Below are 67,686 nucleotides of genomic sequence, written 5' to 3' on the forward strand. Positions count from 1 at the left end.
CTTGCCCATATTGCTCGCCCCATGCCCTTGAAGCGACCGGGTCGGTCGCTTTAGAAAGGGGAGCAATGACGCGAAATAAGTTGGCGCGTGGTGACACTGGCCCCTTGAGGCGAGAACGACGAAGTTCGTGGTTGCGCGCGCGCTCTCCGAGGTCCAGCCATTATTAAAGGCTGACGTGTTTTTTGCCTATCTGTTGCTGGTCAACCATTCTAGCTGTACTAGCTGGGTGACAATATATGCTCTGGACTGTGTCAGACGTTTAGAATAACAATCGCTCTGTTAAAATACGCAACACGTCATTAAAACTAGAGCTGTTGAGTTTCTTACGGACAGAAATTTCGGAGGACCAGCGCCTTTAGCAGCCATGCGTTGAAGCATTGTTTTCGGAGGATACGCTATTATGCGCACAAGCAGTGAGATTCCACTTGCCAGGTCATACATAAAGTCTGAAATGGTACCATTGCTTATGTCCGTGTTTTGGTTTAAATGATTCAGAATTTTTAACTTTATTCAATCCTATAAAATTTTAAAAGTTTTGCTGAGACAGAAACTAATAAACGAATCGCAAGAAAAGTACTGCAAGAAGGAAAATTTACACGTGGCCATAAGTAGTTTAGCGAGCGGTTGTTTTTATTTGCTTCTCCCACCGGGTTTCTAAAGTATCTATTCATAAATCCAGAATTGCAATTTTCGAGCCACATAGTCAAAAAATTTAGCGAGAGTACAGGTTTGGTTGCGCAAGCGGTTATCGAGCATTTCTGATTACCGCATGCTACGTCTCGCGATAAAGGCAGCGTGAGTTTACTGATAAATTCAAGCACTGGTGCGTTATCACTACGTCTCGACAGTAATACAGACCCCCGTTTAATCACGCACAGTGATTCACAGGACTCTAGTGTCACAGCGGGAATTCTGAACTTTCGAGTCCAGGTTAGTGGTATGCGAAAGTCACCTGTGCCGGAGCGGACGAACTTGATCAAATCACCAATATTTCTAGACATGTGCGTTATAGTTTCGATAATTCTGCACTGTATCAGTTACATGCCATGTTCTTCAGTCTGGACTGGAGCCAATAAATGTACAAAGCTCACCTTTATACATTTTTTTAGTTAATCCGAAAGCAACAACACATACAAAGCAACTTTCAGGAGGGCCAATTTAAGACATCGGTGTTTATATTCGAAACGCAAATTACATACCTGTGACGCATATCAAGCATTCCCCACAAGTTTGCACTTTTGGAGGGAAAGAATATACAGGACGGGAAATCGACAGCACGAAACCGTAGAATAAAAAAAAAGAAGAAGAAATAAAAGACAGCGGAAACAAAGACGTCTCGTTGTCGTTTCATTTTTCGCTGCTCACTGTGGAGCCCTCGCAACGTCCCAGCAGCTGTCTTAATCTGCAATTCACGAAACGCATTATTCTAATGCGTAGCTTTCGAGAGCAAATACTATAGTGGTCGTGCTGAGAATCTTCATCTCCGCGTACGAGCTCTCCTCGTCCGTAGTGAAAGTTGAGAGTAGAGTATTCACTTCCTCCTCACAGCTCAGTGGCAGTGGGCTCAAAGAGAGTAGAAATATACGCGACGCGGCCGGTGCAGTTGCGGGTACGGAGGCAAAAGCGGCCGGCGCACGTTTCCCAAATAACCCCCAAACGATCCGTCCCGCCCCCATCACACCCCGAGTCTGGCGCAACCCCGAGTGGGCCCTCTTCGCGGACCGCCGACAGCGGCAAGTGCCCCCTTCTCGGAATATCTTAATTCCGGGGTCGACCGAGCCTTTTATGCTGCTTCCCGGGCTTTTTGCGCCGCTCTGGGCAATATACATATCATTAAAGAAACGCGAGCATCCCCTCCTCCCACTTTCCCAACTGCGGGAGAAGGTCTCGGCTGTGTGTCTGTCTGTCACCCGAGCCACGAGCAGCAGACGACGCCCCGCAATTTCACGGCGCAAAGTAGCAGACGAAGCGGTGCTCGCGGCGCCGGCGGTAGGGGGGAGGGGGCCGGTGATTTCCTCGCCGCACGCGATTCGGATGGCGAGGGGCGCGAGAACGCCGCGACCCCGAGCAGCCAATGGGAACGTGCGCCGACCGCCCGGAAGTGATACAAAGCGCCAAAGCGATCACGTGGCTTCCGGCGCCGTCCAATGGCAGGCGTCGTCGGCTACTCCCAGCCGCCTCCCCGGTTCAGCATTTTCGCTCTGTTTGTTCTTCTTCGGTCGATTTTTTTCGCATCTTCTAGCGATCTCGCGCTCCCGCGCTGCCGTCGCCGGTCCGCTCGCGGTACCGCCGATCTAATTTGAACGGGCGTCCGTAAAAAGCGACGAAAGGAAGCGCATTAAGCGGCGAGAATCTTTGACCGAGTTCAAAAAGGTGGGCACAGCCGTTCGTACCGATGAGACGCGTTGTCGGAACGGGGCCGGCATGAAGCAGGGTGACTCGGAGGCCGCTGAGGAGTCCGGGCCTCTAGAGGCCAAGACGTCATCGGGTGGTCGACCGTCGGCATTCACGCCGGTTCCCGGTACTGCGGAGAAGCCCTGTTCCCCGGTCGAGTCCTCACCTGCTCAGGCCCCCGTCATGGGACCCCAGCTGTTCCGGCCGTTCCTGCCAGCCATGTTTCCCGCCCTGGAGCCGGCGCTGTTCTGCCGCAGCCTGACGGATTTCGCCTTGAATCCAGCTGCCTTGCCCATGTTCTGTGAGTACAAACAAGCAGTTTGTGGTGTCGGCTTTTACCCAGATGCTGCTTTGCTAATTTCGAATAACTGCACACCACAATCACTGCGCTCAGGACTCTAACAATTGAAATAGACCACTGAATGAGCCGGTAAAGCTAAGAGTGGCGTCGTTTACAACGTTAATGCGACATAACCATAACTGGTTGATTATTAAAATTTCGCAGCTTAGCTAGCAAATGGCGAATGCCACGTTTTAAGGAGCGAAGGAAACGAACGGGCACTAAACGCGTTTTTATCGCGTGCGAATGCCACTCGCACAGTCACATAGGCGGACAAAAGGATTATGTATGCCGCTAGAAAACGTAAATGCTAACATGCAACAACTTCTAGTACACCAGGTTAACATTAGTTAAGGTAAACTTTGCACCAAGCATCACTAGCTTTTTTTTTTTTTTTTTTTTTGTTATGGCCTTTGTTCGCAAGCTTGTTGAACTTCGTTTCGATAGTTAGTAAATGCAGACTGAGCATGAAGGCAAGCCTAATATTTACTCTGCAGTGTCATCACAAACAGCACCGAGCAACTCATTAATTTGAACGTTTAATAATATACTGATAAAGATTATGTTAACGTTCTGTGCACTTTTTGACAAAGCATAAGTGTCATATGTTATCGACGAAATCTAGGCAGCACCAGCGATGCTCTGCTACTTCAGCTTCACTGCTCGTTGATGGCCTTTGCGGCAAAGCCTCCTTTAGTCCTGCGATGCTGAGAAGCAACAGGTAGCGAACTACACATATGAGGCTGAACAAAAATAACACAAATGTGGGAAAACTTCAGACATGCATATGCATAAATAAGAAAAACGTAAAATATGTAGACAGTGACATTTGATGGCTACACACCAGAGTTGCGGAGAGGTAACTCCGGAGTTGGAATGACATTTTCAAACACTCGGAATGGAATGGGAATGAAATCATAGCACCAGTCTGGCAGACAAAATGAAAATGTAATGGAAGCCCACGATTCCGGAATGGAGTTGGAATAGAATGTACTGATAGTGGTGGATCACTAATAGTTGAGTTTAGGCGACACCACAAAATCGGTATATTTTTGCCAATTAAACTAAACTAGACTTGGTCAGGTTATTACATTTCTCAATTTTTGTTCAACACTTAAGGCGCATTCAGCATCTCTCTTTTTTTATTGTCACATTGAACAGCACAATTACACAAAAAGATACATTCAAGGGAATAGTCTCTCGAAACTGGCTTCGCACGATCCCGTTAATATTCGGGCATGTTTAACAATGCTTCAACTCTTGGGAGCCATTCAGCCTGTGGGGTTTGAAACTGGTGCACAGCGATAATTCTATCGATGCTTTCCTTCAAATATAACCTTATCGACTTCGAGTCTATGGCGAACTGCCATCCTACATCGCCATATGCTGTGGAGGCCCAGGAGCATAATGAGGTACAATGGAATACCATCCTCATTTTCAACTGGCAAAAAAATTGTATACCGAAAGAGTCCACAGGTAGCTCTTTCTTGAGAGTACGTTGTAAGATATCCCAGAACAAAAATGGTTCCCAACAATCTAGGAACATATCTTCGATCGGTTCTGGCTTCCGACAAATGAAACAATGAGTCCCCTAAGGTACTAAAAATCTCGCTGTATGTGGCTGCTTCGGCCGCGGTAATTATCAACAACATGGTATTCTACACATTCTACATTTCTGATGACCCGGGAACTTTTCTTTGTTACCGTGAGTAAGTGCATTATAGAGACAGCAACATATCATCATCATCATCATCATCATCATCATCATCATCATCAGACTATATATATATATATATGTTCACTGCAGGCAGAAGGCCTCTCTCAGCGATCTCTAATTACCCCTGTCTTGCGCAAGCTGATTCCAACTTGCGCCTGCAAATTTCCTAATTTCGTCACCCCACCTAGTTTTCTGTCGTCCTCGACTGCGCTTCTGTTCCCTTGGCACACATTCTGTAAATCTAAGATGGTTCACCGGTTATCCACCCTACGCATTGCAAGGTCTATCCAGCTCCATTCTTTTTTCTCTTAATGTCAACTAGAACATCGGCTATCCCCGTTTGCTCTCCGATCCAAACCGCTCTCTTCCTGTCTCTCAAAGAGCCGCTTAAGATTTTTCGTTACGTCGCTCTTTGCGTGGTCCTTAAATTGTTTTCGAGCTCCTTCGTTAACCTCCTAGTTTGTTTCCCATATGTTAGCACCAGCAGAATCCAATGATTGTACTCTTTTCTTTTCAACGAAAGCGGTAAGCTCCAAGTTGTTATTTGATAATGCATACCGAATGCACTCCAACCCATTTTTATTATTCTGTAAGTTTCCTCCTCATGATCACACTCACCTGTGAGTAATTTACCTAGATAAACGTACTCATGTACAAACTCTAGAGGCTGGCTGGTGATCCTGAATTCTTGTTCCCTTGCCAGGCTATTGAACATTATCTTTGTCTTCTGCATATTCATCTTCAACCCAATTCTTACACTTTCTCGATTAAGGTCCTCAATCATTTGTTGTAATTCGTCTCCATTGTTGCTAAATAGGACAATGTCATCTGCAAACCGAAGGTTGCTGAGATATTCGCTGTTGATCCTCACTCCTAAGCCTTCCCAGTCTAACAGCTTGAATACTTCTTCTAAGCATGCAGTGAATAGCGTTGGAGAGATTGTGTCTCCTTGCCTGACCCCTTTCTTGATAGATAACTTTCTACTTTTCTTGTGAAGAACCAACGTAGCTGTGGAATCCTTGTATATATTTGCTAAGATATTTACGTATGCCTCCTGTACTCCTTGATTACGCAATGGCTGTATGACTGCTGGTATCTTTACTGAATCAAATGCCTTTTCATGATCTATGAAAGCCTTGTAGATAGGCTGATTGTACTGCGGAGATTTCTCGATTGATTACATGGATATGATCCATCGTAGGGCAACCCTTCCTGAAGCCAGCCTGTTTTGTTGAATAATAGAAGTCCAGTGTTGCCCTGATTCTATTGGAAATTATATTGGTGAACATTTTATACAACACTGAAAGCAAGCTAATCGGCCTATAAGTCTTCAGTTCTTTAACGTCGGCCTTCTTATGGATTAGTACAATGTTGGCATTCTTCCAGCATTGCATATAAGTGTCGCAAGCTTTTCAAGCATATCCACTCCATCTTTGATTAAATCGACTGTTATTCCATCTTCTCCTGTAACTTTTCTACGGGTCATGTCTTGCAACATTTAGTTGGAATGAACTCCAACTTGTCTGTTGAGAAGTTAAGTTAGTTAACTCCTTAATTATAGTGAACCGATTATATTTAGTCAAGGAGTTAAGTTGCCTAGAATTATTCGATTTAATAGCATGTTTGACCCTACGACGAAGAGATGGAGGCCAAAAAGGGCCACTTCGCGAACTGTCGCACCTTTCGGGAGTCTATCGGTGATTTTGAAAGCGCGCCATGTTTTCTTTTTCTTTTTTTTCCGCCCACTGACGAGTATCCACAAGGTGCGATAACAGGCGATAAGAAATGAGCGCTGGATAATGGTGTCCGTTAATATGCCAGTAAATGTTAAACAAGAAAAGGCAGCAGACTTTCGGGATTCCTTCGGCTCGGAACACATTTATTGCGACAGCAACATTCTCCATGAAGACCACAATCTCAGTCTTGCTTGCCTGCTTTTGCCTCAAATAATTGCTCGGGCCCACTACGGCGGACATGGTGTGATCTAAATTTGTACTTTGCTTTCCTCGAATTATTAATAATTAGAGATATTACAGCTATATCATTGCCCTAAAGAGATAAGAGATAACAAAACGCGTTTATTCTTGCGCAAAAAAAAAGTACGTAACATTAATTGTTACGTCAGTAAGACTTCGAAAGTATGTTTTGTTTTGTCACTAGGCTCGGAAGCTTAAGTGATGACTAATTACGGAGAAAGCGTTTCATTTACTGGATTTGGAGGAATGGAATAGAACAGGCCAGCCACTCCAGGAGTGAAGTGGTCCAACTTTCATCATTCCGAGGAGTTAAAAGGAGTAGCATTAAGAGCATCTACACTCTCCGGAATGAAGTGCAAATGGAATGGAGGGATTCACTCCGCAACTCTGGGAAGACTGGGTACGAAAGATCAGCGTCAGGGTCCGTGAAGCCGTAACCGCGTAAGAGAAGCGCTAATATATTGAGCAATAAGGAATATATCACATGTGTTGATTTTTCTGTAGCCGATTGATCAGTTTTTGTCTCCTCTAGAATGCTGGCTACGTTAATGACCATTATACAGCAGTGTTCTAGTGCTCTTATGGGTTATGGGTTATACAGTCAAGCCTTGTGCTTGAAGATATGCGGATGTCAAGGTTGCTGCGCGTTGCAAGCAATTAAGCGCGCACCTGAAGCCGAGTAACTGCAGAAGTCCAATGGCAAATGTCATCTGTGTATATCGAGAGGCAGATTGTTTTAGGTAAACCATCAGCAAGCTCAATGAGTGTCACATTGAACAACGTCTGACTTACTACTCCTCCCTGAGGCATGCCGCGGTACGTGTAATGTTCAGCTGTGGGTCCCATCTTCTGTTTGCGCAAAAAAACGACCGGCGAGTTATGTAGTCGGATAACCAACGAAGCATGCGGCCGCCTATTCCAGTAGTCTCTAAGGAGGTGACGATGGCATCATGTGCAACACTGTCATACGGGCCTTTCACGTCGAGAAAGAGCGCAGCTGATATGCGCTTACGGCTCTCCTCCTGTTGCACAAACGTTGTGAGGTCAATGACGTTGCCAATGGAGGAACGACCCCGACGAAAGCCTGCCGTGGAAGCGGGGTAGATATTGTAACGCTCGAGATACCATTCTAGACGTGCAAGGACCATCAGTTCCATCACCTTGCCGATGCAGCTGGTGAGAGCAATCAGGGCGATATGCCGCTAAGTCCAACGGAGATTTTCCCGGCTTTAGTAATGGTACCAGCCGACTTAACTTCCATTTCTGGGGGACTGTGCCTCTATGCCACGAGTTGTTAAAGCTGTTCAGGAGCGCTGTTCTTGCCTCTTGTCCAAGGTGTCCCAGGGCAGAATAGGTGACGCCGTCAGGGCCTGGAGAGGATGATCGTTTAGGAACTGCCAGGGCAGCTTCGAGTTCTTCCATGGTAAAGGACACGTCCATTTCCGGTACCTGAGCCACTGAGAGGTCACTTACATCAACGTTGGTGTTGACAGGCTCGCCACTGATTCTCGCACAGAATTCCTCCGCCGCACCAAGCTCTGTTTCAAGATGGAGGGCCAAAGCTGCAAATGTGTGTCGTTGTTGTGGGGATGAACGAAGACCACGTACTGTCCTGTGAAAGCGGCTTCCGAGGGTCCAGTGACTCACAGAATGTCTTCTTTGGAAAGTAGGAAGAAATCGGCGGGAGACAACTCTGGCTAATAAAGTAGCTGGGCGAGCTTGGAAACTCGGCTTAATCTGATAGAAAACTATCGCTAACGTAATGTGATATTGGATGATCAGAACGGTCGCCATCAAAAGCGTTTCTATAACAATCGCACATAAACTATGTTACCCACCTAAACACATCACGCACACCAAGATATATCAAAACCTATAGCGCAAGATTGTAACCGACAGTGTCAAAGGCCCGCTTTAGATCCAGATCCGCTGTAAATGTAGCCTATGGCATACTTGTGCTCTATTCACGTTACAATGTGCACTACACAATCCATAGTTTAACGTAGTGTCGTAGCTGGACTTTCTTGAGAGAGCAGTAACTTTGCATGTGCCGTCTTACAAAACTGCATGTTGCATCCCACAGAATGCGCACCCAACGCAAGTGCCAGGTAACATGCCCTTGACACTGGTTTCGGGACCAAAATGTTTTCGCCGCTTCATCTAAGGCACAGCCGATTTGAGAAGTTGGTCACACATGGCTCGAACGCACTAACACTTATTGTGTGTATTATTATAAACTGGTTCGTTTTAATAAGCGCAAGATTTCACGCAATCTTGGGTACCACTTAAAACGTTGTCGCACATCCTTTACGTAGGCATGGAGCAAAACTGTGTGTGTATATGTACGTGCGAGCTTGTCCTTTCTTTCGCACTGTTCACTTAAGACACACTACGCTAAACTACCCAGGAAGACGTGCGTATATACATGTCAAACTGACATTCTTATAGGAGCTTAAGCATTAGGACGACCACATCAAGAAAGATGTACCAAGCTACTGGAGCAAGCTGCAAAGTCTAGCTGGTTGGTAATCGATCATAATGAAACACATTTCGAAAGCGTGTCACAGCGTCCTGCGTATCTTTCCGTTTCCGTCTGTCGGTATTCTTTTAACACTAACATGCCGCGTAGGTAACCGCTTCAAGTTTGCTTTAGAAAAAAAAAAGAAACCAAACCCATCTACAACAAGCGAAAATTATCGTGCTTCTTTTCATTCAATTGATAAGTAGCATAAACTATCATTGTAGGAGATTTCGCGAGTGACGTACACCACCCTTTGACAGCGTCATGCTTTATCAAAAAAAAAGAAAATACTGCAGCATGTCTGTGTAAATAGGTGCGGACAAGTAATGCTAAAAAGCACTACTAATGAGGCTTCCGTCTACAAGTAGTATATGCTCCTAATGGGAGTTCGAAGTTTATTCTCACGTCGTAGGGACTCTAATGAGGTCAACTTTAATGCCACAAGTAGGGTTCATCCGTTATTCATACATGTCTCACCACACATTCCAGATTAATCGCTCGTGCTCGTGTACGTTCGAGAATGTACAGCATTCATTCGCGACGAGCACATAATTTGATCAGACAGTTTGATCATTTGCTATAAAATGGGCGACAACGCTCAAGAAATTTCAGATACTATAGAGGAGTCTTTGCCCACCAATAACATCATAACACTAATAAGCCGGTGAAATGGAGCGCTGGCAAAAAAAAAGTGAAACAACGACGCGCGCAAACGTGTGATAATGTCTTGTATGTTGGCAATTCAACGATCAACCTCGTGGATTATATGTTCAACGTTTATGAGAACTCTCTCTCTTCGCTATGTAAATATGATTTCTCTCGTCTTAATGAACGCTGCTATAAATATTTAAACTCTGAAGTTTTACGTGCACAAATCACGATCTGATTACGAGGCACGCCGTAGTGTGGGACTCCGGATTATTTTTGACCACCTGGAGTTCTTTAACGTGCACCCAATGCACGGTACAAAAGCGGTTTCTTGCATTCCAACCCAGTCAGAATGCGATCGCTGCGGCAGGTATTGAACCCGCGACCTCGTGCAACAGCAGAGCAACTCCCTAGCCACTGAGTCACCGTGGTAGTTGCACACCACTATAAAAAGTCGCGTTGAAACGGCATTTCAAATATATTTCATACGCTTCGCCCATCGCATACGACGGCCGAGCGCCTCCGCGCACCCTCTCGCCAATTTTCGAGCAATACCGATATCACTGATCGTGAGCCATCGCCCGGGCGAACGCTACATGTGCTTCATCTGCGACCGGGCTCACTCCCGCAGCTTTTAATTGCTCCCAATTGTCGGGTGATGCCGGGGGAAGAAGGGGAATATGAGCGATCGCGCGCGGTCGTGCGTGTAATGGCTGGCGACCAATTGATTGGCGGACAGCTGTTCCCCTTCGCGCGAGTATCGGCCAGGTGTTTAATTGGTCGCAAAAAAACCACCGCCACCCTCTTTCCGCAGCCCCGAAACCCCAACAGCGCCCCGGCCGACGTTGATGACGCATGGCTCGGGGCGAGGGGCCACGCGCGCTTCGGCGGCACACCTGCGCGTCAGACGCCGCGTTCGCATGCGTTCGTGTTCAGTCCTTGCGCCCGGGCCGGCGACGCTAAAGTGGCCTTCACGTGCTTGGTGCAGGGAGGCTTTAACGCGATGGCGTTAAGGACCCCGTGTCGCAGAAAATCCGGCGTTGGTGTCGGCGTCGGTGTCAGCTTGGGCTCGCCGGTGTCGGTGGCGGAATTAATCATCCCGAACCACATCATCCCAAACCACTCCGACCGGGCAGGCCGTACGTGTGGGGCAAGGCGTTAGGGAACAAAAATTAATTTCTCAAAGTAAAATCCGTCAGAAAAATTATAAAGTGCGACTTAACTACATCTTACAGACGTGGATAGTGGTGGCGTGGAGCAGAGGTAGAACACCCGACCTCAAATCTGAAGGTGGTAAGTTCGAATCCTACTACAGTCCAACACATTTTCAGGCACGGAGTGGTGCCTGACACCGGCAAAAAATATATATATTGCCGAGAGCTAGTGGGGCTATACTAGTTCAGGTGCAACCAAACTAGGCAGGCCCACTAAGCTTCATCAAAGCCACTCCCTCACCAGAACAGGAATTGGCCTCCCTGGTGCAGAATTCGGCCACTACCTCCCTCACACGACTCCGACATTTAATCCATGGCCCTCAGTCCCCAGTGCCTGCGGAGCACCTGACCAAGGCGGCGGTCAGACCTGCGACGTGGCAGAGGGTGCTAAGAATCTCTGGGTCCGGACAGGCCGCCAATGGAAACTGAACCTGGCAACGTTCAACACGCGCACCCTCTTGAGTGAGGCTAGTAGCAGGACTATTTGAGGAATTATCAGGCATTGCCTGGGATATTATTGGCCTTAGTGAGGTTAGAAGAACTAGTGAGGCTTACACAGTGCTGACTAACGGCCACGTCCTCTGCTACAGAGGTCTTCCAGATAAGAGAGAATCCGGGGTAGGATTTCTAGTCGCTAACAACATAGCGGGCAACATTGATGAATTCTACAGCATTAATGAGAGGGTAGCAGTCGTCGTAATAAAGCTGAATAGGAGGTACAAAATGAAGGTAGTACAAGCCTACGCCCCAACCTCCAGTCATGATGATGAAGAAATAGAACAGTTTTATGAATATGTTGAATTAGCAATGAGAAAGGTGCAAACTCAATATACTGTAGTCATGGGCGACTTCAATGCAAAAGTGGGGAAAAAGCAGGTTGGTGAGCAAGCAATTGGCAACTACGGTATCGATTCTAGGAATGCAAGAGGAGAATTGTTAGTAGAATTCGCGGAAAGGAATAGGCTCCGAATAATGAATACCTTCTTCAGGAAGCGCAGCAACAAGAAGTGGACCTGGAAAAGCCCTAATGGAGAAACACGGAATGAAATAGAATTCATACTCTGCCGATCCAAGCATAGTGCAGGATGTAGAAGTGTTAGGTAAGGTTAAGTGCAGTGACCATAGGCTAGTGAGGTCTATGATTTCTCTCAATTTGAAGAGAGAAAGAGTGAAATTAGTCAAGAGGAAACAGGCCAACCTGGACGCAGTAAGGGTAAAAGCAGACCAATTCAGGCTGGTGCTCGCAAACAAACATGCAGCTCTAGAACGGGAAGATGAAGATAGCATAGAGCTAATGAATCAAACCGTAACTAGGCTGATCTCAGAAGCAGCAATTTAACTGGGAAGTAAGGCTCCAAGGCAACCAGTAGGTAAACTCTCCCAAGAAACAAAGGACCTAATAAAGAAACGACAAAACATGAAAATGACCAACTCAAGAGATCAGACAGAATTCGATGAACTGTCAAAACTTATCAACAAGAAGAAAGTAAGGGATATTCGAAATTATAACGTGGGAAAGATTAAGGAAGCCGTAAAATATGGACGCAGCATTAACTCAGTAAGAAGCAAGCTTTGCATAGGACAAGGCAAAATATATGCACTGAAAGATAAGCATGGTAATATCATCAGCAATTTCAATGACATAGTAAAAGCAGCGGAATAATTCTATAATGACCTGTACAGTGCCCAAAACAGCCAACCTACTTTCATTCGGAATAGTGACGACCCGGATACAGAGGCTCCTTCTATAACTAGCGATTAAGTTAGAAGGGCCTTGAAAGACATGACCAGGGGAAAAGCTGCTGGAGAAGATGGAATAACAGTAGATTTAATCAAAGATGGAGGAGATATCATGCTTGAAAAGCTTGCGACCCTTTATACGCAATGCCTCACAACTTCAAGTGCACCAGAGAGCTGGAAGAACGCCAACATTATACTTATCCATAAGAAGGGAGACGTTAAATAATTGAAGAATTACAGACCCATTAGCTTGCTTTCAGTATTATATAAAATATTCACCAAGATAATTTCCAACAGAATCAGGGCAACACTTGACTTCAGCCAACCAAGAGAACAGGCTGGCTTGAGGAAGAGATATTCTACGATGGATCATATCCATGTCATCAATGAGGTAATCGAGAAATCTACCTCTCTATATGGCTTTCACAGGTTATGAAAAGGCATTTGATTCAGTAGAGATACCAGCAGTCATAGAGGCATTGCGTAATCAAGGAGTACAGGAGGCATACGTGAATATCTTAGCAAACATCTACAAGGATTCTACAGCTACCTTGGTTCTCCACAAGTAGAAAGTTACCTATCAAGAAAGGGGTCAGGCAAGGAGACACAATCTCTCCAATGCTATTCACTGCATGCTTAGAAGTATTCAAGCTCTTAGATTGGGAGGGCTTAGGAGTGAGGATCAACGGCGAATATCTCGGCAACCTTCGGTTTGCAGATGGCATTGTCCTATTCAGCAACAATGGAGACGAATTACAACAAATGATTGAGGACCTTAATCGAGAAAGTGTAAGAATTGGGTTGAAGATGAATATGCAGAAGACAAAGATAATGTTCAATAGCCTGGCAAGGGAACAAGAATTCAGGATCGCCAGTCAGCCTCTAGAGTCTGTAAAGGAGTACGTTTACCTAGGTCAATTACTCACAGGGGACCCTGATCACGAGAAAGAAATTTACAGAAGAATAAAATTGGGTTGGAGTGCATACGGCAGGCATTGCCAAATCCTGACTGGGAGCTTACAACTGTCGTTGAAAAGAAAAGTGTACAATCATTGCATTCTACCGGTGCTAACATATGGGGCAGAAACTTGGAGGTTAACACAGAAGCTCGAGAACAAGTTAAGGACCGCACAAAGAGCGATGGAACGAAAAATTTTAGGAATAACGTTAAGAGACAGGAAGAGAGCGGTGTGGATCAGAGAACAAACGGGGATAGCCGATGTTCTAGTTGACATTAAGCGGAAGAAATGGAGCTGGGCAGGCCATGTAATGCGTAGGGTGGATAACCGGTGGACCATTAGGGTTACAGAATGGATACCAAGAGAAGGGAAGCGCAGTCGAGGACGGCAGAAAACCAGGTGGGGTAATGAAGTTAGGAAATTCGCAGGCGCAAGTTGGAATACGCTAGCGCAAGACAGGGGTAATTGGAGATCGCAGGGAGAGACCTTCGTCCTGCAGTGGACATAAATATAGGCTGATGATGATGATGATGATGACAGACGTGGATAGCGTCGTATTGTAATTTGAATATACGAGAAAAAAGCCTGATAAGCAGCCAGGGATCTTTGAATGCTATCGCGTTCCACTCTTCAAGGCGAAGTTTAAGCGTCCTCCAATTCTGATGGTGGTGTTCTCATCAGTGGAAGTAACCTGCACGTGTGTAAAGATGTTGTGCAGGTTAATTTAAAAAATTGGTTTACGTGCCAAAGTCACGATCTGATTTTGAGGCACGCCGTAGTGGGGGACTCCGGAAAATTTGGACCACCTGGGGTTCTTTAACGTTCACCTAAATCTAAGTGCACGGGTGTTTTCGCATTTCGCCCCCATCGAAATACGGCCGCCGTGACCGGGATTCAATTCCGCGACTTCGTGCTCAGCAGCCCAACACCATTGCCACTAAGCAACCACGGCGGGTAGATATCCGAATGAGTCTTCCTTTGGTTTTCTGCAAACGTTCGCCAGTTCCCCGCAGGTTTTAACGCAGTTCTAAATAAATTCTCGGGTTTTAACGGTGAACCGCATGCACCCCACCGTGGTGGCTCAGTGGCTTCGGCGCTGCGCTACCGACCATAATTAGAGCTACGTTTAATGATTAGAGCTCGTAGTACTAACGTAGCTCTGAGTAACGTAGCTCTAAATGATTAGAGCTACGTTAGTAAATCACCCTTCCACAATACCAAAATAGCCACTCTTGCCACGCGAAGACGCTTAGTAAGCGAGAAATGATGCCAAAACGAAAGAACGACGAGCGACGTCGTATTGAAACTTGCGCACCAGCAGACCGTGACGTGATGGATTTTCATGCCGTTTGCTCGGACCTAGTTAAATGTATATCGGTAAAAATATTCTAAAAGAGCCAAGGATGGAACTTGACGCGTTTCAAGAAAATTTGCCGAACCGCAATGGGCGAAATGCGAAAAAAAAAATAAGTTTTTGTCATCCGTGACGTCAAGCTGACGTACCGGTTCGGGCGGTTTGGCGCGAAATTAAAAAATGGAACTTCGACTGTCACTTTATCTTCTAATAATCAACATATAACTGCGAAATCAACGGTAGGAGGGTTTTTCAAGAACGCTATTAATCTAAACTGATTCAGTGTTTCATTTTAGTGTTCCTTTAAGCGTTGTCACAAATGTTACACCAAAGCTTCGCCGTCGCTACAGCGTAACGCATGGTTAAGGTGCTTCTTGTCCACGTTCCGGACAACCCGGCAAGCCGTGAGCAGTTCCAGCCGTGAACATACCAGCCTCGCCTCGAACCACGCAGCGAGTAAGCATCAGGCAAAAAGGATTGCCCCCGGAGTACGGACCCCAGACGAACCTGACCAGGAAGGCCACGGCAGTCAACTTTCACAACTACAACCGTCGCAACTGCCACAATGACTGACCGAGTGTCGTCTGCAACGATCGCGCCGCAACGAGATCATCGCGTTAATCGCTCCTCCGACATTCAATTACGGCTTCAGAGAGAGAAAGAGAGAGGGAGATTAGACAACCTCCATTACCCGGTCTACCGTACTTCACTTGAAAACAGCGACTTTTCCTTGAAGGCTGCGAGCCTATTTAGTACCACGAACGTCGCAAAGCTCCTTTGGGAGTCCAGCAGTAAGCCGTGCCAGGTGTCCCTAGATGATTTCAGGCTCTCATTCACGCGAGATCGGGGTCACGCAAGCAAAAAGTGAGAGAGAGAAAGAGAAAAAAAAACGAAACGAATTAATCCGGCAATAGAGTGCATAGAAAAACAGTACAATATAAACGTAGAGTCTATAGTCCCGTCGCCTATACCCTCGCCACCCACTCCACATAAAAAAGAAGAAAAAAGAAAACAAAGAGGCGATGGTATGAAGGAAGTGAGCGAGCGCTGGGGAGAGAAGGCGCACTGGGAAGCCGCGGGCTCCCGCCCCTCTTTCCCCGTGCCCCTTGGCGACTGTAATTAGGCTGGGGCTCCCCAAAATCCACCCCAGGTACAGACAGGGCCACGTCGGCTGCTGCCGCGTCAGGCACGGGACGGAGTGTGAGAGGGGCACTCAGGTATAGAGAAAGGTAAGAGACTGGGGGGCTAGGCCGCAGTGAGAGAGGAGGACTCCATAATGGCGCCATTGATTGCCCGCCGGGTGTAAAATGGGCGGCTGGGACATCCGTCATGCACACCCTGTACCCATCGCGTACTTTGGCCCTCCTTGCTTTCTTTAGCTGCTTTCGAACTTCTTTCTTTTATTTCCTACCTCGCTTTAAGGCGTCTCGGCCTTTCTGGTTTAGGGGCGAGAGAAATCAGGGAGACAGAGAAAGGGACAGGTGATGCTGGGTTTGTTCGGGAAGTATAGGGAACTTACGGTACGCATCTGTGTGTAGGATGCGCGAATGCGGAAAGCAAGCGTAGAAAAATGAACTGGCCCTACTTGTCTTACGTAAGTGACACTTCGCTATTGCGTTTTCCGTCATTGCAAAAAAAAAGAAAAAAGAAAAAATACCTTGTCGGCGCTTTTATGCGCCGGAAGCTAGTTTCTTGCCGTAGCTAAGTTCTAAAGAAAGGAAACGGTAATTATACGCGATTGAGACTACAGCTACGAAAATCAGACACATTATGCAACGCTTCAGGAGCTCTACGATTGTGCGCAGACATTTAGGTGTGGCTTACGCAGTGGCATACAGCCAGCAGCTCGTTTTACGACAGAAAGCGAGTATGTCTATTTCTCTCAGTCTCGTTCAACCTAAAGCAACGAATAAGGTTACTTGTCTCAGGACAACTGATTGATGTCAATAATCTCGGCTGTTTCAAGGCAAACGTTGGTTTGGTATCGACAAAGCTGTCTGCGCTACACTTCTTGTTGCCTTAGCTAAGTCCTAAAGAAAAGAAACGATAATTATACACGATTGAAACCACGGATACAAAAAAATGAACCACTAGAGGTACATTCGTCGCTCGCCTAAATCGAACGACGCATTCCCTGCCTCTGTCCACGTTTTGATGTGTGCGCGGTTTTTCGTTCGTCAGCGGCTCTGAAATATCCACCTATACTTTAACCTCTAGCCTGGCGTACTCGTTCCAAACCCAACTGTCGTTTTCAATCCGCATTCATTTCAGTGTCGTCACCGTGTTGTCAATCCAGTTTCAGAAAGCGCGCTCACTCTGCCATGAGGTAACAGTCCAGCCAAAAACCACGCTCAAAGCGTGTGACAACGCGGCTCCTTATCCGCAGTCCGATGTGCAAACCGTCGCACGCCCTCTCCGTTCAGCTTCGCGCACTCGCCGCGTCGCTGGCGTGCACGCATCGCGGCGGACTCGTTTAGCGGGAGTCGCCTCTTTTTTAATGACCTCCCCGCGGCTTGACTACCTCTGTCCGTGCAATGTGAACACCCATTTAGGGGAGAAAAGAATCGAGGCCGCCCCACTGTGGGTCGGTGTTGGGTAAAGGGAGGAGGGCTTTAATGACACGCGCGTGCAGGCAGCTCGACCCATGGTTTTCTTTTGCGCTGTTCTGCGTAATCGGCCTGCCGGTGCTGCTCCGGGACAGCTGGTGTACGTGCGGCATTTAGCAAGAATCGGTGACGCCACGAGCTGCTCGGACGTGTCGTAAAGCAGAGAAATCTCGCTCTTACACCCGTGGGTTGACAAGGAGCCTATGTATGCGATTAGCGTCGCACACGAGTTCGCTCCGAGATCGGGGCAGCCTTGTTCGCGGAAAAGCGCCTTGTTAACAGGAGGGCCTAAATTATGATCGCGTTCAATGATCAGCCCCCCGCGGCCCTGAGTGGGAGAGTGAGGGTCTGAAGTTCATTTCGCAGGAATATCGACGCATGCCACGCGAAGGACAGCGCGGTCTCGCGTGATATCGTCCCGAGGCAGACAACGGGACGCCAAACCAGCCTTGCGGTTTTTCACGTTTAACGCTACATAACCGTGGCATGTTTACATAACCGTGACATGTTTACATAACCGTGACATGTTTACATAACCGTGACATGTTTACATGAGCGTGACACGGAGTTATTTGTAATTTGTGTGCTCCTAAGTTTACGTACTACGCGACGACTGCGGTTGAAAGGATGCATCCGCCGCCGTCGGCCGTGAGTGGCGTTGGCTATCAATCCCAAGGCTAGATCTATACGCAAATAAATACCTAAGAAAGTGAACTTGGGTATGGTCGCCACTGTAGCTTCAATAAAGTATGACACGCTTAAAGGTTGGACTCTCACCAGCGGCAAGTTGTATTTTCGTCCATTTTTATTTCCGTTTTTCTCATTATTTCTGCATTTCAAAAACTGCAAACTTTCCCTGCTGATTTCCTTGGCTTCATTGCGTGTTGGCTTCATGTGGCTGCACATAACACGAATATGTCACTTTGGGTCAGCTTCAGCCGTAACTTGAGCCAAACCACAAAAGACCGGTCAATGGCGGCCGACAAACAAGCTGGTAAGCGTGTGACGCGCGCGCCGAGTCGCATTGAGGCGATGTAAATGGGGCGTGTCGCGTTGCCTCACCCGATGTAATAAATGGCGCGCGAACAATATAATCCAGAACGAGAACCGGGTACCGCAGCGAGTCTTTGGGTACCGCAGCAAGCATATTCTTTGAAACAAGGGTCGAAAGCTGCGAGAGTTTGCAGGGCTCACACAATCCGAGCGACCGTTTGTAGCAGACGCTTGTGTATACCTATACAATAGAGTGTATACCCATCCCTCTCGCATTTAACTTTACTTCCCTGTCTAAGTGTAGGGCAGCCGACAGGGCGCATTACTGGTTAAGTTCGAAGTCCTTTGAATATTGTTTAAATATCTCTTTATTCTTTGTTTTGACTGTCCGGCAATGGAAACTTCCGCTATTAATTTATGTCGAACCATTATCATCCAGCCCCTCCAACACAGCGCCTTAATGGCTGCATTCCAGTCACACGTTTTATTTCGATAACTGAGGACTCGGTTTCGACAGATTTTCTATTTTGGTTCCCCACACGCCAAACTATACAGAAAGCATCAGAAGATATACATCCTACATGTATAGGAACTGATGGGCAATCTATTCTGCTATCATATACTTCGACCTTCGACGCCGATCGAGTACATGAAAGGAAGTTTTTTTCAAGCACCCTACGAAATGAAATTGCGATGACGGAATGACTGTGGGAGTAAAAATGGAGGGCGGGCCGTATATACTCGGTAAGCCGGCCGGTGGATGTATGCAAAATCCCGCGATTTTTGTTTTTCAGTTGCAAGACGTAAACGCTCGCCCTGAAACCCTCCTTATTGATCCCTTAAAGACCATCTTGGAGCAACGCCTCAGCCAAAGGGCTGCGGGAGGCGAGGGTTGCGCACCCTTAATCGACGATTTGCGCTCCCACAATCTCGGAGCAGTTTAATCTCGTTCGCCGCGCTTCGATTACGACGTGTACAGGCGCCCGCGCTCTGCGCACTGCTTGCTTCTCGCGGCAATCGCTGAGGTCGCCGCCTCAGCCGGCGGCTTCGGAAACATTTCGCCGCGCAGTCACTTAAGCGATTTTTAATAGCGTTTCCCCAGTATACTTCGTTCTGTTTTCGCCCTGCTAATCTTCTCGCCCGGACAGGTCTTTTGAGGAGCCATCCTCTGCATAATGCATGCGCGCGCGAAAGGGTTAGGCGATCATGATGACGATCCCGAGCAGACTCGATGCACTCTCTCCTTTTTGCAACCGATCACAGCCGCTCGCGTGTTGTAAGGCGGAGACCTACGAATATTACTCGTATTTTGTTGCTAAGAAATTCCTCCCTCCCACAGGTGCCAGTATGGCCTAAGTGAGCAAAAGGCTCTGAGATTCGTGCCCCGGCCCCCACCTTTAGCAGAACACAAACACATATATATCACTGAAATGTGAATCGGGCCCATTTCATCTAGAGAGCGCGCCTATATTCGGGCACCATATACGCCATGTTTCTTCGAGCCTCCCGTACGCCTCCCTCTTACATAATGTAGCGCCTGTCATCCCTGCTATCGGGAATGCATTTAGGGAAGCCAAAATAGGCAGTTATCAGCGTTTCAAGCAGTTCTCCCTTTGTAAAGAAACATTATATTTAATGTAAAAGATAACCGTAGCAAACAGGAAACTTTCAGGAACCGTAAAAGCATGAGATGTTAAAGGAATTTCAGAGGCAAACAAGCCTCCCAAATCCACTGTAGTTCAACGCACAGTGTGAATCACTTGTCTAGAGTGGTCAATCGGTTGATTTCGTCGCTGTAGTTCAACGCACAGTGTGAATCACTTGTCTAGAGTGGTCAATCGGTTGATTTCGTCGCCATCTTTCGTGAAAAAAAAAGTACAAGCAGGCGCCGCAAAGGGACCACGCGTGATCGTGCCGCGTGCTCTGTTGAGGCGCCATATACAACAAAAAGATCTTGAATCCAGCAGCTACCGCTGCGTAGCTGCTGTGGAAGCTCGCGCAATCCACAGCCGGCCATCCGACCACTCTAGAAAAGTGTTATTCATGCTGTACTCCTTCGTCGTCTTCGTCTTCTGAAGACTGTCGCGAAGTGAACCAAAATGTCACAAGACATTCAGTTATTCTTCTGTCTAAGACTCGTAGCCTGCTTGCTCCAGAATGCATGCATTTCTAACAAGTTCTGACATATCGCACAATGCTCTAAAACGTAGGCACAGCTTCGCACCAGTGGCGTAGCCAGAAATTTTGTCCGGGGGTGGAGGGGGCTGTGGTCACTGGAAGGGTGACTAGAATCTGCAGCAGTATTTACACATTTACATAGAACCTACTGTCGCAATGAGAGATATGGGCATCTATTCCGGTGCTAAAACCTAAAACACTCCCTCGATGTCGCTGTCATACTTGTTTAGGTACCTTGCAGAAAGAGCAGGCTGTTCGATTCCAGCGATGTCCGTCATTTCGTCAGGAAGTATGGAGAAGCAGCCTGGTTTTGTATCTAGGATTTCTTTATAATTTCACCACAAATTTCTATAATTTGGTTTTGTGCATCTGGGCTTAAATACGAGGCATTACTGGGGCAACTTTCCAAATGGCTCTTTAAATATGTATCTCCACAATCAGCTCGCATGCGAAGAAGCACTCTGAAAATGCCTGTGTTTTCAGCGGAGACTATGCTTAAATCCATAGGACCACTGTCCATGTGGCCACGGAGGGCCAGACCTTGTCACCCGCAAAAAAAAAAAAAAAACGTCCTCATAATAGGCCGTTTACTTTCTTCTGTTTTCTCATAGTTTACTTTGCCTGCCCTGATCCAGCTGATCATTCACATTGGACACGCTTCCTGAAAATGTTTGGAGAAAATCATCAGCTGCTAGCTGACAGTCACGGTGATATTTAGTATTTTCGTGTGTGTGGAGGATTGCGAGCGCGTGCTTCCATTTCTGGAACGGCTTGACACGAGGGCTCCAGTGCGCGCTTGTTGGCCCAATTTTATAAAAACATTAACCCCATAAAGTTCCAGAATTGAAAATCTTTTAAAGCACGCCTTTGGAAATGTCAGTGCACCTTTCGCGTCAAAAGTTTATGAGAACTGTATACCCATAAAGTTTCGCATTTGAAATCCATGCGCTCCGTAGATTCCGCGGCTGCTGCGAGAAGCCGCAACGCGCGCGCTCGCTATCGAAAAGCCCTTGAAAGTGTATGCTCGGATGGGGCTCCTTGCGTTACGTGACTCCAGGTGCAAGGGTGTTGCCACGAAATCCAGCCCGAGTTCGTAATGTTCGTGCCGAAATGTCTTTTCGAGCGTGAAAAAGACACTGTAGACAAAATCCAGAATGCATCCCGGCATCGGTGGTATAGTTTTGGTCGGTGGTGCATGCCAGCACGAAAAAATTTCGGCGGCGGCTGAAGCCCCATCAGCCCCCCCCCCCCCCGGCTACGCCCCGGCGTCGCACAGCTGTCTATATCATGTTCGCTTACGCTTTTCGTGCCCATTAGGCATCTCTTAGAATATACTCCGCGATTTGTCGTTCCCCTTTCCTTTGTTTCATTTATTTCTGACACTTCCGATTTGTATTTCATTTCACGAGGTGTTTAGAGTGCAACTGGCATGTTGGTTTACGGTTCCGACACATCCTAAGCAAACTGTAGGGGATGAAGAGATTACTCCGAGCTGTTTCTTTTGATCTAGGTAAACCTGGCCTGCGGCTTACCTACCCTTCCATGGCATTGAAAGAGCTATGCAGCAGGACTAAGGAAATATTCCCCGAACCGCGTTTTCCCTGCCTTCACTCCGCTTCTTTGGAGGCGTTCGTAGATGGCGGTAATAACTTACGAGTAAGATGCGCTCCGCGATGGCCCCGCGATCTTTTCATCTATAAGAGCCCAACGTACGTATGCTGTCGGGGGGTCGCTCAGCGAACGTGGCGTGTTAGACAGCAGTATTGTTAGACGACCCACGTCTTTCCCAGTCCTCACCTATAGCGATGTCGATACGCCGGTGGGTCATCTCCGTTACAACAACAATTGCGAGTAATCACTATGAGCGGGAATCGTTCGACCAATGGGGGGACTCTTTTGTTCATCGGAGCCGAGGTATTCTGCTCGTCAGGAACAATGCGAGACTCATTCGAGCCTCCCCAGAAACAAACGCCCACCGCACGGTTGCCGATTTGAGCAAAAGGGTGTGCCCGGAGGCTTTCGGTGATCGACCGTGCGCACACACGGTCACGGATTTGTACGTTCGACGCATCTTATTCTCGTGATCGCGGGCCAGCGAGCACGAGAATACCGGAACGTGCGTCCAAACCCGGATGTCGGATTCACGAAAAATTTCCGTCGTGCGCAATGTTTGTTGCAGGCTAATACTTTTCGCCATTAGTTCACTATTACTTTTATTATTTCATTAATCAATCAATCGTGCAGTCAATGAGGACGCCGGCAAAGCACTCAAAAGCAGGTTTAACAATACTCCGCATGTCCCGGTCGTATGTGGCCCAGCGTTCTGCTTAAAAAGAAAGAAAGAAAAAGATTGCGATATTCGATAACAGGCCAGACGAATGATCCGAAAGTAACGGCAGCGTAAGCGCATCTGGGACCGAAACCACAAAAGCTTTCCGTTCGTGAGAGTTGTTCCTCATGGACCAGCCGCCTTCTCTAATTATATGTCCAACATTACGATTGTCTGGCGCCTGCTATCGGAAGCTATTCTAGCGTAAGAACTTTCTTGTTAATACGGGTGACGAATAGAGGGACACTTTAACGTAGTGGGAAAAGGTTCCATGCGTACATATATGTATTTATGCTAACAACTTTAAAAGAAGACTAAGCGCTAACAGATGGTTTGTTTTTACTCAACCTTCATAGAAAGCTTTTTTTTGTGTGTACTTTTGCTATAGTAAAGCAGTTCATATATCTTTGCGTACCTAGGCCGGATTCACAAAGCCTTTAGTTCGTAAGCGCTGTTTGCCACTGGCCGGCCGCGTTCGCTAACAAAAAGTCCAACATTGCGATACGCTGGCATCTACTCTTACGAACAGTTCTAGACTAAAAGATTTTTCGGGAATACGGGCCCTGGTTCTTCCGGAGGGATCCCACAGACTCCGCAACACCCGAGTCACATGTTTCAGCAGAGCGTTTGCGCTCCGCTCCGCTCAGGCCGGCGTATGCTAGCAATTTGCACATGATCGACCGCTTAGTCAGAGCACTAGTGCAAGTGCGCACAACGCTTTAGCTCGCTCCGCCATAAAGCTGATTGAGGGAAGCTTGATGCGCCCGCTCGGCTTCTTGGTCGCTTTGCAGCCAAGCTGATAGCGCGTGGCTCTCGTCTCAGCGAGACGCGCGTATCAAAAATGCACGATACACCCAGTTCCCTGCAATGCCTCAGCGCGTGAATTCTGAGCGAAGCGGAGCCGTAAGCGACGCTCTACTAAAGCTGTCTAATGACAGTGCTAAGCATATCCACTGCCAATACCTCCTTCAGTTATACGACCAATCGAATGTTCTTTACAGAAGCAGTAATCAAGGCTGGTCATCGCTTGAACGCCACGGTATACTGCTCAGGAGCTGTTCGCATTTCACAATCGGGCAAATTAATCCACCAATCAAGTGGCAGTTCAGGTTATCTGTGGCTGGATGAAATTTGGAGTTCTCAAGCGCGTCAAACTGAGCCAGGAATAGCCTCTACAATCACAACGCCACGTAAAGCAAGGATTGCAAAGGGTCCGGATTTTTGCATAAGCGCATCTCGCCATGGCAGAAGGGAACTGCTGCAGAGACGGACTTATTTCATTGCCTACCAGTGAATAAAAGACCGGACGAATCATGCAAGCAAAGAAATAAACTACTTTATTGAACGAAGTCGACAAGTAAACGTTATCTTGCTGCAAAATCCGAGCAGAATCAAAGTAGCGATAAGTGCTAAACCATCTTTTAAAGTTGTCAGATTGAACAAATTATGTACATCCAACGCACATGTCGGAATCTATATGTGAAGAGAAGCTTTAGAGAGATAGATATAGGAATTATTTTCAAGAAACTTGAAGAGTAAGTAAAGCGTCGTAAGTCTCTCTTTTCCGAGGCAACCTTTAGCGAAGCGGCAACTACGGGTAACGGCGATACGTACAATTTTGTTTACTCTCGTGGTATGCAACGTATAATGTCACGCAATGTTTATGTTTATCCCCCACAAAGATCGCAACTTTAATCTCTGCACATCATCATCATCATCAGCCTATATTTATGTCCACTGCAGGACGAAGGCCTCTGCCTGTGATCTCCAATTACCCCTGTCCTTGCGCTAGCTGATTCCAACTTGCGCCTGCGAAGTTTCCTAACTTCATCGATCCCACCTGGTTTTCTGCCGTCCTCGACTGCGCTTTCCTTCTCTTGGTATCCATTCTGTAACCCTAATGGTCCACCGGTTATCCATCCTACGCATTACATGGTCTGCCCAGCTCCATTTCTTCCGTCGGAGTCATGTGGGAGGTAGTGGCCAAATACTGCACCAGGGAGGCCGATTCTCTGCACATTTTACGCTTATTCACTGCACCGCTCGCTAAGCCACTATGCCTAAGCGTGAGCACCAAGTTAGGCGCATGCGCAGTCTCAGACGTGCACGCAGCGAAGTCACGAATACAAAGGCGATGTATGCTGCTTGTAGAGGGAAGAATGGTGGTGATAGGTTCATGCACAAAGAAGTACGTCACATATCTAGCTATACATCTATGGGTCTAAGGACACCCAGTGGCACATACTGAATAGGCAAATCGAGTAATCTAATGAATGCGTTTCATGTTCAGCGCTATTCCATTAAGAGGTCAGTGTTCTTCTGAAACATCTGTGAGCCGACATTATATATCCATAGTTTATGTTGTTCATTTGTTTCTTTTGTTATGGCAGAGCAAAGGTACGCTGTCTGGTGCTACTATATATATATATATATATGACCACATGAAGCCAACAGACAATGAAGCCAAGGAAAGCATCGCGGAAATTTACTGTGGTTGAAATTGGAATGTACAAAATAATGAAGAAAAGGGAAATGAAAGTGGAAGAAAAGATAACTTGTCGCCGGCGGGAGCCGCACCCGCAACCTCCGCATTACGCGTGTGCAATTGTGCTACGGCGACGGCCATCAATTCGTCCACTAACTTGGGTATTTATTTTTACCAGATCTAGCCCTGATGATGATGATGATGATATGATGATGATGATGATGATGATGATGATGATGATGATGATGATGATGATTTACTGGCATCCCCTTTGAAACGGGGCGGCGACAAATAGTCACCTAGCCTGCTTGATTTAATCAGGTATACTATACATGTTCTTTATCTAGCATTTTTGAATACCTCTCATTATTTTTCTTTTTCAAAAATTTACCTTGTACCGCTGCCTATGATTTTAAGAGATCAGGTCGTATCCATCTTTTCCCTGCTTTTTTTCCACCAGTACTCTAATCGTCTCTTGCTGATCTCTACGGCTGATCTGTTTATGTTTGCTTCCACTTTAAACCCAAGCGCTTTTGGTAGTTGCACGTTACCTACGGTTCTCGCTGGGTGGATCCCGTCGCATTCCATTAGGATGTGCTGAGTAGTCTCTGGATCTTTACTGCAGCATACACATGTCTCATCTAGTTCCGAATATTTGTTCTGATATGTTTTCGTCCTTAGGCAACCGGCTCGAGCCTCAAATAGCAAGGCACTGCCATTTGTGTTATCGTACAGATTTTCCCTTCTAATTTCTTTCTTCTCATTCTTGCAAATCTCCATTGTCCTTTTCGTTTCCATTCTTTGCATCCAATTCACGGTCTCTATTTCTCTCACTTTCTTTCTGATGACCTCTGGTTGTCTATTTGCAGTTTCGATTATCCTGTACTTGGTTGCCAACTTCCTTGACCTCTTCCTCCATTCTGTGTCCACGCTTTCATGTAGAGATACTTGTGCACTTTAGCCGCCCATTTATTTTCATCCATGTTCCTGAGCCTTTCTTCAAAACTAATTTTGATTTGTGCTTCTCTGACTTCAAAAGAGGCCCAACCCATGTCACCATGCACTGCCTCATTTGTCGTATTACCGTGTGCTCCCAAAGCCAACCGGCCTACTGATCTTTGGTTAACTTCTAAACCCGCCAATATATCCGATTTTAAGCATATAATGGCATTTGCGAATGTTAGCGCTGGCACCATTACTCCTTTCCAGATTCCACGCACCACCTCATACTTATTGTGTCCCCACAGTGCTCTGTGTTTCATTATTGCTGCCATTCCGCTTCCCCTTTATTTTCAGATTATCTTGGTGGTTGCTTGAGTAATTCTTTCCTTCGTTTATGTGTACGCCGAGGTACTTATATTGCTTCACTATGGGTATTACATGCTGTTGAATTGACACCACGAAGTTACTCGTGTGTTCATTAAAGATCATAATCCCTGATTTCTCTGTGCTAAACTTAAGGCCTAGATTTGTCGCTGCGTTCCCACAGATATTCGCAAGTATCTGTAAATCTTTTTTATTGTCCGCTAGTAGCACAATGTCGTCTGCATACATTCAGTCCAGGGACCTTCTGTTGCACCATTTCTCCATTACGCATGTAGGATAAATCAAAACCTAATTCGCTGTTTTCCAGTCGTCTTTCTATGCCCTTGACGTAAAGCGTGAACAACAATGGTGACAGAGGGCATCCTTGCTTCAATCCTTGGTGAATTCCCACCATTTCATTTCCTTTTCGGCCTTCCCATGCCACTTGTACTTGGTTGTCTCGATATATCTCCCTCAGCAGCTCCACAAAATTGTCATCTATGCCTTCGTATTGAAGAATATCCCACAACAAATCCCTGTCTACGTTGTCATAAGCTCCTTTAATATCTAGAAATGCTATCCATAAAGGTCTTTTATGAGCTACTGAAATTTCTATGCACTGAGTTAGTACAAACATATTGTCTTCTAAGCGTCTGCCTGGCCTGAACCCATTCTGTAGTTCCCCCAATACACCGTTTTCCTCCACCCACTTCGACAGTTCTAATTTTATGGCTTGCATTGCCATTCTATATATCACCGACGTTACTGTAACTGGCCTGTACTGAGCTCGTCTTATCCTTATCTCCTTTGCCTTTGTAGATGAAATTCATCTTGCTTTCACGCCATCCAACGGGAATATTCTTTGTTCTAATCACTTGCTCTATGGCATCAGTCAGCAGTGCCTTGCTTCTTGGACCGAGGTTTTGATTAGCTGATAAGCCCTAGCAGTGTTAGTCAGCGCCACTCAGAACCATGGTGGGCGGATGTGGAACCTCCTCTTTAGCCCGATGGCGTCACGTAACACGTAATCTTGGGAGAGCAGGCACGTAGCTAATGAACCCTCGCATGCTACCTGATGACATCAAGGCTGCCTCTTTCTTCTTTCGTTATATATATATATATATATATATATATATATATATATATATATATATATATATATACGCCAAAATTGCGACCGATCCAGCAGCAGCAGCAGCCACGCCGGACCAGCGAGGGTAGCCAAGGAATGCGTCGCTTTAAAACTCAGGTCAATATATTGGAGAGCGTTTTGCGGAACTAACCGCATGGATTGAGGCATTATGGTAACCATTGTCATGCAGCACACGCACATTTTATACGAGAAGAAGAGGAAATGAGGTGCCCGATTTTCCTTAGTCATATTCACACGAAGCCCACAGACAGTCGCTATAGAAGGCCAGGAGGACAGGCGCCGTTGTAGCTCAATTGGTAGAGCATCACTGCCACCAGCGGCAAGTTGTCTTTTAGTCCACTTTCATTTCCATTTTGCTTATATATTTCTGCATTTCAATTAGTACCACACTTATGTTCTCCTATGCTTTCCTTGTCTGCATTGTCCATTGGATTCCTATATGGTTGTGACAGGCATTTTGCCGCAACGTGTGTCTACCCATCACTCCGCTTTAGGCGCACTCCGACTAAATTGTTTCGTGCCTGCGCCGTCGGCGGCAAAATGCCGGCACTGAATGTCGCGGGGGTTATCGCTGTTCCCCGAAGAAGCGCGTTTACGTGCGCGTCCCCCCCCCCCCCCCCCCAATCCCGCATTCGAGTGCAGGTGTTCTGCGCGAATCGAAACACCCCTGCTGCCTCCCCCATGCGCGTTGAGTGTATAGTCCATCTACACACGATGGGAGGAATCAAACGTCGTGGCCATTCTTGTACAACCGTCGTCGACAGAAGAGGTGGACCTCGCTCGTTCGCGAAATCTGCTCGTCCCACCGCTCGCTTTGATTACTCGTCGACATCGCGGTCATTGCGATGAAGTGCGACATTTTATAGGCGAGGTGCTTCGGGGCGATCGCCTCCTCGTCCGCATCGATCCTCTAAAACGAATCGCTCCCGCTTTTGGGCAGTGGTTTCACCTGAAAGTGGGCCTCCTCTAAAAGAAATAGAATGAGCGCGGGCGGGGATATTGAGAAGGTCCGAGAGTACCATCTGCGGCTGCAAATGCATGATCTTTCGTGCCCGCGCATTAGACGAGGGCCATCTTAAGCAGCAATTTGTTTGGTTCAGCGCTCGGGAAAACCGGGTCTATACGTGGACTGCACGGTGGGCACGTTCTAGCACAACTGCATCGAATGTTTTAAGAAGGGGGCAGACGTTGCGACATAACACGAAAGAGAGCTGCGCCCCCACCGGTCTTTTTTTTTTTTTTTCAGTACTGCTGTGAATGCTTAGAATGAACACATAGTACACTTAGTACTATGCTTAGTACACTTAGAATGAAGCTCACGCGCATAGACAGTCGTACACGCAAATATTCAAATGCTTAAGAGTTTGTACAATCCTTAATGAATTTAATGGACGAGACATTTAGCCGACAGTTCAATGCACGGCTGTCTGGCGAGGCGTATACATACTGAAGCAAGAAGAAAAACACTCAGCAAAAACAAGAAACAATAAGAAAAAAACGACTGTTGACGTTTGGTGACGAAAAAGATAGAGAAGATAGCAAAGAGAGGAAAGGCCGGGAGGTCAACCAGACGAGCGTCCGGTTTGCTACCCTACAGTGGGGGTAAGGGAAAGACATTGCAAGTACCATTGGACGTGCCCGAGCCCTCCGAACAGACGTCGCATTCTTCATTTCTAATCCCGACTCACGAGATAGCCGGATCCTTCATGGATCCTCTAGTCTGAGCTGTCTGCCACTCTATAAAACAGCCATCGTTATCGCCTCGTCTAAACGGACTCTGTCACTGTTCAATGGTATTAGATTGGCGCAACCCGCTTGTGAAAGCCACCACCACATACGTGCTACCTCATCGAAATAGCCGCATTTCCTTAGTGTACTGCGCGCCCGGCGTGGCTGCACGGAACTGCAGTGCGGGAAATGGTACTTCGACAGACGGCAGGGAATGATTCTTATAACCCTCCCATACTTTCACCCCCGCTCTCACATCATATACACTGCCACGACGAGCGGTCGTCTTGTCCGAGCAAGGCGGTGGAGCGAAGTTGTTTCCGAGAGCGGGGTGGGCGAGTTCGCCGAATCTCCGGTTTCGATGAGATTTTGTATATGCGCGCCTCGCTCCTTCCCCTTCGCCCGCGCTTGATATTCGAACGGACGATGGACGGCCACTTTGAGGGAACGACTACCATTCACGCGACCTACCTCGCTTCTCCTACCATTCCCAGATGGGTCTCCTATAGGAGTGAACTTGAGAATGGCCCATCGCTGTTTCTATCGAATAAAGCATAAATTTAACTTGAGATGCCGTACTTAACAACGTGGGGTCCACTTGATCTGTAAACCAAGAGGGACGCAGAGCGATAGGGCACGGGGAAAGTTCGGACCACGTTGTGGCTCAGACTCTCATCAATGCTACCCGTCGGCCTACGTTCCGTAACCCCGCCTCCCTTTCGTTTGATTTTTCTCCTAACTGTGTTAGACACATTTTGGGTTTCATAATGATTACAGGTCCCAGGTTTTGTGGTCTCCACGTTAACCGAAACTGCGTTCGTGGTCATAAGAAAACGCTGTTACGGGCCGCACCTTCTCATTTTCGCATCGTTTGAGCCTTGGATATATGGCTATGTCCTGGCGCTGATATGGCCGTTGAGTTACACTATAGTAGAGAGCAGTTCGAAGGAAGCGATGGCGGCCTTCAAATAAAACTGACACTAGCGCAAGAAAAAGTGCATGCTGAGTTTTAATTATTAGCCCTCATTAACAGTCGTTATAACTAATCTGCGAATTCTCACGTTATGGCGTTCATCCTTTGTGCAGATACATCCTTTATATGCCTACATTAAAACTTGGAATACGTTTTAGACTAATCTACCTGGAAGATACGGTCAACAATGCCGCTTAGTTCCTTTTTTTTATTTTTTACGGGACACATACGTTTGTTCAGACAGCTCTATGAAGTTATCTCTCTCTTCTTTTTCTTTCTTTTTTTATGCTTGTGATCGCAATAACTGTGCTATGTGTATCGATCGCACAAAACTCGAAGCCTGAGATGTCTGCTATTTTATCAAATGATACAATGTCCAGAAATTCAATAAGTGCACCAGAAACACACTTCAAGTAATGAGCAAACTTGAGTATTGCTTATGTAAGTATTAGTTTGGTTGCATGACAGGAATTGCTAGGTCTCGTGAAGGGGTACATTACAGGGGAGCTGTTTGGCGCAGTCATCGACTCTGCACTATTTAGTGTCTTTTTTATGCAAGTGATTGTGATAACTTTCAGCGTGTAATACATGTCTTAGACCAATTAGGCCCACTATTAAGCAGTCTGGAGTCCTACGCCCGCTCTACTACTTGGACATGCTTCAATGGACGCTGTGCGTTGTCTGTTTGATACACATTGTCTTATTGGTACCTATATACCAAGCTTCAATATTTTTTTATAATGGCATGCTCTGCCCGACTGTCGCCAATTTCGGTCGTTGACAGTCGCCGACTGGCGGATCGTTTTAGAGCAAAAACGCTCACCGCAACGCTAACTGCCCTGATAGGGTCTAATGCTCGCCGCTTCAGCCAGTCACGGCGCCGCAACAAACTCTCAGGCTACTATTATCGCTATAGCATACGGTCATTTGTAAAAGTTCCAACGGTTTAGAGTGTCTATTGTTGCCAGCTTCTCGGTTAACGCGAACGCAGTCAAGCTGAACAGCCGAACAGCCGCTCCGCAAACAGCCCTTCCCAACCACAGTGTGTAGCCACAAACGCACACCCCGCCGTCACTTGATCGCAATCAAATCGAACGAAGATTACAAATGGATGAGCCATATTGCGTACATGTGGCGTCTTTCGCGCATACAGCCGAAAACGGTCTCAAATCGCGTAGTATCCAGCCTGCCTAATAACAGGGTATGTGCCCACGGGGCAGCAAAGCATGTGAACATCGGGGTTAAACCAGCTCGCACTCCTCCACAAACTCCGCCTTTTTCTCTCTCTCTCTCTCTCTCTCCCTCGTTCTCTCTCTGTATATTTATTTCTTTAGTTACATGGCTTTCACTGTTTACGCTTCAGTGATGGCGTCATTGGACAGCGTCTCGGCGACTCGCAGCTGGTCCACTCTCGTATTTTCCTTATAGAAAGGTTTTTCCCAGTACGTGTTTTCTACAGTCGCGAAGTCAAACAAGTAAATAACAGATCCGACATGACGTTTTAAGCCTTAGCACTCGCAACGGAATCACTAACGACAGCCACACGAAAACAAACGTGTGCATTGAGAAATGCAAGTAAATCTTTATTTCCTTGAAATAGGACCAGAACAGAGGCGGCCATAAAAATCTACTATACCATGAGCAGCTTGACGGAACCTGATATCCCGTGTATCAGACGGGGTAATGTTCCTCTTGCAAACTCTCATCGGCTTTCGACTTGGCACGGCGGGTTGTTTACGTGCACGCAGATAGCAACAAATTCTGCTTCGTTAACAGCAGCAGTAATGAAAGTTGTCGTCTAGAGCGGTCTCTATAAATGAGGAAGTAAAGATACGGTCACGAGATTCCGTCCAATATTTCTGGCACCCTCGTTTACTAAACTTTCACAGGGGCACAGCTGCAAGAAAAGACAACTTGTGGCGATTTAGCGGTAAATGAGAGAGAAATACGTTAGCATTATATGTCGCACCTTTTTAAGGCCCCGCTTGCATAATTTGAACCGTATATATATATATATATATATATATATATATATATATATATATATATATATATATATTCCCTCTCTACCTCTACCACGTGACCACCGGCTTCCCACACCTCACACACATACACTTTTCTCCACTTTGACTCTCCTAATGCTGAGGCATGAAAAAATAAAATACGGCAACGAATTGGTAAAAAAGACTCGGTCGGTTGCGGTTGTGTCAGGCCTCGGAGTAATTTCAGTGCGAGCTATGCCACAAATAAAAAAAAATGTCGCCGTTTCGACCCGGAAGGCGAAGCATCAATTGCGATATCAAATTAGTAGAGAGCTATACGGAGCAAGTATAGTAGTTTTATCAGCTGTATAAACTTGGACATGTAGCAGCAGCAGCAACGCGCAGAACTATTGTCGACGCCGTCGGCGTTTTGCCCGCGTTAGCACCGAACGCGCGCGGCGTTGGCGACTGTTGCCGGTGCCTCTGGCGGTGGCTCGGAGGTTTTCGACGAGATCAACCGCCGCCAGAGACAGTGTATAGTTCTCAGCCCTGCTACGAGCAATCCTTGCTTCTTTTATTGCGATAGCAATTATATGGACACTCAAAAGCAGATTTCTGCCGTCGCCGTCGTCATCGCCGTCGCCGTCGCCGTGAGGTTCCGTATGACGTCAATGGAGATGAAATCGTCGCCACGCGCCGAACGCTGTATGTGCGAGTGAAAGGGCGCGAGGAGCGCGCGCTTTCACGGGGAGTGAACGCACGGCGGAGAACAAACGCGCGTTCTGCGCCGTGCTCCCTTAAGGGCTGCAGAAGTAGGCGTCTCTTTCCTCCTTTACAATCACCATATATGTAGAGCAAACGCGCCTTCTTCCGACGCGCGAGAGGCCGTGGGGGAGGGGGGGAGGGGGAGGGAAGAGAGGCGACGTTTAGCTGCGACACCAAGTGCCTATTTATATCAGAGGCTCAGGCAACAGTCACCAACGCCGCACGCATTTTGAGCGAACGCGGGCAAAACGCCGACGGCGTCGACAACAGTTCTGCGCGTGGCCGGTGCTGCTGCATGTCCAAGTTTATACAGCTGATAAAGCTACTATCATTACTCCGTATAGCTCTCTACAAATTTGCTATCGCAATTGATGCTTCGCCTTTCAGGTGAAACTGCGACAACTTTTTTTCCTTCCGTGATGCCGTTGCCTTGCGAAGAGAAGCTTCTAGCCGCCCTAGATATGCCGGCCAGTGGTCATTAGCTTCCTCGAACTGCGGCGGGCTCGAACTGCGGAAGACGCTGCTGGCGCCTTCCTAACCACTCATTCCTCGGAGCCAGCTCCTAGACATTGTGCCGCCTCTTACACCAGCTTCAAAGGCGTAGGCCTATTTGTGCAGGCATATACTTCAGGCTTGCCTCCGCTCTTTCTTTTAATAATTGGCTTTTCTTTCAAATTCCTTTGGGATGCTGATGCATCCCCTTTTTATTTATCTTACTATTGGCACTCACGCCTGCTGTGTCGATCTGGTGATGCCGGCTTCCCGATTTTATTTTTGTTTCTTTTTTTTTTTTTTTTTTGACACAAAGCAGTCACGGACACCGCGAGCGTTCGGCGCTAATGCAGGAGAGAGTGCGCGCGACACTCTCACTTTTTCTCACAATAACGCGGACCTCACGCCTCGGCACGCGTTCATTGTTGCGCGTGAAAGCCTCGTCGGGTGTGCACATGGCACGGTTGGATTGGCACAGAGGGCGCCTTCCTTTCGGCAGCGTTCGCGGAGTGCTCGCGGAACACGAAGAGACCGGCGTGCTTGTGCGTGTATACAGTGATGGCTCTCCCCTCAAACGAGCAAGGCCCGGAACGCAGACAGGCTCGGTACGTGCATGGTGTCCCGTGGCACAGGATATCTGCTACAAAAAGAGGCATAATGGCCGCAAATTGAGGGGATACCTTCCTTCCTCCTATACCGCAGCCCATCACCTACCACCCCAAACTCCTCCTCCTCACCCCTCTGACGCCCCCCTCCCCCCTTCTCCCTTAGTTCACTCCAGCTCGCGCACCCACCCAGGTCCCCACAAATATGGGCATTGCGATATTCGTGAATAATCGTTGCCTTCAGCCGCGTCATGCGTTTTTCACATGTCTATATACACGCGCCGCATCGTAGAATGCTATTATCGGTGCTTCAGCGGCCATGCGTGAAAACCGGTGAGCTCTCAATGAGCGACGCTTTTTTTTTTTTTTTTTGTAGCAGATTTGCCGCGGGAACGGAACTGTGCAGCTATCAAAAAAAAAAGAAAAGGTGCTCTAATTTCTGCTGCATAACGCCGCGTTAACATTCTGAGTGATAGCCCGCTTGCTCATACGCGCTGGTGCCCAGTGCCGCTTGAAAACTAACACCTTTGCCTTGATGCGTTATCAATCCACTTCCTCCCACCGATAACGCAGTCCACGTTAGTGGCATTTTGATTGCGTTGAAATGAAAGTATATTCAAGCGACTTGAATGTGCTTGTTAAGATACTTCTTACCGGAACCGTTGCATGGAACTCGGATATAATAAAGAATTTACAATCGAGTACAAATTTCTCCACGCAAAGCAAGCGTGGTAGTATGAGCGGTAAGCATTATGTTCCTCGAATCCCGTAAGCTAAAACCAAACGTTCATCGCTTCCGAATTCTTTAGAGAAGCCAGGCGCCTGTAGTAGGTCCTACAGCGTTTATATTGCGCAAAAATTTTAGGGCCAAGGAAACAGCAATGCCTATTTGTTGATGCTGCGTTTTAGATGTCCTACATTAAGGTTGCAACATTAGAATGGTTTTCATATGCGTCACTCGCGTTGCTCATAATCCGACCGGGTTATCGCCAAAAAGCAACATCCGCCGCCTGGCTCACGCTTTCTTCTGCATTTAATTGCGACCCGCGACTGCCTATTTGGCGATCACATTTGCACCTATAGACATAAATAGCTAAAAGGGCTCTACCTAACCACTCTTTCAAACCACCCTCAGGATTTCGGTGAATCTACCGTCTCTTGACAGTAGATATCTCTTGACAGAAAGTTCGTTAACTTTATTCATTATTACTTCACGTGGCTAAAGAAGCATGCTTGCTCACGTGGAGCGACAGGTGCTCCGCAATTAGAAAGCGCGTGTTAAGAGCTTGAAACGCGCATTTTGTTCGCAGTCTAAAACATAACCGCAAGCGGTGACCCGGAAACCTTGACTCGGCTAAGTAGATTCCCTTTTTTTTTCGTTTTTTTTTTTTTTAATTCTTAGTCTGTTATGCTACGAACAATACAGCCATCCGTCGGCATGGATCAAGCAAGAAGACGTTCTTCAGCGAACTTCCTGGTCGCGAGCTTCGCTTCCTTCCGTGATTGGCTCTCGCAACTTCCTTCCTCGCTTCGACGGCGTCAAAACCGTCACGGTCGGTCGCGCGCGCGCCCCAAAGTAAACTTGGAGAGCGGTTCGCCACCGGCAGCATCTGTTGCGGCGAGAGCCGACGCGCGCACGCTTTGACGCCTTCCGCGCGTGCCACGCGCCGGCGCGCGCTTTCTCGCTCGTCACACAGCTGTCGCGAACCTCGGCGCACCGGTTGCACGTGGCGGCCATTACGGCCGAGAGCGTTTCTATTAGGCCTCCTGCTCCGTATAGACAGTACTTACGCCCATTTACACGTCAGCTCACTCGAAATCTATTACGCGAAATGGTACCGTCATTAGAGTCATCTTGGTTTCTCGTTTTCTCGTTCTATTTCTCTCTTTCGGGAAGGCATGCAGACCTCTCCCTGTTTTCTAATATACGTGTACAGTTTTCCCTCTGGCTGTCTGTTCTACTCTGACGATTTGGAGTAATCCTCGAGGCAATGGGAATCGCATCTGGTTTGAAGAGAACGCATCGGGATGGCTCGGTTGGCTGAATGCATATTTACTGTCGCCATATGCTCCCTGATCTCGAACAGAGAAGCTGGTAGAGTGATTTCCGTTGATGCGTGAGTCTCTAGGTCACCAGTGGCAGTAAGAGTCTCGCCGCTCGCGCTCTTTCGCTTGTCTGTAGTGGCATTCGTAGTGTTGACCACGTGGGTATATACAATGCGGGCTTCAATATCAAACTCCCCTGCCTTTCCTCTCTCACTTGTTTCTCTCTCTCGCTCTCTCTCTCAATACAAAACTCTTCTCTATGAGTAATTGGCCTTAACTACTGTAGTGCGATGTTCGCGAAGCTTCTGCTGGCATTCCTAATGGGAGCAAACGCCACTCATTTTGAAGACAAGGTCTTCCTTGCTGACTTAATAAGGATTTGGCGTATCTGGGATCTGACTATCTATAAATGTAACCTCATAACAAAAGGGGTAATTTGGTTACTTTTGAATGTCCTAGCGAGTCACAAAAGGTATCAAAATGTAGGTCTCAACGACAAGTGTATTCTGGGATTTTACGCACCGAAACCACAATCTGATTATTATTATGAGGTAGCCAATGAGACATAAAGCGACGATTAGTCGCAGAGTAGGTAAAATTAACGGTACGGGCGTACTTAGCGCCAATATCGTCGAAAATTAACCACATTGCTGCGTAGGGATCTCCTAGATTGGCCAATCTGAATTCTTCGTAAAAGAAATAAGGAAAGAAAGGCGTGTCAATCAAAGTTGATGCGAAAGAAGACAACATCGACGTACATGCGAAAAAAAAAAAAAGAACCGCTCTGAAATGATGAAACAACTCTACAAGAATAAAAGAAATAAAGGGTCCGGAAAAAAATATAAGGTTTGACAATGGAACGAGGTAAATAATGCAAATAATTCAAAACGATTATGCATAGCATTGCATAACTACTGTGCTGCCATTGCATAATCTTTAATTCCCCCCGATATCAGTACATATTACATACATGTACCATGTACGACGACCTTGTCTTCTTTCGCGTCGACTTTGGTTGACAAGCTTTTTTTTTTTTTTTTTTGTTAGTAGTTTTGGCTTCGCAAATTCTTGTGTGTCTGTGCACATGAAATTTGGTGCACGTGACTTCTGTGCTTCATCATTCACCCTTTAAACTCGGATTAAGCATGCAATATAAGAGTTTTGCCAGTAAAGCTTTTTTCAGCGCACAGTAATGATAGAAGTTATCTTTTTTTTTTTTTGATCAGCGAATAAATTTGTCTTTTATTCACGTAACTTCGCTTACAAAAGTGTCATTCGCGACTTGGCGTAGTCGTTGCAATCATAACGTCATCGCGCCGATGGCTATCATGATTGATGGGCGCCCAAGCACTTTCTGGCCAATAAGTCTTCAAGCAGATGTTGACACCTCGTAGAGGCGCCGGCTATTGCTCTAAACCGATGTGTGATAAAAAGAAGAAAAAAACACATCGCGAATAAAGAAGCCATAGCACTTGTCGAATGCCACTGTGTTGAACAATTGTGTGCTGATAAGCTCGCTGGTGATACTGCATCTTAGGTGCACAGCCGCAATTACCGCAATGACGAGCGTGAACCACAGCGCAAGAAGTGCAACAATCGAATACTCGTACTTTCACAAGATCAATACTGTACGTCGCAAAAACGGTTAAATGACATCCCTCGCAAGAAACTTTATAACTGGATGCCTAGCACGCGCACGCGCTCACGGAATGACGTTCCACTATAATTTTATTATTTCGCTTCTAAAAGTGAAAATAGTATATTGATGCTCTTGTTTTGTTGCGGTTTGTTTTAGTTACTGTGTTATTTGCGCCCCCACCTCCAAGCTGTAATCTATCAAATTACAAGAGGCACTCGACCGGATAGAAGGGGTCTTTAAAATAGCCGTTACTTTAGTCGCCGGAACAACTTCAATCCGAGCAGAGCAGCTTCAAACGGAAAACCATTTACTAATCTTCAGAGAAGCCCAGGAGTACTACAGCTTCAACTTAATCAGAGAGATTTAGGCAGCTTTCACGTTTGCCCGTTCCTACTTCGGCAACGGAGTACAAGAATACTGCGTTGCCAGCAGAAGAGCGGGAAGTTTATGAGTGATGTGGTCACGCATCTGTTCGCAGTTTCCGCAGCGCTAGTAGCTCGGAAGAAAACAGTTTCTCGTGGAATCAGAGGCGCGGAAGCAGAAATTCTGGCGCCCTGCCGACTGAGCAAACGCAGAAAGTTTGTCTTACTTTTAGACAGTTTATAACCGCCGCTCAAATCAACTCGCAGTAAGGAACACGAGCTTAGGCCGCGCGAATGCACGCGGTTGCGCAGAAACAAAACAGCTCCGAGAGACGGTTGCGCGCACACGCAATTTTCTTCCCGAGCTGAAAATCACTCACACCCGCGCGGAGCAATCCGTGTGCGTTTTGCAACCGACATGCTGTTTGCCGCGGCAAACAATAACAACGCCGCAAACAGCTGCGATTGTGGGTGCGTGCAAATCTCGCCGACTTAAATAAGAACTTCTCTCGCGCGGAGCGCTGCGAGCGCATATGCCGAGCATCATCAAAAGTGTTGGCGTTCCGAGATTTTGATTTAGAGCGCGCTCTCCGAAGTCCGTGGCTTCTGAGGCGGGTGCGCGCGCACGCTCTCGTGAAATATGGAGCTTCACGTCTTGAAGGATGGTGCGCGTCCCTCGTGACCTCGCCAGCCTATATATGCCCCGTTGCACTGCATTCGTCGAATAACCAGAAACAACAAACCCTCGCCAACTCACCCTTTACTAGAGAGTGGGAGCGCACGTGTGCTCAAACGAAAAATCTTTTCTGGAGAAGTGCGGGCAGCTTTCTTTTTTCCCTCTGCGCTCCTCTCGGGTGGCGAAGAGGCACTCGGTGAGCTACCGGTGCGTGCTTTGGCAAACCACGTGCGCATCTCGAAATCAATTTCGCATTTTTCGAATTACGCGCGCTCCCCTCCATTCTAATGAACGAGGAACTCACGAGGATGAGCAATGGGCCCCCGTGCTCGAGGCGTCCTTACATGTTTATAAATGAGTGTTCGATGCTTTCGGTTTGAGATGAACAACTTCTCGGTGAAAAGGAAATAGTATACAACCGTTTCGTGTTTTTTTTTTTTTTTTTACTTGATTTTTGTCCCTCTCGGGAAAGATAAAATAGGCCATATATAGTTAGTACAGCGTAAACAACGAATACGAATGGGAGATACGGCACGACAGGACCATGCGCTGACTATCAACTCACCTTTTCTTTTTTTTTTTTTTTGGAAACACGCGTTTTATAGAGACCATTCCTCTAGCGCATGCTTGCCATTATTACACGCCATCACATCACTATCTAACTAAACATACCGGCATCAAAATAACGTAACAGTCAGGTACCTAACAGACCAGGTCTTGTCATTTCATGTCTCCCCTTCGTTGTTTGCATTGTAGTAATTATGAATCAATACCAACCAGCCAAATTTTCATAAAATGAACGTTTCACAAATGTTTTCATAATGTAGCCCCTATAGTGCTCCTGTTTTGATCGCACCAAATTGCGTGGCGAATTCAGAAAAGCGAATTTCAGACAGCATAGCTTTCTTTTCCTTTTTTTTTTTCGCTGTGACACATTGTTGTTGCCAGAACATAAAGGCAAGTTGAGCATAAGTGAGGTGATGTGGCTGTTGGCGGCAGGTTGAGATTCTGCGCATATATTCGGCTGAAACGAAAGCGCGTTATCTTAATGTGCCTACTCTTTACTATTGTTTCCGTCATGATGAGAGCTCCCTGAAAGTAGTTTCCTGGTTGAATCAACGTTGCCCAAAGAAAGCCATCGGAACTTACAAACATTGTCGTAGGACCAGCAAGCTACTCTTCTATGCGGCTTATTATCCTGTGTCACATACACGGCAATCATTGAGCCACGTTCAGATTTGGCGTGGCTCCCTCTGTTTATTTTACTTTACGCAAAACGAGGCCTGCCGTATAATCTGAAGGCGAAAATGAGCACATAGTTTTGATGGAAAGCTTTCTCTTCGTTACTTTACAGAGATACGGTGGAACAAACTCAACAAAGATGTACAACGATGGGATTTTTGTTCAAGTGCACGTGGAACTGGGTGTAGCAAAAAGAGAGAGAGACCTTCGTAGCCTTTCCGTACAATTGAAGCGCATAGAGTAAAATTCAAAGACCATCTTTCATAATACTATAATACACCGTAGCGTATGCCCACTTCTCGCTTCAAACTTCGCGACACTGTTTCAACACGGCAATCACCCTCTCGTTCAGCCAGAAGCACTACCCAGCTCACGGTCGTCGACGGTGAAATTACACTGTCCACGCCAGTATGCGGACACCGAAGAAACCATAGCTCTTCCCGGCCGAGCGCCAGGCGGTTCCATTTGTCAGCGGACTCTATCATAATCTCAATAGTGGAACGTATTGTATCCGGGCATGGGTGCATTGAGTAGAGCACACGTGGGGCTTATACGAGAATCCGTCGAAACTCACTACACTTGCGTATAGCGTATACACGGTGAATGGTTTTTCAAAGAGCGAAGGGCGAAAGCTTAAACCGACCTTCGTCCTTCCCCCTCGTCGATACAAGAGCCTGCTTTTAGAGAAAGCGTCGAGCGGGGAGGGCCAGCGCGAGCGCAGCAAGAAAATCGGGGCACTCGTCGCGGCAAAATCGTCTCGACCCATCAAGCGTCTATCGATATTTTTTTTTCCGCTATGCGGAAAGTTTTGTTATAACAGCGTTCGGGCATTAGTATTATTAATGGTCGCCGGTGCACCCCTCTGGCAGCGTTCCCTCTTCCACTGTGCATTCACTCCCCGCCGTTTGCCGACAGAAACAGCGTGCCTCGCGTCTGACTATATATGTATATACGTTGCCGCATGTGTTTGCTGTTGCCGCTGCTGTTGCCGCGGTGTTTCTGCAGCGCGCCGCGGAATGAGCAATACCCGAATCGCGAGCAGCAGCAATCACAGCTGCACGCGTAGGCGGCCGCAACACACGCGCATGCGCAGTACCGCGCGGAGCGCGTGCAGACGACGACGACCAATTGCGTGGCAACGTGTATGTGCGTTGCGGACCGCAGTCGAATAACACGATTTAAATGTAATCTCGCTCTTCTCCGTTTAAAACGAGACACAGAAGGGAGGAGGGGGAAAAAATTAAAGGTGAACGCCAGAGAAGTGGATAATGTGCTCCGGTAGTGAGAGCATGCACGTTTAGCTACGAGCTCCGTTCGAGGCAGAAGCAGCGCCACCAGCGGATACTGAAGAAACTCTCAAGCGCATGCGGTTTGCCGCTAAGCCTAATGAAGGGAACACATGCAAACCTTTCCTCCTCCCCCTCTACTCTTTAACCCCCAAACCCCACTCCACCGACCCCGCAACGTCCCGTCTCCTTTGCTTTAGTCTTCTCCCCGCAAACGCGGTGCAAGTCAAAAAAGCCCGCTTTCCACGAGCGGCGCGAAAAGGTATACATGTGCGTGGACGATTTTAAATAAGGGAGCGCTGCCTGTTTTTGGCGACCGACGCACGCGCATCACTTAATGAGCGACGTGTATATATTGCTATCCGCCGCCGGCAGCGGCATTTCGTGACGATATCACTGGCAAAGGGGGACCCTGCTTTTAAGCCCGATCGCCGAGTGGGATGAACAGTGTGTGTGAATGTATGTAGAAGCGATTGGGGTGGAGGGGGGGGGGGGGGGGGGGGGGGGAATACGAGGTTTTGTGATTACACGAGAACATGCATTACAATGTCCTTTGAATTCTGAAACAAGGTTATTCTGTGGCGTGCAACGGAGGGAGGTTTTGATGCGTCTCTTGATTGAGGCACGCTTTAAGTTTATGTGTATACGGGCTGCCCTGCTGGGAGTCAAAAAAAAATTTTTTTTGTCTCGTTGGCCTTTATAATAGATGAATGTGCTTGTTATAAATGCATCGCGTTGGCGTCGATCGCTTTGCTGCGAAATGAGATTAGCAGAACAAGAACTTCGTGTTCGCTTGCAACACTTTGTTAACGCTGTGCTTAAGAGACGGCGGTTTCAAGCTTTCCTGCTGGCTCATTAGTTGGAGTTGTGTGTTTCTTTCACTGGTGCGCACATAGTAATGACACGAAATGAAGCATTGTCAGTGCAATTACGATAAACTCTATGAGCAACTACCAGCAAAATTTTTACACCATTTGATTCCTTCGGCAGGTATATTTTTTTTATATGTTGCCAATTTAAACAGCTAGGCCAACAAAAAACGAGGTTTGGTTGTTCCAGAATAATAAAGAAATGGTGAGTTACCAGCTTCAAGCATTATCAGATCTTCCTGAGTTTCAGAAGACCTTATAAGCAGACGAAATTGAATTCTAGAAGCAACGGCATCTCTAAAGGAGACAATTAAAGCGGATACATTAGCTAGTTTGGTAGTACATATTTGGCTGGGCACAGCGTTAAGGATGCAAACAAAGGTTAATGCACATTAAAACGAAACGGTTACCAAGAAGTGTTTTCGTTTTCTTTTCTTTTTCCTGCATATAAGTAAACTATCTGAGACTAATATTGTCGCAACTATATATGGCGCGTGTGAAATGTGCTCGTTTAGGTACACCCTTTTTGTATGTTTCAGTTTATCTTTCATTGTTTCGATGGGGTGCACTAATTCGTCATCATACGAGGGGGTGTGGGTAAGTATTGAGCCTTGCCAAGAAAAAATTGAGCTAGGAAGCTGTAACTGCCCCAATAATGTACAGATTCCCTCAGGAAATCAATGCACTTGCGACATCTGTCCTGCAACTTTTTAAGTACCTGCATATGAAATTGTTCTGTCTGCTGGTGTAACCACTCATTTTCAGCAGTGGTTGCCTCCAGAAGACTCAAACTGTTGTTCCTTTAGGTGCTTTTGTTTTTAGTTGGAGAAAATTGATAGTCAGAAGGAGCCAGGTGGGTGGATGGGTCTTCAATTGAAATCCTAAGGAGGTCAGTTTTGCCCTTGTCTCTCCTTCAGTGGGGGTCGAGGCATGGCCATGCAACAGGATCGCACCTTTGTACAGCTTTCCTTTACGTATTTTTCTTGATCTTTTGCCTGAAATTTGTCAATAAAGCACAGTAAAATTTTCTACTCATGATTCAACCGTCTAGGATGTAGTCCACAAGCATAACTTCCTTCTTGTAAGAAAAAAAGAACTTGTCATTTGCTTCTGCGCCAACCTTTGCACACGGAACTTATTTGAACTGCATGGGGTAAACACTGTGCCTCCATTAATTATAGACTGTTCTTTTGTGTTGGTATCATAACAGTAGATCCATGTCCCATCACCAGTTATCAATCTGTCCAGGAAATCTGGCTCCTTTTTTTTTTTGCAAAATATTCCAAAACAGCCACCGATGTCTCCACACGTTTCCTTTTGTTCGGTTGACAAAAGTTTCTGGGTGCATTTTGCTGCAAGATTTATTGTTTCCAAGTCGTCGTGGATAACGGCACCAACTCGGTCACTCGAAATTCCCACATATGTAGCAATACTTACATTCGGCGGTCGTCCATAATCATGTCATGGACGGCTTTCACATTTGCAAGCGCAAAGACAGAAACAGACCTTCCACTGTGTTTCTCACTTTCAACACCGTAATGGCTTGTCAGTCTTAAAACTGGCCTGCGTTCAATGGTAGCATGCGAAGCGCCACCGTCACACAAACGTTTGTGACACTTCCTCACAGATCTTCTTTGCGAGTTTCCCTTGGAAAATCACGAACTTGACCATGGTCCTATGCTCATACACACTGAACGTTTCTGGAGGATTTTGGGCACGAAAAATAAAAATAACCTGAAACCACATTTAGCCGATTTATGCAACAATAAATATAAACCAATTGCTCAATACACCCTGCAATTTACACCTACCTAGCTAAGTTATTTCTGGGTAAGGTTATATGCTTATGAGCACCCCTTTGTATAGCCATGTCTTTTTTGTTTCTTTTTTTTTTCTGCTATGAAACCACGTGAGGTAAAAATGACACATCGCAGGTCGTTCTAAGCTGTCCGCGTTCTTGAAAACTGTTTCACTGCACAAATTTTGGATTTGGAGATTCTTTAGTTCCCCTCGTGAATTCCACATTTGATACCAGCCTATACGGAAACCGCCGCGGTGGCACAATAATTATTGCGTTCTGCTGCTAAGCTTCAGGTCGCGGGTTTGATTACCAACAACTGCGACCGCATTTCGATGGATGCTAAATCCAGCGTTCGCGTATAAATAGGCTTGAAAGCTGATCGAGTTGGTACAGATGCATTGGTACAAACTGCGCCACAAGACGGTACACAAGGTAGGGGGGAAAACGGACGAGCTCAGACTTACAACTGAGTTGACTGAAAAATAAGCTTTCCTTTACTTGTCTCCCGCCTTGTCCCGTAGTTTATACCAACACGTTCGTGTACTCATATTTAGTTGCACGGCAAAAAAAAAACAGAAAAAGAAAACCCTAGGGGACCAGAATTATTCCAAAAGCATCGACTACGGCCTCTCTCATAGCTCCAGTATTGCTATCAATCAATCAATCAGTCAGTCAGTCAGTCAGTCAATCAAACTCACTAAGGAGGGGGTCACGCTCCTTAGTGAGTCGACTGACTGACTGATCGATTGATCGATTGATCGATCGATCGATTGATTGATTGACGACATGCGTTTCTCTCTCTCCCATAATGCAGTCCAGCGACGGCGACGCAAGGACGGTCGCCAGCGCCGCCAGCGCACCACGTTCACGAGCGAGCAGACGCTGCGGCTCGAGCTGGAGTACCAGCGCAGCGAGTACATCAGCCGGCCGCGACGCTTCGAGTTGGCCGAGGGCCTGGAGCTGACCGAGACGCAGATCAAGATCTGGTTCCAGAACCGACGCGCGAAGGACAAGCGCATCGAGAAGGCGCAGCTGGACCAGCAGTACAGGTGCGTAACGCCCAGGGTGGTGCCGTCACCCCATTCGCAAGCGCGTTTGATATAAAGTTGGCAGAAATGCACGCGCCGCTATACCTTCTGCGCGAAATAAGACCACTTTCGGGGATTCCTCACAATGTAATGATTTGCGTGCTATTAAAGCTCGGCAGTAATGCAGTTCCACTCAACGTGAAAGCCGGGGAAGTGCGAAGCAGTGATTCGCCGGTGTTTCCCTTGTGCTTTCCTTGCGTTTATCTTGTTTTATCCTGTGTTTATCTTGTGTTTAGCAAATCATTATGCGTTTTGACACCTGTGCTAAGCCACAACTGGTGGGAAACCGCCACGCGGATGGAGCCAAATCCTTTGGTCATGATAGTTAGAAGCGATTTTAATGAATTCTTGTCAATTAATGCGCTTGACGCTTGATTATTCCTGTATTTTACTTTCTTCTGAATCATGTTAGTTTGTTTTGAACCGATTTTGATGAATTCTTCACTTGTTCTGACCCTGTTTTGAGCACTTGTTTGTGAGCCTGATCACGACAGATCACACGCGACGGACGCCGCCGACAGCCCGGGCCCCTAATGTGCCACGCAATTTTTTTAAAAGATTACATGGTGTACGTTTATATATGAAGCAAGTAGTTCTTCGGATCCGTTGTTTAAGAATTTGAGAAATTGACAGGCGCATGTAGAAAAGGAAAAACAAACATTTATTTGAAGAAAAAAATCCAAGGTGATTTGGCTTGTACTAGAGGCTAAGTCGTTGGTCCCGAAATGCAGAATCAAGTTGGAGGTAGTAGATGGTGGTACGAAGTCCAGCACTGAACTTACATCATCGATGGTAGCACCAAGCTTTGTGACGAAGGCAGGAGTTTCGACGTGCAGGGGATTGAAATGGCTGCAGAGGTACATCGTTTGCGAGTCTCCAAATACTACGGTCGCAGGAGTCCTGCCCGGAAACGTAACACTGACTACTTTTGACATGGCCTTTCCGGTAAACATTGTTTCATATATGAAGGAACTATTTCTTCGGATGCAGTGTCTAATAACTTGAAAAATGTGCAGCCGTACGTAGAAAAGCAAAAATAATTACATTTATTTATTCTGTTTGTTGTAATTTAGTTATTTTTTGGTTTTGTTTATGATTATATATATATATATATATATATATATATATATATATATATATATACACGAGTGGACGTGTGTGTCTTTAGAAGGAGCAGTGAAGTTAGAAGCCTCACTTGTGGCAAAGATTGAATTTACTGTCTGAACAATAACGTCTACGTGATCAGACAATCTGACAATCTGACGTGATCAGACAATCTTTCCAAAAGAAACCGCGCATATATCACACTCGCGGCCTCTGCGCTGTACACCAATTTACACCCTCAAACGAGCTTTCTGTCTATAACTCAAACCCTTCCACCCGTGTAAGGGTGTGAGTTACAGACCGATTTGCACTCTTATACCCCTGTCACAGGAGCAGATATAACCGCGGTTAAGCTTAACCATGGTTTATAGGGTTAACCGTGGTTAACGCGAGCGCGGTCTGCCATTGCTACACGGACTTGGTTAAGCAAACCGATGCAATCACGTGGTCCTCATGTGTGCAAACTATTTTGCGCGAAGTTCACTGTGTATGATAAAGAAATAATAACCAGCATGCAGATAAATGTTGCAATAAAGTATACGCTCACATTTTCAATACTACAAGCCTTTATAACTAAATAATGTTGATGAACTTGGCGAGTTTCACATTAAATCTTTCAACAATTGCTGTAGCCGGTTTACAGTGGCTAGTAGCCGGTTAGTAGCCTTTACGAGAGCCAGCGCATTCCATCGCGTTTCTTTTTGTTGTGCGTGGTAGTTGCGGTGTGTTAGCAGTTTGTGCTCATTATTTCCTCTGCTACAGGTTACAAGTGTTGTATGGCGAGTAGGCTTTGCTGAGAATAATTCATGTCATGTGTTTTCTGTGCTCAAGTGGTTTGTGTGTGTGATTCGAGTTTTAGCATATATTCGGACATTCCTTGTGTTCGACCGCAGTGCGGTAAGGTGATCCTCCCAAACGCGTATAAATGTCCTTGTTGTAGCGTCGGACCAGTTACTGCGCCTTTGGCTCATTGCGATTTCGGACGACGCTGGCGCACTCGCAGTTGCCATGGCGTCCGCCATCTTGCCTGTTCGTCGGTTTGCGAGAGTAAACCGAGGTTGCCAAGCTCGGTTTGCGATAACCACGGTTAGGGGGCTAACTACGGTTACGCTTGCCGTGTAGCTAGCGGTAACTGCGGTCAGCTGTAACCGTAGTTAGCTTAACCTCGGTTAAGGCTGTCCGTGTGACAGGGGTATTAGGGACTCTTAAGGGTTTAATTAAAGCGGTTTACAGTGTAGAATTCCTGGTTGTTCATGTTCAAGACATATGTCGTTATCGCCACACTTGGTCGGAATTTTCTTTCTTCCTTACTGGAGCGAAGGATGCTGGAAAGTTCCTCGGCCCATGGCCTGGCATTGCAACATCAATGCGGGCAACTAAAGCGCTGTTGAAGTTTCTGCAGGACACGAAGCAAGACGAGCGGTTCTAGTAGGGCCACCGTCTAATGTACGTCTTAAGCACTCACCACTTCTCTTATCATCATCATCCATCCCAGTACTTTCACTCCCCTTCCCTCTTCGCCAGCAGCAGACTATACAGCGCACTAGCTCAGGTCGGCCTCTCTGTCTTTCCTATCAATAAAATCTATCTATCTATCTTTCTTGCTTACATTTGCCTTTCTGACACACACAAAGGGAAGATGTATTCAGAAGTATTCCTCAGACCAGACTTCAGCCGTTTGCCTATGCCAATCTGTAAAAGGCTGAAAGCAGCAGCAGCAGAAGAAGAGGAGGCTGTTCAAAGAACACGCGCGCCCCGCGCACTGGCGTCAAGGAGCGTTCCATAGGTCACCATTACTCGTCTGGTTCCACCACAGGCCGGACGCGTCTCTCTGCACTCCGCAAACATCCAGGAAGGTGCGAGGCTTTCGTCGGGAGACCGAAGTGACGGCCGAGACTGCGTCGAGGCAACAGCAGGCGACTGCGCACGGGCGTCTTGGCCAGCGAAGAGCAGCCGACTCCAGGAAAGGTCGAACGCCCCGCACCAACGAATACCAGGTGTGCCAAGATGCAGCCGGCTGCTGCCGACCGTACCATTCGACCTGCCCGCGAGACACCCGTTGACGCGCCAGTTCGCGCAACGGCATCAAGGGACGGCGTCGATCCGAAAACGAGAGTGAGGTGCGCGAAGCCGGCTACGCCCAATCACTTCACCACCACGACTTCACAGGGTACAACAAGAGCCGTGGTTGCTCCGCCATCAAAGAACGATCCGAACACGCCGTCCAACGGTAAGAAGCCGCAGCGGAATTCTTCGAGGGTGCGCCTCAAGAAACGACTGAGCAACTCGTCCCCGGAAACCGAGATGACCGACGCCACCGAGGCCAGGAAACACCGGCATTACCGGCGAAGAGCCGCTCGTCTAGCAGCAGTGGTGGATTTGCGGCCACGACAAGGTGCGGCGGGGAGTTCCCGCGCTTACGGGCAGAAACACCGTAGCCGGAGAGTCGCCGACGATCCAGTCACGAATACTCCGCCGCCCGAGAACGACTTCAACGCACCGTCCATCGATAAGCAGCCAACAAGAAAGGTTTCGAGGTCGCGCCGAGCAACGAACCGCCGATTATCTCGTACCTGGAGACCGAAGCGCCGAACACCACAGCGACTACGAAACGACGGCATCGCCTGTAAAGAGCCGCTCCTCTGGCAGCAGCGGTGGACGTACGAAGCCAAGCAGCGGTGGACGTACGAAGCCAAGCAGCGGTGGACGTACGAAACCGAGCAGCGTTGCGCCGGTGCTGGGACGTCTGCACCACGCTTTTATCTTACGGCGATACCAACGCGCCGAAGCGCAAGTCGGGGATTGGATGACGGCCCTGCAGCGCTTCTGTCAGCAGCTGCTGGGGAAACGGGCGCCGAAGCAAGCCTCCGCCAAAAACGCGCTGTCGTTGGCACCAAGCGCGGTGTGGATGGACGCCGCAGCGCGAGCAGCCATTCTACTGCTTGCGCTGGCGGCATATAGGTGCCTTTCCCACCGCCAGCATGCCTGTAGTGGTTACTCAAGGCGAAGAGGAAGTATCCGCGCCAAGAGGCTGAAAAGCGCGGCAAGCACTCATCGGTCCACCTCTCGTCCCTGCAAGCGGACGAGTGCTGGCAAGGCGACCAGTGGCGGCAAGGAGAGAAACAAGTAGAACGTTGGGACAGCCGTGATTTTGAGCATCGGCAGCATCACACCGGATGTTCAGCATCCTCGAGAAGAGGAAAATAGGGAAAATAGCAGTTCCAGTAGCCATCAGTTTGTTTGTTGGCAGCGTAAAGCCGATATCTTCGACTCGCGTAATTCGTTTTAACCGTGATGCCAAGTAAAATTCGTTTTTCACCGTATTAGCCTCTTCTTTGAGGCCAGAATGTGCCTCTGGTTCATGATGACATGCTATTGGGCTAGTTTGTGCTTTATGCCTTATGTCTTAATCTTTTGCACACGGTATAGTCAATATTAGAGAAGCGTAACCCAGAGCTTGCGATGGCGTTCGTGGCGGCGGACGCTGATAATATATGTGCAGGAAGAAGACTTAAGTACCAGGTTGTGGCACGGTTCGCTACGAAAAAACAATGGCGTATACGGGCTCGCCATAGTCTTCCCATTGTGTTAACGCAACAGTTTTAAGGCAACAACACCAATAACGAAGGAAATGAGTTCCAATGAATGTGTGCGTACTTACATATTCTTCGTTGCTTTTGTCATAACTTTCAGCGTATTTTCCGTGCTATATGTTGTGTAAAGTTCAACTCTAGCACGGGTTTGGTGTACCACAAGAGCTCGAACTAAATGTATTTCAATATCGTTATTTTTATTTTGTTATTTCTTGCTTCCCTTTTCAATCAACCTAGCCAACGTGCCAAGAACACGCTCGTTTAAGCTGAGTGTGCTATAGCAGAACAATGCCCAAAACGTGAGCTGAAGGTGCACAATCGCAATTCAGTGTCACAGTTCTTGAATAAAACACGGTATTAGTCCTGTGATTGAAATACCAAGCGAAAACAGTCCTTGAAAAATTATCCAGCAACCACATTAGACAAGATTATCGGCGCTTTTTCACGTGGGAGACATGCTATTTACACATAAAAGGGATTCGAAAGTGCTTCCTGCAGACACCTCTCTCTCTCTCGACAGCAGATGATAATGATGGGGATAGCGCAGGCCCCCACCGCCTTTTGGACGGCTGTGCCTCAGTGCCTCCCACTGCTCCATAGTGTTCAAATTACCGTGCGAAAATGGTAGTGTGTGAGCTTCGCGGGTTCATTACAGAACTTGCAAGTATCCGCGTATCTGTCTGGACAGATAGGCGCATAACGCCACGGGTAGGGATATGTATTGGTCATTACATGTGCAGTGAGCTAAACAGGTAAGCTCGTGTGATTTCCAGATAGCTAGTGAGCGTGTCTTTATGGAATCCCTCGGCTCGTCCTCCTCTCTCTTCCCGGCATGCTAGTTCTCTGGCGGTGTTGTGGTCGGAAATATTGCCGGGACGGAGGGAATGAGTTGGAGCCCAGACAAGACTGACAGGTTGTGGTTGGTGGCTGTGCGCTAGAATAGGCTATGCTGAGACAGACACTACCTCGCGTTGTAGTTTTGGACAGATCACTCAGAGTCGCTGATGATGGTTGTAGCTTCGGTCGTAGCTAAAGCTAGCGTGATGGCTGTCTCCTCGGCTATATACTTCCGCGTTCGTCGTAGGTGGTGTACAGATAGAGAGGGGCACCCCCTTCACGTGTACGTAACCACCGCCGTCACGGCATGCAGGGTATGTCGCGTGATCCGCAGATAAAGAACACCACACAGTGATGCAAACCTAAACGCATCTTTATAGACTCAGGCGGCACAGAAATCCGTCATGAGCAGAATATGCGTCATGGCGCACGTTCTGACAGTGTTACGACGAAAGGGTCGAGTTCGTCACGTGAAGTAGCCTGTGACCAACTCAGCCAAGCCGCGCATCGTCTTCGCAAATCCTCGAACCAAATCCGCGATCGTCAGAGCGAGGACAAATCTCATCCCAGGCCGCAACGCTGCAGCTCAAACCGTTAGATGGCCCCGCCCACGGTAGTGAACGGACAACCGAAACCCCGCAGCGTCGTCGACCAGAGGCAGCAAGCAAGCTGCGCGGCTTCCCGGATCGGACGGCGATGACCAAGTCGCGCGGCCAGACGCGCCAAAGCCGCCGCCGTCGTGTGCGTCCCGCAACAAGGGGGAGAAAGGTGGATGATTCGCGAAACGAGGCGGATTTCGTGGCAGCCCGGGAGCGGGGCCGTGTTTGAACTGGGGCCGCTCAATAATGCAGCGCCGGCGCAGCCCCCTTTTCCTCCCGCGGCCCGAGCCGCGAGCAGCACCTGCCCGCGGCCGCGAACAGCTTGTAATGGTTATGGCCATGAATATTTAGCGAGCTCGCCCTGCCCAATTTCCCCTCGTCGGAAGTCAGGCGACGAAACGACCGCACGCCGCGGACGGGCGACGAGGACGGATTGCATGCCTCGTGTTCCCCCCCTTGCACCACTCCTGCCCATTCCTCCCCACATAACCCCCTGCCTTTACTATACATGTACGCTATTCCCACCTTCGTGCACTCGGGAGTCGAGCGCCGAGTGGTCGCCCGGTGCACGCTCGCGCCCTGCTGTGTACGCATGCATCGAACAGTGCGTGCGTGCGCACGTGTGCTAAAGGACAGCCCCGCGCACGCACAAACGCGCGCCCGGGCCGTCCGCATGCTTGCGCCGACGAGGTTGCGTCGTTCGAAAGCGCGCATTTTCTTCGGAGAACAGCTGCAGCGACTATATGAGACCGGGCGAGAGATTAGGCCGTAGTTTCGGGCTGGCTGGTGCGGTGGTATCGTGCGACTGTGAACGGATTTGAGCGCGCTTGGGCTACGTGCTCGCGAATTCTCGCTTTTCAGAGGCGCGAATTAACCGTTTCTTGGTTCGAGTGCGTGAGAGAACATCGACGGCGTGTTTTTTTTTTCTTTTCAGTTGTAATATACGGCATAGCTTCGTCTGAAGGTTTGTAAAGGTCTGGTTTGTGGTGTTGGCAACATGTACTGGGGCATTCGACTAAGTTGAGCACTGTTCTCGTTGAATTAAGCAACAAAAAAGAAGGTTTTATGAATTATCTAAACAAGTCAGTCGAGAATAAAAATGTCATGCAGTTGATAAAAAACAAAGAAGAAAACAAGTTCGCTACTTTGTAGACGTTGCGCTCACGTTAACGTACCACGCAGCTAACACCTCCTTAAAGGCCTACATCAATCAACGACGATGAGACCCGTTATATTAACGTTACAGATGAAGAAATCTAGGGAACAGTGGGACGCCGATGAGAGAAAGCGGTCGAAAACATTTAGCATCGCTAGCCAACCTTGGTGTACAACTAGGCTGATACTCTCTAACGGGCTGTAATTGATCTAAAGAGAACACCCCAATGGGATCATCTATAAGTCAGAGCTTCACCCTTATTATATCTGCCTTTCCTTTCCCCTCGTATGCCATATTAACAGTAGGAAAATCAATAAGAGAACCATTAGCAAAAGTCGTAAGAGACCGGTGCCGCCATCATTGTCTGTAGATACGCGCTCTGTTTGTGTATGCACTGGCCAAAGCACCTTTTTGAAGCCATCCTGAAAACACCAAACTAAAGCTTTATGAATTTGTATCGCGTTGACATGGTGTACTAAATAAGCAACACGGCTTTGTGAACATGTGAGAAGGTCAATTTTGGCCACTCAACCTATTCAGAATTGTAACACACGTCATGTAAAACTAATATATCATGTGTTTTGGGGACACAGTAATATAAGGAACTCTCTGTGCCGTTGGGTAAATGAGAAAAAAAAAAGAAAGTGAAAAATTTTGTGGCGATTGAGTGGTAAATGCGTGAGCGTAAATTACGTCTTACCTCTTTGAGGTCCCGGATCAATTATTTAAACAGCGTTCACCATATTTCAAAGTGTTGGTCGGGAGCTTGCTCGACACATGTCCTTCGAGGAGCGAAGTGCAACTGACGATGGTTCCGTCACTTGCACCAATATATATATATATATATATATATATATATATATATATATATTGACCGGTATCCCACACTGTTTTTCACTTTTACATTCCTAATACTAACGCATTAAAATGTAAATACAGGGAGGTTGGCAAAGTTGTGCCTGGGTAATAACCCGAGAGTGGGGACCTGAAAAAATAAAAATGTAGGGGGCACGAAAATTGAATAGAAGAGTTAATTGATGTACGCAGGAACTTCGACACCAAAGAGTGCATGCCATGCCCAATGATTTTTTTTTTCTTAGCGTGACTTCTGTTGCTTTCTAGAGGACTGATTTAAAACGTGCATAGTAGGAAAATGCAACTAATATTATATAAATTGGTGCATCCCCGCATCATGCAAGAGCTTCAGTAGGGTCCTGCACTGACAGGTCACTTCGACGCATATGTTGTACTCAACAGGCCATTAATTCCAGCGCTCGTCCTGGCGCGGTGTTGCGGTTGTTGTTGCCTCAAAGCTGCTTTGTTTGTTTTGGGTTCCTGCCTTCGTCTTCTCCGTGCTGCTTCAAATTATACTCAGGCCATTCATGTCAAAGACAAGTCAAAGACAGTAAGCAGACGCTGGGCGCATTTTGCGCCAGGGCAGCCTCTCAGAAAGTAGAAGTCATCCGCGCGCCCTTGCGCCGAGAACGTTAACTTGTCTTCCCTTTCTCGCAGGTGCCTGGCCCTGGCCAGTGGTCTGGGCTCGCTGTGCGCAGCGCCCTCTAGTGTGGCCGGAGGACACGCGGCGACCAATGGCAGCACCGCGGCCGGTGCACAGTCTAGTTCCGCCGCCGCCGCCGCCGCGGTGCAGTCATTCTGCGGAGCGTGCTACTTCAAGCCTCCATCGATGCTGCCGCCTCCTTCAACGGCCGCTGCCGCGGCAGCTGCAGCAGCCGCTGCGGACTCTGCCGCAGCCAGATTCGGCCTCTGAGAGGTCAATTCGAAGTCGTACTGCCCTACAGCTTCCTCTTGTGCAGTGCAGCTGACGACTTCTCAAGGCAATTCACCTCAGCGCAAATAGGGCGCGGGAAGACACACTCCTAAGAACAATTGCGAATGTGACTAGGACACCGATTATTCTGCCTAATTTCTTTGGCAAGGGGTGGTTCGAAGCACCAGTGACACTTAAAGCCTTCACCATTTCGTCATTCTACCCTAGCCTGCGAGCGCAGGCATACTGTAAGTTTCGCTTGCTGTTGCTGGTCAACTCTAAGTGGTGCCAAGAGTCATCATGCCTCCTAAAGGGACTCGTTTCAGTGCCGAGCACGGTTGTGCCGGGCGGTCAAAGATTTCCGAGTGATCAGCAGCGGCAATGAGCTAACCGTGAAACGACGGTTGCATGGGGCAGTATCCTACTGGCGTCTAAGTCACGCATTTGGAAGGTTGTGGTGGCAGCCGTGCCGTGACAAATAAGAACGAGAAACTCGATAAGCGGAGAAACTGTGCAGTTGAGTCCTTAAGGCCCGTCAAACAGTCTATATCATCCACAATCTCATCGTTCCGCATCTCTAAAACCTGGGAAATTTTCTCAAAGTATAAAATTTGTCCTTCTTAACTGGTTTGAGGAAGCTCAAATGGGCTCGCTGATGTCATTCTTCCTGATACGAGGCTAACTTCTTTTCAAGGTATTCTTCGGCTCAGCGCGTAGGAGTCTCGCGTACGGGTTTTCGTGTTCTTGCTTTAAGATGTTCATATACAAACGTGCATCCGTGCGAAGACCTCATTGACAGCGGAACTAGACTTAACTTAAAAACGTCTGTGTCATCCACCAGAGTCATCGCTTTAAATTGTCAACCGGAACGTCAAGCAGACAAAACGTACATGAGATTAAGTCATTTTATTGAAGGTTGTGTTGAAATTTCCCGAGATGAGCAGAGAGTGGCAGGATTAACCCAAAGCCGATACGCTATAATATCAGTCGGTTAGCATCGCAGTGCTTGATATTGCGTTAGCAAGACACGCCACGTGGTACAGTTGATTCCGCCTGCTTCGGTTGAAGCAAAGTTGCGAATGAAAACGACCATCTGCTACGAAGAGCCCGCCAGCTTCTGTGAGGGAGAGCGAAACTTATAAAAATGTGTGTGGCTTCCCAAAGCCGTTCTTTCCTTTTTTGTATTGGTCCCTCGATTCGGTCATATGCCTGATAAACCATTCTGTCATTGCGTATAGTCGTTTATACGGGTTCAGATCAAATGATCAAATATGCACACTTCTCGCCAAAGCTTCAATCATGCGCTGCATTTTTTTTTTTTCATGCGGCACAGTGGCTATCACAAATGTGTAATTCCTTATCGCGCGTTTTTCTGACCGGAAAACATAGCCCAAATTGCAGCCCCCTCTTCGTGGTAGTGCACGAAGCTTTGCTCAATTCTTATGCACCTTTCCTCCCGGCACACCGTGATCGACTAAGCGCACCAATCAAGCCATCTTCGACTTCTTGTCGATCGAATCAGCGTCGCAACACGCGCGCGCAGTCGTCTCTGCTGTTGTGTGCCGGTGCTTATCGGCAGGAAATTACGCCCATCGGAAGCGAGGCCACTGTTCGTGTCAAGGTTCGAAGGAGCGCTTGGCGATACGTACTTACGTTTACATACATACACAGCTAAGCATGCCACTCGCCGACTGACCTTCGCCAAACGAAAGAAAAGCAAAATTCCGACTATACCTTTACGTTCCTGTCGCGTGCCTGCCTGACTAATCCCGTTGAACAGAAGGATTCAGGCAGCGACGTGTTTTTCCATCGACTCGTTTCAATCTGCATCTTCCACATGTTCTTTCGAATGGGACGAAGTGAGAAGTCAAGCGGGCTTACGCTTTGTTAAGCTTCGCTCTGTAGAACACGTTAAGGCGCGTGGTTGTGGCGCGGGGGTCGCTTATTCCTGCGAGGTATGATAGCTGTTTACTGGCGTTGAGAGACAGCGGGACGCGATGGCAAAAAGACGAAGACCCAAGTGAGCAGCGACCCTGTCAACAACGTTCTCATTATGTCCTTTTCTGTGGCGTCCCCTCTGGTGCTTACGTACTAAATGTTTCATCGTAGCCCGTTATAACAATCAAGGCTTTCCGTTAATTTCACCCTTTACGCTGGAATTTAATATACTGACAGCTTACCGGGAAATTTTTGGCTGAAGAAGTCGAACTGATTTCTGCGGCTTAGTATAATGACGCTTAATTCGACCAAATCTCCTCTTCGAAGTGCCGTATTAGCGGTCGGTCAGTTACGGGGATGTGTTCGCTTTTGCGTAACGGAAACCACAGCGCGACATCTCACTAGAGTTGTTGAGCGATAGCTCAGACAGCTTACTAGAGCCACGGTTCTAGACACCATTAACCCAAGGTTAATGCTCCAGAAAAAAAAAACGCACACCTAAAGTGATCGATACGGTCCTTGGTGTACTTAGGAGGTACTATGACACAACACTTTGCAATATTGCACGTGGTAACATTGTGTTGCACTGAAACAAGCATCGTGACATTGATGCACTGACACGTGGTGAAAATGTGAGGAAAGGAAAAGAGACAAGGGGGTGTTCTCCCTCTACCTCCTTTTCACACATTTCATCGAGATGCACACGATCGCGATCGTGACACAGCTGTCGCTTTGACGCATTAGACCTATCGAGCAATCAAACAATCAATTACAACATGCGCTCATGTGACACATCTCGCATTGTCTCATTCGCTGTCCGACATACCGCCGCGACATTAAGCGCGAACTCAATATATGTACATATTGTGTATAAAGACATTCTTGTTTTGTATCATAGATGCTCATCCTCACAGACGCATTCAGAAACTACGAAGCGCGCGTTTCTGCCTTCTTATCGTTCTACACTGTGTGATTGCGCCGGCGACAGAAGCCAGCACGTGAAATCTGTGCATTTGTGTTCCTAAACGTGATAATTTTCGCAGCATGTATAGCTCGAACGTGTTGAAATAAAGATGTTCTCCTCCAAGCAAAACTTTGTGGCTGCAGTTCCTGAACACGCACGTACCTTTTGACGCGACGATGATGTGGCCATGTAGACAGGGATCTTCGAAGACGAAGTGCATCGCAAGCTCACTCTGCACGCGTTAAACGCGAGCAAAAAGGGTGCGGCAGTAGAGGCAAGTCCACTCAACTTTTGCACCGTTATTAGCGTAGGCACAGTAAGTACTCAGCGCGGATACAGTCCGCCGTTGCCAGCGTGTCTGACAGCGACCGGTGAAGTCGGATACGTTACGGCGGCGACGCGAGGATCACCGAAAGTTTGCCGCAACGTGGCCCGCAGCAGCGCATGCGTATACAACAAGTGCGCCATGAGCGGGCGCTTTTTGCGTTTGGCTAACGCGCATCTCAGCGCAATCTCTTCAGTGCGCCCGAACTGTAGACCAGCATGCTGCCGGCCAGCCAAGATAGCGCGCGATGCACTCTGGTCTCGTGGCTTCGGCGTGAGATATAGGACATGCTCTGTTCCCGCGCTGGTCACGCCAACGCGCGCCGAACGCCGCCAGTCACACTGGTAGCGCGGTGACGCTATATACTGTAGAGCGTCCACTTTGCGCCGGCGTGATGGGCGCCCGTGTTACGCCGGATTATATCCGCACCTTTTAGGCGCTGTCTAACCGTTGTCTAACCAGTATACCATGTGGCCACTGCGGCAACTGCGAAGCGTCTCGCTTTCAGTTCGTGCTGCGCTATCCAGAACCGCCGGTGATAAATTGTTGGACATGCGTATATATATAGACAATAGCCTGAGTTGACGGTTTCATGATTCGTTCTCACGCGCTCGGTTGTAGGCACCTTGTCAACTTTGCGTATTACCTTTTCCTGATAACTAAAGTGTCAGTGCGCACAGCCCAGCGAGCGAAAAAAAAAACGTGATGGGCTTAAGAAACGTTTGCACCCTTTGGGGCTTATCTTGCCCTGCAACAATAATGGTCATGATTCTATCTTGCGCGCATTTCCTTTCTTTAAAGTAGCGCGCCCGGTACTTCCAAGCCACGAACGGCATGCACATTATCAACGTCACATTGCATTCTTGACAGGAAGGGTGGCCTCGGACAGTAGAATAAGCTATACTCGCGGACAACTTTCGTGGCAATGAAGGAAAAGCTGCTGAGGTAAAGAGCGCACAAGTGCGAGCGCTTCTGAAAAGAGTCTCGCGTTTTAATCCACGTTGGTTTAGGCTGGGGAAGAGAAAACATAAACAGCTTATTAGCAAGAGTTAAAAAAGGTATAACACACCACTGAGTGTAAACGTTTGCTTATATTGCGGCTTTTCCCTTCCTCGTCTGGGCAAACGGGAAACCGCTGCACATGGAAGCTGCGTCGATTCAGCGTCTGTTCCGAGTAACCAAAAGCACTGTCAAACGCTGCCGGACTACTTGGCGCGGTAACACATGTGCAGCATTCACACGCCCGTAGCTTTCCCTTCATTGCCACATAAAGTTGTCAGCAAGTTCATTTCTCACGAGCTCAGAATACCACAAAAAAATGTGGTTGATCCCTCTTATATAGGAATCGGTATAGAACACGAAAGTGAAACGTGTCTTCACAGAAGTAGTGTAATGTTTATTGCACATTGATATATAATGTCTATTGGTGTTTTGTGGCTAAAGCGCCCTTAGGCGTTGATGCACCCACGCTGACGCCTGGTGGCACGTCTCCTCCATCACGACTACCAACGTCGATGACCATGAGCAACCGTCGTGCATATGGAAGCTGCACTACGCTGCACACGCTAGCACAACGCGAAAGACGAAGCACGTAACTGACACACTAATACAACGCGCAAGACAAAGCACGTAACTGAATCGTCACCGAGTCAAATCAGCGCGTACAGCGCGTCGTAATTGCAGCCTCCGCGATCAACTTCAGAAACATTTTCAGAGCTAATTGCGGAGGCCACGCTCCGCTGTGCTGAGTACGGTGAACGCCACTACCAACGCCACCTAGGTAGCGTTGGTAGTGCTTCTTGATGCCAGCGTCCCTTCGAATGCTGGCATCGAGGCGTCGTAGTGCTGAGACCACCGAAGCGTTCACTGTCGGTGCGCGTTAGTGTCATAATGCAGTACTTCTCTTTTCTGCTCGTAGGCGGCGGCACCGCCCCGAGCAAGAGCGCGGGTACACGGAGGAGTGTTAGATATATAACGCGCGTCTGTGTAGCTCTCTGCAAATGCGTTTGTGGCGCAATGGGTTAAACGCTCGGCGATCTATCGTCGCGGACCGAGAAGTCGTGGGTTCGATTTCGAAATTTTGCATGTTTGTGGAACTTTTTCTTCTGGTTTCTTTCTTTGTATTATGTTCTATGACGTATTTCCGTGACGGACGTATTTCCGTGACGGAAATACGTCAGTGAAGTCTTGGTGGTCCCCGGCATAAAACACTTTCGTGTTAAAAAAACTCCTTTTTATCGTGTTATAGTCTTAGTTCGTGCCGGTAAGTTGTTCGCGCGGGATCCTTAATTTGACTCAATAGGTGCTATAGCCTCGCTACCGACGGCTGCCGTAAGTGAACGACCTTGGAACGCGTAGACAAACTGATCAGTAGCATCCTTCAAGAGTGCAAGGATTGCATTCTGCGTAGCCTGAAGCCTATGTACGGCCGGGTAGGCGTCTTGGAGAATATCTTCCAGATACGCATGACGTTTGTGGTGCACGCCTTGCATGATTGGGCACTGTCGTGCTCGAACGCGGAAACATGACCATTCGTATTTTTGGCTTTGTTCTGGGTCGCGGGCGTGGAAATCAGACAAGCGACGAAACAAGCTTGCGTCGTTTCATTTCCCTCGAAGCCCCAGCATCTGAGGTTGGTAATACTGCGGTAATAATCAAAGCAGTAGCAGCGCCTTCTGAATAATCAGAGGGGCGTAGCATGGCTGGACAGCGCTCTTTTTTTTTTTTTTTTTGGTTCGCAATACCGTTAAGTATTGCAGAGAGGACCATCGGTTTCGTGCATGACAGGGCCATTATGCGCTTGTGTCTTTAGTTTTATCATGGGCTTGCAAAAATAACGGGCCCCTCTCCCCCCGCCTACCCCTTCCCATATTTAACCCTTTCCGTGCTAAGGAAGAGTGTCACTCGTCCTCAGGAATTTCCGTTTGTATATATAACCGAGTGCCACTGACGAGCGACCGTCATTTTACAATTTGCTGTGAATGCAGCGCTATTAAACAGCTACAGCTTCCCAGTTGACTAAATTTTTGAGGGCGCATTTTGCAGAAACGAAGCGGAAGTCTCGCTTCTTTTGGTTTTAAAGCTGGCGGCGCGGAGGGGAGCGGCTGCAGCAGCGACGGCCGCCTTTTTAATGCTGGAATCGATGTGTGTCGTGCGTTTGTTCACCTCAAGTAAATAAGTAGACCTGGAAAGCTCTAGAGCCGTGTGTGTCACTTAGACTTTGTACTAACGATTGCAAGGAATATTTAGAGCCTTTGACGACCTACCTCTGCGATTTTCTTTCTACAACGTGCCAACAATAACCCGTCGCATGGAGGCCATAGCACAAGCAGCTTCCCTTCTTTTCCAAGAAATATTCTCTTCACGTAGACTTCTTTTCACGTAGACTGTTTCTGTGACCTTGCTTAACGGCAACTCAACAACATCAGAAATTAACTGACAGCAATACACATGAGAAATCAAGAAGTTAACTCCTGATATTGCAATAACGGAAGCTGTTGACATGTCACTAAAATGTTGGTGGTTTTTTTTTTTTTTTTTTTTTTTACAAAAAATGTTCGCACGGAAATGGTTTAACCAATATTAGGCATCACTTGACGGACGCCTGAAGTGCACCCTCAAGTAGAAGCAGCACCTTTGTTAGCTGATGCAAAAATGGAGGTCAAAAGCGTAAGTTAATTGAGTCCATTACTTTTACAGCGAAAGCTGTATATGGCTAGGCGAAACGAAAAACCGTTCGTCTCATGTTTCGCTAAACGTCTCCATTGGCTGCGCCGTCAGTTACGTCGTTCTCAACGTCGCACCCAAGCGCGCGCCATTGGCAGCGCCGTTAGTGACGTCGTTCTCTGTGTCGTACCTGCTCTGCCCGCAACGCCGCCTCCTCGGCTCGCCGTTGTCGCATGCGTTCGATATCTCGAGTTAGCTCGGCGTCGTGGTTAGCAGCATCCGCCCGCCATTGACGCTTGCGTTCCACTAGAAACACAAACATGTAACCAATAATTGAGAAACACTTCAACACAGCGTCGGGATTAACCCACTGCTAAACACCGGGGCCGCACGTTTCAGCTTCGCTGGCTAACCATCTGTACGAAGTGCTTGGGCGGTGGGTCTTTTTTTTTTTTTTTGTACACGAGGGTACATCATATTAGCAAGCCAACTCTGTTGGACGTCGTTAGAAGGTCCAGCCTTGTTCAAAGAACCGTGCGGTGTGTCCTAAATTGTTGCGCAAGTACAATGTACTGCAAGTTGATACAAGGCTTAACTAATCTCGTCATGCCCAGCAGTCACCTTGTCGAATATCTTTGGGCGAGCGTTAGGGTCCGCCACGACTCTTGTGCTGACCATTTTGCGAAGCCCGAAAGGCTAATGACACAGCTACACCACGTTAAGACTACCGCAACTCTGCATGGGTGAGGCGTTGAGATGTGGAATTGCGCAGTTCCCACTACCTGGCATGGGCGAAGCCGCCTTTGCTGTAAAACTTTGTTCGCAAGACAAGAACAAGCCTGCCACCCAACTTTGCTGTGTGCTTAAATGATGGCGTCTATGGCTCGATTGTAACCATGACAGGCCATGATTGATTTTTAGCAAGTATCGCTGCAAAGTTAATTTCCAGCCAGGCTGAATATCGTCCTCAGTTTGTTTATACGGAAGCAGTATTTTCTTTTTGTCAAGTGTTCTTGTTGCTACGCTGTATGGCTGTAAACGTCGTATCTTTACCCGCGTTGTCGAAGCAATAATGAATCAATAGAAAATGCGCCGGAGTACAGAGCAGCCCCCTGAAATTTGGAAGTGAGTAGTACGTAACTCGTCCTTAAACGGTTGAGTTTAAAACGTCGGATACACATATGCTCGTGCCATCTTGTTTTCATTGGTGATCGTTATGAAAAAGATCATGCCATAACAACGCTAAAGCAGCTTTCTCGTTCTGGGAAACGAACCGCTCGTGGCTCGCCCTCAAATAATTAACGGGTGAAGAGCGAACTCGTTCAGAACTTTGGGATCATCAGCAGCGAGTGATTAATTACTCGCGTGAGCCCACCGGCGGCATGCACGCTCAACCGCCGGTGGGGCTCACGCCCGGCGGTGGAAATGAACAGCTCTTCATCAAGCTCGTTCGAGGTCATCCGAAGCCTTGGAAATGGTGTGGCGGTTTCGGTGGCCGATTCTCTGCTTAAAGTATGCTACACACTCTCGATAATGCTATGACGGAAACGAGCGGCGTTTTATAGGTTCCCACTTAGCAGCAATGTTGTACTAGCATGAACGAAGCCGCAGTTTTCCTTGACGAGTTCTATAGAAAGCTTCACTTTATCCACCTTGTTTTCATGGCTAGCCAAGTAACCTTGTGATCGTAACGATACGACAACGCGGTTAACTCGACGCAAGATTTCACCCACACTTCCGCGATTGATACGCGATTAACGTTTCGCAGAACTACTGTCGTCTACATTTTCCGGTCGCATCGTTGACGTGTTGATTTTTTTCATTCTTATACTCTTTCCTACCGCTGTTAAAAAGGGGCGTCTTCCTTTCTTTGACACGTTTCTAGCTTTTAAAAGGAAACCGATCGCTTACCGTGCTTCGTGATAAATGCCACCTGGTGACTCTGGCTAGCATCCATTAGAAACTCGTTTTCATGCTTGCAGATCGGGATCTACTTACGTGCTGGGACTGTCTAACAATTGCGGAAACTGGGTGGCGACAAACAAATGGTAATTTGGAGAGAGCTCAATATCTTGTTTTATTCATTAAACGCCACCTCATTTCGCAATGCTCTAGACATTCCGGCCGGCTATAGTAGGAACCTTACAACATCGCTAACAATGCGCCATGTAACGTACAGTAGGTAACAGTCTTGAGATCTGAATTCCGAGTAAAACTTCTGCTAAATACGGCTTTAGTGCCTCTTCGCCACTGCCCTACACTGCATGCAGTCCTACGCTGGACGTCATTATTTCCTATCATGTTCAAAATTTGCGAATTCTCTTGTAGAACAGATTCGTTGAATAATTCTTGTTTCCTAGATTTATTAAAGAGTGGAACTTACTGCCTAAAGAAGTTGTATCTAATACATCCGACGTGCTATTTGCGTCATGACTATGTTGTTCTTACGTTTTGCGACTGTTTACTGCTTGTCACAACTGCTTCGGTTGTTTGTCTCGTGCTTGCATCATGTACATATCAATCATCTATCCTCTCCAACTCTTGTGTCATTTGATGACGCTGCGAGTAATTAATTAAATTTATCTGCCACTTCAAAGCATGTCACCCTGAGCAATGTGTTTTCAAAGATGTTACCGCTCTCAAAATGTAGCGGAGCTGGCTCTTTGCCGAGCCTACGAGATTGTGAAAGTGAAAGTTTGTTCCTTTTTATTGGTTACTAGTGGCATGTCTGCTATAATACTTTGTTAGATAGAAACGGGCTCATAATAATGTGGCAGCGTGGCTTGATGCTATCTGCTACTGTGATGTCTCGGCGGCACAAATGCCGGCGAACTGCGGTCAGGCTAGGTCCGGTCGTGGCCTTTAAGCCACGGTTACAACCACCTTCACATCTATCAGGTCACCGTGCGCACAAGAAAACCACATGGAGCTTGGAAAGTTTGTTGGCGTCTGCTCACGAAGGCACGATTGTACGGTGTGTTTCGTTTTTCTTAATCTCATTCTAAGGTCACAATCATTCCCACTTGTGAATAACATTTTATGGGCTTTGATGTCAACTGTCTGAGCATGGGTGGAGGCTCATGCTCTTCGCGAGTTATGAGCAGATTTAGTATATGAGTTTTATCGATTTCTGTGTTTGTAATACTCTGTTTTGTCTTGTCGCACAATTATGTTAGCAATGCATATATTTTTTTTTTATTAACCAGTGTAACGTTCCTGGCTATTTGTTCTATCTGCCTCCTCTTGTTTAGAAGCTTGAACCTTCGGCTGTTATTTTTAAACGGCAGGCCCTTTACTAACGAAATGTTCCATATTTGTTGCATCTGATAAACCACGACAACCACCGCAGCACACAAGAAGTAAACTGAGCATCATTTAACAGTCATTTAATGAATATTTTTTTGTGGAATTGTTGTAGTCACCAGCACCCGCGACGGCCGGGCCTCGATATTGAGAATGTTTTCGACGCGCTTTGGCCTCGTGAACGGTGATATGTACGGAATCGCCGTGTATCTAAGAGGTGGTTGAGGGCGGCTGGACGTCTTCGTTACGCAAAGGCTTGAAGAGCTGCCTGGTGAACTGGAAGGAGTCGCTGGCCGACTTGCCCACCGTGCTGCCGGCGCCTTCAGCCCACGTCTGCAAGCGGGAGGCCGCGTTGTTGAAGCTCAGCGGGAACCCGTCGGCCACGCGCTGAAACTGGCTACCTGCAACGGAGAGTATCTCCTTAAAAGGCAATAATTGAAACAGCTTACCGTTTCTCTACAGATTTCTTGTAGAGCGATTTGCCTTTTCGCAGACATATCCTTCGGACCGTACATAAAATTCATGTAGTGTATAAACAAAAGTCTACAAGCCTATTTGATCTATTGTGTCCCATAGACTTCGAATGGGAGCTTGCTTGCAGAGAGTCTGTAAAAATCTGTCGACAAAAATTGTGAGGCCATAATTGCGCTCCTATCTTTAGACAGTATGTAAGGGATGCGCATGGAGGTCATCGAGGCCTCCATATTGTCGTACAGCCAGCATGCTGAAAAAGGGCGCGTATCTCGGTTCGCCTATTTCCCGCCCTGCACTATAGGGGCCCCAACCATTAGCGGTGCCCCTTCGGGGGCAACACAAAACTCTGATTATTCTTCTAATAAATTTTATCTATCTATCCAGCAGGACACTGAAAGTTGTGAAAAGGAAACAATATGGCGCATGTGGGCGTCTCCAATAGTCGCCATAGTTTTCTCAGAAAGTGACCTATAATTTCTATATATATTGTTTAGATAAATATTTGTGAGGCTAGTGAAAATTCGGTTACAATTAGGAAGCAGATGGGCGCGATTTTATGCCTTGCTGCTGCGCGAACTCGAATACAAAAAAAAATTAGCCCTCATTGCTTTATGCTCGACAGCGTGCTTATAATCTTTTGTACTCTAAACATTCTCGAATAAAGTGATTATATTGAATCTAGCTCCTGCAACGTCTCTGCATGGCGCTATTGGGTCCGCAGGCGTTGGTTGCGGGAGTTGGGGGACGTTGAGGACGGACTTGGGGGAAATGGAGGTTTAGTTACAATATTTACAGTAATACCACAAAGTAATGAACAGTCATAAAGTCATCGATGGTCGGCAGCAAATCAGACGCTGCCGCCCGTGGCAAGAAGAACCTCTCTTCTCTCGGTGTCTCGCTTTTAACCCTTTCGGTCTCTCGGGGTCACGTCATTTCTGGCCAATCGTCGAGCCAGCTCAGGTGTCGTCATTTTCCTCCCATGGTATTGGCCCGTGCAAGTGACGTCATATTCGGCCAATGGGGACGCTCCAAGGGCTCCATTGTCCGATGGTTGACTTGCCTCCGGCGTTGCCTCCTCGCCTGGAAGCGCTTAGCGGGAGAGATGGGTTGTTCTCGAACGATCTTCCAGAGCTGCAAAACAGCGTTGCTCGGGACCAAGGTCAACTACCTGGAACCGTGCCAGCCTCCCGTTGCACTTTCGGGAAGAGTCAAGCAAAGGAGGAGGGGGGGGACAATAGCTCGACGTGCGGTGCATGAGGTGGGGGTCGACAACCTGTCTGACGGGTCCGGTAACGGGGTAGACGCGCCCCGGCGCACCATAACTGGAAATGCGACGGCGAATTGATGTGGTCGGGGAATCTTGAGTGATGCCAGGAACAGGGTCCGTATCTAACAGCGCATACTCACGTGTTACATTACCGTTATCAATGTTTACGCGATCGGGAAATCAGACAAGCCAGGTTCTGTTTGCGTGTCCATCTATCACCTGTTCTACGGTGAAACAATACGGCGGACATACTTTGCCGCTAATAACGTGAGAAGCCTAATTATAAAAAAAATATTAATAGTCATTTTTATTAGTGCCTTGGGAGCAGTCGTTTAAATGTTAAATTTCGAGGCAGTCACATTTTAACACACCCTCATTTTCTTTAGTCTTGGAAATTACACCTAATTCGACATATTCATCATCGAACTTCAGTGGTAATACAGACAATATCGGAGCCGAGTGTGTCGGGAGCGCAGAAAAGGCAGCCCCCGTGATGAAAACGAGACGACGTTTGAAAGTCAACGTCTCTGCTATAGTCGCGGCAGGTACGACACGTGGAAGCATGTGTAGCTGTGTGCCGCGTCTGAATTTTCCGCGACATGCCATCATTCAAACTTCGCCACACACTTCTTTACGGGGTGCTATATCAGGAGTCACTATAGCCAACGTTCCGACCACTGTTAATCACTTCAAGTTTCCCTCTCCATGTGAATATCTGCCTTGTCAAGTCCCATATTCTCAGAGCGATGCGACAGTACGGTAGCCTTCGCAGCCCCAGTCGCACGATCGACCGTCAGGACGCCGGCTGTGCGTTTCAATGTTCAGAGCCTTGGCACGAGGAGTCGCCAACTTACCGACTGATCTGAAGGCCTCCAAGAGTCCGCCGGTGGGACCTGAAGACGGGTCGACCTCTGGCTCTGGTTCCTTGGCAGGCGCCGCCGAGACAGCTGCTACCAGCAGAGTCATGCCGACCAGCGCGAACACGTAGCGACTCATAGTGGAAACTTGACGTAGATGTTCACGAAAACGGGAGAAGGTTCTGCGAAACACGCAAGAAGAGTCATTCCTTCTTAGGAACCTACTTCTCTCCGTGTGCTGCGATGCGCTTGCTATAAATCTCTCCAATGAAGCCTGCGCTTCAAAACAGACATACGCATCTAATACCAGGACTTAATATTTTGGTTTGTAGTTTTTTTTTTTTTTTTTGCTAGCTCAACTGTCTTTTC

The 67,686-nt window shown here is 47.5% G+C and overlaps 2 protein-coding genes across 3 annotated transcripts in view; one reads left to right on the forward strand and one right to left on the reverse strand.

Annotated features, from left to right (window-relative positions):
- Nucleotides 1-2,424: 2,424 nt before the first annotated feature.
- Nucleotides 2,425-54,990, forward strand: LOC119456796 (homeobox protein rough). Its single transcript, XM_049669078.1, has 3 exons — nucleotides 2,425-2,695; nucleotides 45,193-45,427; nucleotides 54,268-54,990. Exons 1-3 carry the CDS (start codon nucleotides 2,425-2,427, stop codon nucleotides 54,521-54,523), a joined length of 762 nt encoding a protein of 253 aa, XP_049525035.1. The 3' UTR covers nucleotides 54,524-54,990.
- A 9,796-nt stretch (nucleotides 54,991-64,786) lies between these two features.
- The window catches only part of LOC119455730 (uncharacterized), a 7,735-nt gene continuing 4,835 nt past the window's right edge, over nucleotides 64,787-67,686 (reverse strand). For both annotated transcript variants that reach the window (XM_037717156.2, XM_049669227.1), the window contains exons 2-3: nucleotides 67,315-67,499; nucleotides 64,787-65,120 (exon numbers count right to left, since the gene is read on the reverse strand). In XM_037717156.2, coding sequence (XP_037573084.1) covers nucleotides 64,930-65,120; nucleotides 67,315-67,456 — 333 coding nt within the window. In that variant the 5' untranslated portion in view covers nucleotides 67,457-67,499 and the 3' untranslated portion in view covers nucleotides 64,787-64,929. The remainder of the gene's footprint in view (nucleotides 65,121-67,314; nucleotides 67,500-67,686) is intronic.

The sequence above is a fragment of the Dermacentor silvarum genome, chromosome 6, assembly GCF_013339745.2.
Source record: "Dermacentor silvarum isolate Dsil-2018 chromosome 6, BIME_Dsil_1.4, whole genome shotgun sequence".
Lineage (NCBI taxonomy): Eukaryota > Metazoa > Arthropoda > Arachnida > Ixodida > Ixodidae > Dermacentor > Dermacentor silvarum.

Excerpts from the sequence above, each read along its gene's own strand:
- LOC119456796 (XM_049669078.1), top strand. The coding sequence starts at position 2,425 with ATGAAGCAGGGTGACTCGGAGGCCGCTGAGGAGTCCGGGCCTCTAGAG. Across the intron at positions 2,696-45,192 it reads AGCTGCCTTGCCCATGTTCT|TCCAGCGACGGCGACGCAAG; the intron begins GTGAGTACAAAC and ends CCCATAATGCAG. Across the intron at positions 45,428-54,267 it reads CAGCTGGACCAGCAGTACAG|GTGCCTGGCCCTGGCCAGTG; the intron begins GTGCGTAACGCC and ends CCTTTCTCGCAG.